The sequence below is a fragment of the Pinus tabuliformis genome, chromosome 4_2 (assembly GCF_031772625.1).
Source record: "Pinus tabuliformis cultivar Carrire ecotype Pingquan chromosome 4_2, CPIR1, whole genome shotgun sequence".
NCBI lineage: Eukaryota > Viridiplantae > Streptophyta > Pinopsida > Pinales > Pinaceae > Pinus > Pinus tabuliformis.
In genome coordinates, this window is record NC_142304.1 from 1,023,933,118 (window position 1) to 1,024,005,206 (window position 72,089).

The 72,089-nt window shown below is 40.5% G+C and overlaps 2 pseudogenes; one reads left to right on the top strand and one right to left on the bottom strand.

Moving 5' to 3' along the window:
* The first annotated feature begins 26,415 nt into the window (after positions 1-26,415).
* LOC149173102 (LEC14B homolog pseudogene) lies at positions 26,416-27,695 on the top strand (annotated as a pseudogene).
* Positions 27,696-32,816: 5,121 nt separating this feature from the next.
* On the bottom strand, positions 32,817-41,973 carry LOC149173103 (LEC14B homolog; annotated as a pseudogene).
* Positions 41,974-72,089: the final 30,116 nt, after the last annotated feature.

The window sequence follows — 72,089 nt, forward strand, 5'->3', positions numbered from 1 at the left end:
AAGTACACCCCTTGCATGTATCAACTTGCTCAAGCGTACCTTTGGGAAGACCAGTAGAGATCCATTTCATGACTTTCAAAGCCCCATGATACAAGTGACCCAATCACCTGTGCCACAACTCACCAAAGTCTCAACTCTACACTATCTAAAATTTTGTGCTCAAAGAAGCATAATCCTCTACCTCCAACTTATAGAGATTCTTAAATCGAATCCCTATATTCTTTACCTGACCTGTGGCTATGTGTCTAAGGAACACCTTTCCTTTTCTAAAGACCACATTATAACCCCTATCCTCCAACATGGTGATTGATACTAAGTTCTTCTTCAACCCGGGCACATACATAACATCCCTCAAGGTGAGAGGAGCACCATGCTCCCTTTGAAATGTAATTGTGCCCAATATTGTAGCACTATACCTCCTGCCATCACCCATCTTGATATGCATCTGGAGATCATTCTCCTATAGGTCATTAAATAGCTCCTTGTCGCCAGTCATGTGGAATGAAGCTTCACTGTCAAGTCCACCATGTATGCAATGAGAGTAAAGTCCAGTTCGAATTGAGAGGCAAAAGACTCACCTGCCACTCCTTCTGGGTACTTCTTCTTGGACTTCTTGAGCAGACATTTTATAGAAAAATGTCCCAATTCATGAAATTTTGAAAGAACTTAACTATTGACACGTATTTCTTCTTACCTCCATGGCAAGAATCTGATTTGGAATGGGACACCTTCCCTTTCCCTTTCCTTGGCTTACCTGCTAAGGAACTATTTTCCTCATCATCGGTCTTAGATGAGGAACCATCTCTGGTGTTCCTTCTAATCTCCTCTTACATCAAATCTGACCACAGTCGTTCCCAATCTGGCGGCTTATACCTTCCATTCACATAATCTTGATAACTATTCCAAATCTTAGGAAGGCCTAGGAGACCTAGCCTCACTGTATCATCCTCAGCAATGGTTATTCCAACACTTCCAAGTTCATCACGATAGGTCATGAACTTGGTAAAGTATTTTGGAATGGTCTTGCCTTTCTCCAGATTGATTTTTCAAAGTTTATCTTTCAGTGGCAACTTCCTATGGTTACTATTTTTCTAGAAAAGGTCTATCAATTCTTTCCACAAAGTATATGAAGTTTCCTTCCCATGGAAACTCGAGACAATGTTGTCTCGAAATCCCTCAACGATTATCCACCTCGCCTTCACCACACACTTCTTCCATTTGGCCAAATATTTTTCATCTGATGTCGGTGGCTTAGGAATTTCCTGATCAATGAATTGCTTCAAGACATTATCGTCCAACACGACCTCCATCATGTCCTTCCTGGCTCTATAATTTGAGCTACCTTCCAAGGCATACTCAAGCCATAAACCGTAGAATGCCATCTATCGATCCTAAAGTACGTATTGCATTCGAATTTCACCTGTAACCCCAAACTCAAAACTTTGAAATATCCTCTAGTATATTATCTTCAGTTCCAATACCATGTAGATTTTCCTGTAGATTCACAACTCATTTAATGTACTAAAAGACAAGACAAGAATCTACTCTACTCTTTAAACAACGAAAACCAATAGATCGATGAAAAAAATAATCAACAAGAGAAAGCTAATCAATGGCACATAAAAAAATAATTTCTATGGGGAAAGCCACTGCTCAAAACCCTGACTATCTATTGCATTAATAAAAAATTTGAGTGATAATACAAAGCTTGTTCTCACTAGAACAATTCCTGCACAAGTATGATCAACTGTTTGCTCACAAGCTAGCTCAAGCCAACACTTAGCCTATTTTTCTGCTCTCCAAGCCCCTACTTCCTTGCAACATTCCTTTGAGAATCAACCCATATTTAATTGGGAAATCCTTCCTCAAAACTGCGCAATCCAAACTAGGTCATTTTTCTAATTGCATGCATTATTTGTACAACTCAGATCACTCTACAAGTGATAGTACATTGTCCTTGCACTCTATTCTCAATTGTGTCTTTCTCTGAAATTACATACATGCGTTTCGCATGTGGGAATATTCAGTTAGCTGGAGTAGCACTTCAGGATGCACTAGTGCACCAAGTCACTACTAATCCTCTACTAGTTCTACAAACATTTAGAACTAGTTTAACTATCTATAACTCAGTCAAACTGAGTTATATAATTACAACTCAAATAAACTCATCCTGAACCCCTAAAATTTAGGGAGAACATATACATGACCACAGAAAGACTTCAAACTCAAAATTCCTAAGCTAATTAAGTCAATTAAACTTAATTAACTATTTACAAGTTGCTATGAAAATAAAATTCAATTTTAATTTTCAGTTTAATTCAAGGACAAATTAAACTGGAATTTATTGTTTCCATTTCTCAACATCTGCAACTCCATTTTGTTGAGGTGTGCATGGAGTATTCTTTTACCTTCACCACACTTATTATAGAATTCTACAAATTCATTCTCACAAAATTCTCCACCATTACCTTTCCCTGGAACCTTAATTTTCTTCCATGTTTGATTTTCCACAAAATCCTTAAACTCTTTGAATTTGTCAAAAACTTCATATTTATTATTGAAAAAATAAATCCATATATTCTTTAATAAGTCATTTATCAACGAAGAATTGTACACAAACTTAATTAGTGATGGAATGAGCATAGGACCAAACACATCACTATGCACCAACTGTAATATTCCCTATGACCTTGTAGAAACAAAGGAGAATCTTACCTAATTATTCTTCCCATATAAACAACATTCAAAAAAATCAATATACAAAGAGAAATTATACATACCTTCTACCATACCATTACCATGTAGTAATCGAAGGCCCTTCTCTTTGATATGTCTCAATCTTTCATGCCATAAATTAATATTTTCCCTAAAGACTATAGGGGTTTTTCCATCTCCTGCTCCACTATTATGAACAATGAAGTAATTACACACATCACTAAAAAATATTCCCAATGAATTATAAAAACTTCCAATCTGAACTCCCCTAAACAATACCATTTCTCCTTAAACCATCCTACAGGTATTCTTTTCAAACACTATTTCTACTCCTACATCACTAATCTTGGTTATAGAAATCAAATTTCTAGCCAACCATTGGGATGTGCAAAACACCAAGGTGTTTTTAATCCTTCCACCCATGAGCTTCAACTTGACTTTTCCTCATCCTATTATACTATAAATTGAGTCATATCCTAAGAAAAAATCACCACCATCATATCTTTCATGTTCACAGAACCACTCCTTATGAGGAGTCATATGAAATGATGTGCCTGAGTTGACTAGTTATTGTATCCCTTTTTCCCACATTATGTTAGATAGAGGAAACCTAGCTCAACCTCCCGAAGTTTCTGGTGTGAATGCATCCTTCTTATAGGATTTATTTTTCTCTTTTACTATCCCATCGCTCCCATAGGCTTGTCATGATATCACCCATAACTCCATTACAATGGAACAAGTTATTGTATCCGTTTTTCCCACATTATGTTAGATAGAGGAACCCTAGCTCAACCTCCCTAAGTTTCTGGTGTGCATGCATCCTTCTTATAGGATTTATTTTTCTCTTTTACTATCCCATCGCTCCCATAGGCTTGTCATGATATCACCCATAACTCCATTACGATGGAACAACCTAACACTTGAATATTTAACATGTCTTTATCATGGGAGTGATGGAGGTCAAATTTCTAGAATGGGTCACCCTCTAGGACATCACCTCGACCCACTTGTTACTTATTTGGTTGGGGGTAAATTATTAGAATAATTTCTAATTTTTCATGGCCCTAGGTGTCTAGTTACATCCTCCCGAGTTTGCGAAAAAAACCATATAATAAGACCCTATCAAGGGGAGAAGGGGGAAGAGAGAATAATTCAATGATGTTGGTGGATTTATGCTATAAATTATCTTGCATATGAGATGAGCCCAATCTTCTTGTAAGCCAAGGAAAAGGTAGTGTAGAGGATTAGAAAAGAGCCCATTGTTTCATAAAGGTATCATGCATTTTTATCATTTTTATTACTGAAAAGAAATTGTGAATGCTCTCCTACATGTCACGTTCTTTCATATATGAATGTGATCTAGTTATGTGGATTAAACCATTGTCCTATTGGGTGGTGCATGTGTGTAAGGGATCAAATTGAGAAACTTGGAGTGGGATATTTAGACTGAAGAAGGCCCTTCAACACTTCTATAGGGTCTACAAACTTCATCATCCTATATGGGATACACATATTCCTTTATTTTCTTCTTTGATGACTTGAATGGTCTATGGTTGCACTAGATTTTGAGAGTTCATTTGCATTTTTCACACATTGTTTTATTAATATTGAGGTGAGATCGGTGGAGAAACAACTCCTTAGCTATTGAGTGAAATTTAATCTAACACCAACCATGCTTCATGATCTACATGTGTACTTGAAGAAGCCAAATACACATCCCATCCTTCATATGAGGAGGTTTTTTCTTCTACAGAAGGAGCATCATTAGATCCCTTCCCTTTCTCAATAATGTTTTATTTACAACCTTTTTTATAATGCCCTTCTTTTCGCATCTCCAACATACCGTTATGAATTTTCCTAGAGATTTATATATTCCTCTATATTTAGAGCTCCCAATTGAGGAATTATTTTTATTTCTATTATGGGATCATCCTCTTACAAAGAAGCTATATGTATTCTAAATTTCCATGTTTTTCTATCTCACTTCCTATGATAACAATGATGAGACTATATCATTGAAACTTAAAGTAGTTGAATTACTACTTATAGAGCAACCAAACTATCCCATGACAGACTTTGTCTCTATACTAGGATCCCTCAATGCCTGATAATCAAATGATCAAATGATGCCTGATAATAAGCTCATTTATTTGTATGTAGTAGGGTCATACCACTAGGATGAGACAAAATTATTAGGTATTGGGCCTACCTCACTCATGCATGTTGCCTCACCCATGTTGTGATGGAGATTGTATTATATAATTTATGGGCCACATTTGGGAACTCTCCTTGGTGTCTATTTCTCTCCTAATATGCAATGTGACATAGATCCACATTAACTATTTCATGGGTATAATTAGCATTTGATGAGATGGATCCATTGTGTGCTTTTTTTTGTAGCCATGATCTTACATATTATTCCATGAATCCATGGTGTATCTTGTTGGTGGCGATGCTTTATTCATTTTGTACTAAATGCATGGTTATGCCTATCTCAGGGGTGTCTATCATATGTATTTGGTTGATGGCTTTTACAAGTACCAATAGGTTCTAAAATTTGAAACACCCTTCAATTATGACACTCATTATTTTTGATGTAATTTATTCTGGCCATTAATTTGTCTTCTGACCTCACACATTAAGGGGCATCTGTCATTTCTCAATTTGAAAATCCCTTGAGTGCACTAGAGAAGCATTACAAAGATATGTTGATGTTGATGCATCGACCTCATAGAAACCATATAAAACAATGCAATTTATCCCTCCAACATTCCTAAGATACTAACAACCAATGTTGCAACACTCTTAATGGCTTAGTCACAAGATTTGAATGCTCCTACACTTCATACAATGAGCATTGAGGAGGTTAGGTCTACTGGAGCAAGAGGATAAGGGTTGACGAGGTAAAATAGTGATTAAAAGTGAGGATAAGGATGGCATGGCCATGTCAAAATAACTCAAAAGTGTCTAGATTCATCCCCTCCAATATGTCTAATAAACTATAAAGCAATTCTTCACCATGATATAAAGGATGAAACTAGTGAAAAGAAAGTGCATGTTTCTAGATTAAGACATAGACCTTGAGATAATCCTACCAAGTTGTGAAGATTGAATATGATTGTAGGTGTTACAGATCCATTTGGGAACATCAATCCCAACATCCAGATCAATGTTTTAGGGCTCATCAAACCCTAATTTCAGGTGCTTCATTCCCTAAGCAAGTCACCCCTTTGAATGCCTCCTTCCTAGATAGTTTCATGACTTGAAGACATCCAGAAACAACCTCTATAGGGACCAACGTAGGTAAGCCCTTGTACAGGTGCACTGAAGAGCAGTTGAGTCCACTACCAGGGTGCTCTGCAAAGCACTTAGGCTTCCTTTCACCTGTGATGGGTGAGAATGAGCAAAATTCAAATAGGGTTTGGGGAATATTCTTATCTTTTGGAGTCATCTAAAAGGTTCCCTCACTTATCAACTCCTATGAGCTTGAAAATGGATGAGAAATGAGTTAAGGTGCATCCTATCCTCTCATCCCTTCCTCCATGGAACTAATTCTAAGTATGGAAGGTCATTCAATGCCACCATTTATGACAAAATCTCCTTCATCTTCCTATAAATTGACCACTCATCTAAGTGATTAGGGGCTGGATTATGTTGAATTGTAACGAGATAATGCTGCTATGAGATCTGGCTTTGAAGCAAGTATTGTAATGCTACAAGTTTGTCATGCTTTTGATGTGATGTGGATGGGATCCAAGCTAGAGGAATGGCTTTGAATTAGACACATATGGTTGTAATTCCTTCTTTTATCTAATAAAGTGTTTAAACCTTTTTCCCATATGTTTGTATTGTTTCATAATGCTTATATGTGTGAATTGCATCTGATTCCTTTCACGTATATTCAATAAATCATGTGCTTTGATTGGTTCTTTGTTTTCTGTTGTATTTACAGGTTACTTCTCAAGCATATTAAGTACGGGAAGGAGTGATAGGATCGATACAAGGGAGACGAGAGGAAAGCATAACTACAAGTAGGTCTTCTTATCTTCTCATCTTATCCATTACTTATAGGAAAAGTCTAAAACACTTTAAACTATTGTTCTAGATACAACTACTTATCTAGGGAATTAGTATTTATCCGTAGATACTAAATTCTCCAAAACAAATTGGCGACTCCACTGGGGATGATCCTCTTTCCTAGTATCTTATCCACCTCCTAAGACATCCTTGTAGACCTTATTTGTGTTCATAGATTGTAATTCAGCTCTTTACATTGAAAAATTGGTCAAAACTGTGTCAAATAGGCTCTTGAAATGGCTTATTGTCACCAGTGCAGGCTTGTGGGGGACACAATGCACTACAAAGCACCCTTCACTTAGGGACATTACTCTAAAGCGCACTGTCTCCCACTTTGGGTTGTGTTGATCCTCGTAGGATCAGTTTCCCACCTTTGGAAAGTGTTTTTGCCAACTTTTCTCTGTTTGTTTGTTTTTTGATTGATCAATGAATGATATGTCTCAGAAAATAAGTTTCTATCTCCTTGTCTAGCCCAACTTTGATTTGATTAATTAATGTTTTCTTTGTCATTATCGATCAATAGTCAAAGTTAGAATATGGTTGATTAATCTTCATTCGAAATAAAGTGTCGTAAAGTCTTCTCTTCCTTCGAATCAGAACTATCGTAAAAGTCTTCATTCTTATGAAAGATTGATTGATTGTATGTGCATATTTCCTTTGTTCATATTCACATTAAGGAAATCAAAAAGAATGCATGCATGTTGCATTGAAAAAGTTTGTGTGTGTTCATAGGAATAGTGTAGGGAAATTGCATTAGATTGTTCTCTTTGCTCTTTGATCGAAAGAAATCTGATTTCTCTATCCCTAAGTAGCTCGTTAAATTGAATGGAAAGAATGCTTATCATGATAGTTGCATTCCTAGAAATTTCAGAATACATCACGTGGTGAACTTGAAAGGAAAATTCCTGAGCAAGATAAACTTGAAATTAACATCAATCACCTAATGGAGAATTATCATTAACGAGAACATTTAGTGGTTCTAGGCTAGAGACGTGTTCTGACTTCGTAAAACAAAGCAGTTGTCACTAACTTGTCTGCAATACATCCCAATTGTGATATCTCATTCCACGTACGTGAGTATATCATAGCTTGTCCATGTACCTTCGGGTATATAGGGCAGTGTTATAGTATGTAAAGTATATGGGAATGCTCTCACTGTGTGGTTTTACATTAGACAACGATTATACAGACTAGGCCTCCATGTACCTTCGGGAATATATGGGAGGAAAACTCTAGGTTGCTATCCATCCTTAAGTAACTGAGTCAACCACCTTGTACACTGTGATACATCGAACACAGCATTTGGGGAGACTGTCAGATCATACTTCTTGGCTCACCAGGAGGCATTCTGTAGTTCACAGTTGCTTAGTAAACCTTTTTCCTAGTATAACCCTTTTTGTTTATTTCTTTTTTGATAATAAAATTAATCAGCAATCGTGGAGGAACATCAACCCTTACCCTATCATTCGCAGAGAACAACAAGAAACCACCTTTGCCTCCTAAAGCTACACCTATTCGGTCAAATCAGTCTCGCTTAACTGAGTCTAGTACATCAAGAACTCCTAGTTCTTCATCTGAATTACCTAAATCATCTATTTCGGTAAGTACTGAGACTCTAGTTACTCCAACCATTTCTAGTACATCCGTTTCGAAAGGAGAAGTTTCACAATTAACTTAGGACATTAGCACTAATCCTAGTGAAATAGTAACCGAGGTTGTTCAACAACAAGTTGATCCTCAACTTGAAGTTGCTCAACAAGAAATTACTTCTGAACCTAAATCAGTTCAACTAGAAGTTAATCCAAAACCTATTCCAGTTCAAACAAAAGTTACATCTGAACTTGAAGTTGTTTAGGAACCTCTTTCTTAAACTGTTGTTCATTTACCCGAACATTTGGACTTCGAATTTGAACATTTAGAAGTTGTTACTTTACCGAAAGACGATCAATTGGTTACCTCTCAGACATCAGTAACTACTAAAACTTCAACTCTATCAACACTAGAAATCTTTTATGGACCAGATGGTGAAGTTCTTCCACTAGGTTTAATTACTATAGAGGAAGAATTGGAAGAAGATTCTACACTTGGAACCCCATTCCACTTTGGAGATGGGCTTTATCTTTACCCTCATACTCCTCATTTTACCACTCCGTTTGATCCTATTTATTTTCAAGTACCCGTTGATTCTTTAGGAAAACTTTTGGGTCAGTTAACTATGGCTGAACAACTGTCAACATCCCAGACTATATCATCTGATGCAGTTGCGGCAGAATATTCTGTTGCAACCTCTTCGATGTTTTCTACCACACTTGAGTTGCACCTATATGGTGAATCGTCCGTCCCGGTTGGTTACCAATAATTTTCTGGAACCCACTCAGGGGTTGCTTCTACACCATGGTCATCACCATGTCCTCAACCAGAATTCTACCTAGTTCTTCTTTAACGGGAACTCAACAGTTTGATCCCGCATATAAATATCAAGCTAGGCAATATGGTCAATAAAGACCTATGTATCCATTAAATACTGGATTGCCATCACATGGAGAGAAATATGCTTATTCACCGTATCCTCCTTATTCTGGAGGACCATCATATGGTAATATCCCACAGTATTCAGGTCATCCTAGAATTAGAGTTTGTCAATGGAAACCAACAATGCTAGTTCAACCAAGGCTTGTGTATCCAACACAACCAATGCAAACTGTGTCAACTATTCCTACTACACCTGTTGTTACTATTGTACCATAGTCACAAGTTCAAACTCTTGTATCTCAACTGGTACAAACTAGTCCTTCTACCTCACAACCACAAGTCTCGGGTCAAGAAGTTCAAGTTTCTCAAGTAGTTGTATAACAACCACTTGTTTCCGGGGTTCAACAACAATCTTAGGTTAGTATACCCTTATCTGGACTGAAACAAGCTTACACTAGGTATAGTTTATTCATAACCTGGCCAACCTTTCATTGATGGGAAACAACAACCATTAAATCAACAACAGTTGTACCAACAACAACAATAGTTGATTCAACAATTGTGGCAGCCTCAATGTCAACAACCCAATTCCAGTAATTCCAACCCCAATTTGGACTTTCCCAACAGGATCAACCTGGGTTTTGACAATATCAAGCTTACCAAGGTCCTGGTCAACAAGGCTTTGCAGGTTATGGACAACCACAAATTCAAACTGGTTATCAACAACCACCTTATGTCGTACTTGTTCAATAACAACCCTACCAAGGTTACCAAATGTAGATGCCCTATGTGGTATGCAAAGGCCTATTGCTCACGCAATTCCATCATATCCTTGGTATGCCCAACCTGACTTGAATCGACAGTTGCCATTTGTAGCAACTTTAGAATTACCATATTTAAATCGCCTCACTAATGATCCAATCTTATATGCACCTTGGTGGCTGATAATTCCACATAAGTTACAGTCTGACATTCCGAAATTCAATGGAAATCCCAGAGAAGACCCATCAAATCACGTCATGACCTTTCATTTAAGGTGTTAATCAAACTCCTTAAATGATGATTCAGTTAGACTCTATCTTTTCCAAATAACACTTACTAGTCTGACTATTAAATGGTACATCGAGTTACCAAGAGCTTCTTTCGACAACTTTACAACTTTAGCCACTACATTTCTGATCCACTTCCAGTCACCTATCAAATACGAGACAAACGGAACTCCTAACCAACTTTAAATAGACTACTGTTACCCATATATCAGATCATATTCATGATTGGGGGCGTCGTCGTCGAATGGTTAAGACATATGTTCCCGATCAGCTTTTAGTTGAGTGGTTCATAAAATCCTTTTTCCCATCAATCACTAAGGATGTGGCAAAAGGTGGAGTTGCCATAGAAGAGCAAGTAATTGCTCATGCCCAATACTTGGATTTGATTTACACACAATCCTACATGCTCTACGACAAAATTCCCAATGCACCCCAACCAACTTTCACTGTTCCTCCTCCTCCACAATCGAGTAAGGACTCTCATGCCGGTGATGGTGTTATTGGTTCTTTGAGCACACAAACAGCAGGAAGACCATCTGGTCAAACTCTTTCCATTACCAATCAAACTACCAATGCATCAGCGAATACTCTTACTTTCGAAATTAATGCCATGTCATCTGACAAAGGAAAAAATCAAAAGCAACTAGGAGGTAAGAAAAAGGGGAAAAACAAAAAGAAACAAGATAATTCCCCTCAAGAGAAATCATCTAATTCCTCTACTTCAGCAAGGAAACCTCGTTATCCATGTCTAATATGTAATGACGAGCATTTTACAAGAGCTTGTCCACACAGCTCAGAATTCTCTAAACTTTTAAATACTTAAAACACATTTGCAGTGTTGACTGATCCATTTCCAAACCCGGAGACACATTTGGTTGCGACAGACCATGCTTCCACATCCCAAGTACTCATGTTATCCATGACAAAGCCACAAAATGAAGTTTTGGTGTCAACGAGAAACAAAGATTATGGAAATCCATTATCATCGCCAAATAATCAGGCCACTGATCAACCTAATCCTTCAACTTCGACTTCATCTGAAAATATTCCATCTATTGTACCAGAATTGACAATAAAACCACCGAAGGGAGTTGTGCATAAATCAACGTTTAACCCTCGAGCTTGAGCAGCTCAGAACTATAACATAGTGGAAGACCTTGCTCAGTCACCTTCTGCTATGTTGACACTCGAGATGTTACAAAATTGTCCCTCCCAGAAGAAGGCTTTACTGTCAGCAATAGGTGGAGTAGATCCTGTGGATTCTAATCTTGTGGTTTTTAACCATGTGGGATATACACCACAATTACTGGTGCAGTTAGCTTTCCTAATTCAAGTAAAATCTCTTAATAAGAATGTTCACTGAACTATTATTGATGAGGGGGAATCTACTTGCATTATGTTAATGAGCTGCTGGAAAAAACTTGGTTCGCCACCATTGTCATGACCACCAACCATGTTAAGAGCTTTTGACGGAAGAACATATACTCCTTGTGGGATTTTGAGTAACCTGCAAATCGAACTAGGGGGAAAAATAGTTACTGTTGAAGTTGAGGTAGTTGACGGACCCCTCGATTACAACATTTTACTGGGAAGGCCATGGGTATATGCTATGGTTGTTGTGGTTTCTACATACTTTCGTACTATTGCATTCCCTCATAAGGGTGGAATCACAGTCATCGATCAACTAGCCTTCTTTGCCAATAGTTCAAAGGCTATGGGAAGCATTCCATTGGTACACAAACCCCCGTTGTCACTTCAAAGTGTTGGAGTAGCTCTCTTTAAAGATCCTTCCCTAATGTGTACTTTTAATCTACCGTCACCATCTGATTTCGCGGAAGTGGCAAGAGTAGATACTTGAAACATGATTTCCTCCACCTCGTCTGATTTAAGGAGGATTACCAACAATTTTGAAGTTGATAGTAATATTGAGGTAATGCCGCTAAGCCCCATTGAACTAGCATAGAAATCAATTTTTCAGGCTTGTGCGGCAAACCCAAATCCACATTCACCAATTGTATGGGTAGACCGTTCGTTAGAATATGATACTTCTTCAGATCATTTCTCATGTATACATTCTACGGATGAAGGAATCATCCAATCAATGATGATAGGAGAAGAACCTTGGGAAGATTATCATCATTGTTCCCATCTTCCAGATGACATCGAAGATTATTCAAATGAACTAAACCACCCTTCAGTTGTTGATTTCCTTTTGAATTCAGTTTTCATAGACACAATAGAATCTGATCGAAACCTGTCAAATATTGAAGAAAGGATTTCTATTAATATTTCGACCAACCCTAATACTGTAGAGAATATTCATGTTGAAAAATCTTGTTCTCCATCGGAACTCGATAGTTACCGTACTCTCTTTCATGAATTTAGAGATATCTTTTCATGGTCTTACGAGGAGATGTCGGGCATTGACTCTAGTATTGTTGAAAACGAAATCAAAATGTACCCTGATGTCAAGCTAGTTCAACAACGACTTCAACATGTTCATCCAAAGAAGGCTGTTGAAATTAAAGCAGAAGTTGAAAAACTTTTGCGGGCTAGTTTCATTTACCTTGTACCTCTTACTGACTGGGTTTCCAACCTTGTTCCTATCATGAAGAAACAAGGGACTATTTGAGTGTGCGTTAACTATAGGGATGTAAATTAGGCATGTCCAAAGGACAATTATCCTACTCCTTTTATTGACCAGATTATTGACAAATGTGTCGGATGCGAAATATTCTCATTTATGGATAGATTTTTTGGCTACAATCAAATCAATATCCGCCCACAGGACCAATCAAAAACAACTTTTATTTGTCCATGGGGCACATTGGCCTATAGGAAAATTCCATTCAGTTTGAAGAATGTTGGGGCCACATTTTAGAGGGAAATGAATTATGCCTTCCATGACATCAAGCACATTGTTCAACCTTACCTTGACGATTTACCTACTCATTCATGAAAGCAGACTGATCACCCGCAACATTTGAGAGCAATATTTTTACGGTGCTGACACTACAAGATACGACTCAATCCACACAAATGTGTGTTTTGTGTTGGTTTTGGTCGATTTCTTGGATTTTTTAGTGTCTTGAGAGGGGATTTGACTCGATCCATTAAAGGTTCAGGAAACTCTTAATTTGCCTCCACCTTCAAATATTTTACACTTACAAAGACTCCAAGGGAAAGCAAACTTTCTGAGGAGGTTCATTCCTAAATACGCTGAAATGGCTAAAGGTTTTACATGTCTTTTGAAAAAGGAGATACCCTTCCATTAGGATCAGGTTGCGCAAGCTTCCTATGATGCTCTTAAAGGTACCTTGATTAGATATTCATTAATGTATTCTCCAAATTACCAAAATAGCTATCACATGTATCTCGCCGCTACAGATATGACCATTACCATGGTTTTAGTCCAGGAAGAAAATGGGATTGAACATCCAATTTATTACTTGAGCCATAATCTCAACGATACAGAAAGTAAGTACTCTTATGTCAAAAAACTAGCTTTGGCAGTTGTGCAAGCTATTCAAAGATTTTGCCATTACATCCTACTACAGAAAACAATTGTCATTTCAGATTGCAACCTTATGACTTACATTTTGTCACGTCAATTTTTGGGGGGAGAAATACTCAAAATGGATAGTTATATTACAGGAATTTGATTTTGAATTCATCAAGTCAAAATCAAAGAAATATCTAGTTTTCGCAGAGTTACTTTGCGACCTTCCCTCGACATCCATTGATTTAATATCTAAACCATCAATTTTGGATGAGTCTCTATTTCTAATATCTTCATCTAACGCATGGTATGGAGATATATTGATCTATCTCCAGACCCAAACTTTCCGGCCTAATACCTCTCGCTCAGAACAATGACATATTCGTTACCAAGCTAAAGATTATCTGATCATTGGCGAAACTATTTACCATCATGGTCTGGCGAAACTATTTACCATCATGGTCTCGATACAGTTTTACGGAGGCGCCTCACACATGAGGAAGCTGAGAAAGCATTGAATGATTTCCATTTAGGTGCCTATGGTGGAAACTTATCTGGATATGCAACCGCATAGAGAATTCTCCGTGCTAGTTACTTTTGGCCAACTATATTCAAAGATTGTATTATTGTTGTCACAAGTTGTCACGCATGCCAGGTATATGACCAAAAACCCAGATTACCACCTGCACCATTGTATCCAGTCATAGTCGTTGGCCCATTTTCCAAATAGGACATTGAATTTATGACATGTAACCACACCTCGGTCAGGGGGCATGGGTATATTATAGTCGTCATTGGCTATTTTACCAAATGGGTTGAAGCGATGCAAACAATGAACAACAGTGGCGAAATGACTGCTCTTTTCTTTTTTAACCATGTGGTTGCCCGGTTTGGTGTACCACAAGCCATAGTTACAGATCATGTGTTGCATTTTTGCAATCACATGATGGATGAGTTTATTGTTAAGTTAGGACTGTCACATGATAGTTCTACCCCTTATTACCCACAAGCGAATGGACAAGTTGATGCCATCAACAAAGTGCTGAAGCGGATGTTGCAGAGAATGATAGGGGTTCATAAGCGAAACTGGCACTTAATCCTATCCTCTGCCTTGTGGGCATATCGAACCTCGATGAGGAATGCAACTGGATTCACACCCTTTCAGTTGGTGTATGGTTTTGAAGTAATCTTACCAATACAATGAGAAATTTCATTTCTCAAACTTGCGATTGACCTGTTACCTGACACTTTTGAAGAAGAAGTGTATTTCATGGAATTAATCCATCTGGATGAAACCTGTCATGATGCCGCATTGGATAACGTAGTGCATAAGAAATGTATTAAGGCACAATATGATAGAAATGTCAAGCCTCGTATCTTCTCAGAAGGAGATCTGGTCTTGCTTTATGATTAGGAAGCTGATAAACTTGGAGCAGGGAAATTCAAACCAATGTGGATGGGTCCTTACATTGTCAAGCATGTTCTGGAAAAAGGTGCCTACGAGTTAGTAGATTATGATGGGATTCCATTGTCACAGCCCCGAAATGGGTTGTACCTCAAACATTACTATGCTTGATTAAGTGTAGTAAAACTCACTGTATATATGCTTTCATTGCATGTGTGTGTGTGTATCTTTTAGAGATTTTTATTTGGTTAGTAATCCACTTTGCATTTGTTGCAGATGTCAGAGTCTTCAGAACCTTTTGTTGGTTACGCCGATGGTGCTAGTCATAGTACGCAGAACTTGTCTTCTACAGCATGGGCTATTTTCACTCCAAGTGGCGAGTTAGTGAGTTTCCAAGGGATTTGTATTGGTCGATCGACAAACAACATCGCTGAGTATAGCGCGTTGATTGAACTACTCTCTGATGCCATTTCACTTGGCATTTTCTGAATCATCGTTAGACTGGACTCACAACTCATTGTACTACAACTCACAAACATTTATACTATCTGAAATCCAACAATTTTTCATATGTTCCTTAGAGTTTGTATTTTGGAAAGACATTTTGAACACATTCAATACCAACATATTTCCAGAAATCTTAACACATTAACTCATTCTCTAGCAAATTATGTGTTAAATAGACATTTGCAGCACATGTAAAAGTAATATTTTCAATTCACATCATTAGTTGAATATGATTGCATATAACTGTAGAAAACTCTAAAAGCAAAATAGATAGGTGTTTTAAAAGTTTTTACAAAATTTGTGTCCAAGACACGTTTGGTCATCTGACCCAAAAACTCAAAATGTATCCAAAACATCCTAAGTAGATCTAGTGGTGCTCATGGTAACAGGTCACAGGATGTGCTATCATGTGCAAAAGCCTCGCCCAGCAGCTAGGAACACCAATAGTGTGGCGCTGCAACCTCATAGGTAACTCCTCGATCTGGACATCTGGAATACCAAGGGTTAATTCATCTATGTGATCTTGCAACTCTACTAAGGTCTCGGCCAAATCCAAACCCTGCAGAACTACTCTCCCAATGTTTCTCTGCGCTAGCCCACCTGCAACCTGTTGGTGTCCCATAGGTCGAATAGTACCCACATCTACATGCATAAGAGTAATTTTATTTTAGTCTTGGAAACATTTAAAAACAGAAAAAACATGTATAAACTTGAACAATCAAAAAACACTTTGGTCAAACAACTTACCCATAGCACCCCATTGTGCTCCAACTGGTAGAATCAAATTTGGATCTCCACAGAAATCCATCCCTGAGTATGGATGCTCCTTGATGACAAGATGTTGTCGCTTGAGCCAACTGAAGAATGTAGTGGAAAAAATGATTGTTGACTGACCCGCATGTCGAGCCATCAATTCAACCCACCTCTGCATACGTGGATCTCTAGGACCAGCTACACCCAGTGATACATGCTATGGTTGCATCAATGGGATTCTCTCTAAGGTAAAAGTGATTAAGATCGAACCATAGCATAAATTCTTCATCTTACCACTTTTTACCTTAGTCAGTTGTTCTTTCAGTGAAGAAAGCACAACCTCGCACCAGTTGAAAACTTTTGGCTCTAGACACTCCAGTGCATACTGCATATAAGATTTGTTCACCAAATCTAGTGTCACGCTGCCAACCAATTTTGAAATTGTGAAGAGGATCATTCTCAAAGGAAAAACACCTATATCCCTGATGTTTATTTTCCCATCCTTGCTAGGTTGTGTACCTAGCCGAAAAAATTGTCTAATATAATCTCTCACTGATTCACCTCCACGAGAAAATCCAGAAAGTGAGATGGGGGAACCTCGCCTCGATGGTCTGGTAAGAAAGTAAATATCATCAATGGTAATAGGGACCATCTTGTCCCTAATGTGAAAAGTATGATCTATCAGATCCCATGCATGAACAACGAACTGTAGTAGTTCTAATTGTTGCCTCATTCCGGACAACTTAAAGTATTTGAGTAACCCATAGTTTTTTAGGGCCTCAACTATACCCAGATTGTTTAGGGCAACCACGTCTTGTTTTTCATGCTCTCTTTCTCGCCATGTAATCGACATTTTGATCCTATGAAGGCCTGAAACACAATCATAAACTTAATTAGGATCCTTTCCATGCAAAAAACAGGACAAGTTTTGGAGCAAACAACTAAATCTAACTTGGGAAATTCGCCCAGTGCAGCTCATGCACAGAGACAATGCACTTCAGAGCATGCAACCTTCTATCTGAGTGCTTTTCAGCATAGTTTTCGATGTGAAATTCTGCGCTGATCCCAGGGAAAAAATATGAAAGCCCAAGGGCCCCAAAAAACCCTAAAACTTGCATGAAATGACAAAAGAATGACTTGAAAAGAAATTAGAGAGGTTTAGTTCCTACCTGGTCCAGATGGCTCGAGAAATGGTCCGTAGAATCTCACACAATCAACTGGTGAAGATCGAGGTAAAAACTAAGCTCAGAGAACAAAAATGAATGGTAAGTTTCAAATGGTAAAAAAGTCATGGTAAAAACTTGTTTTATATTTATTCCATGTTAATAAATCGAGTAAACATTTGTATTTACCTATTTTTTCCTATGAAATAGGTATTTATAATCCATTTGGTGGTGTTTTGAGCAAGTTTTGCAACTGACTTATAGAATTCAACGTGCTCGATTATAAATTGTACCTTTGACCACAGAGCACACTTTTATCTCTTTTTCGAGCTCTGTAAAAATGAAAAAGGAACCCCCTTGGAGTCCTCTTTAATCTCTTTTCAGACTCTCTAAACATGAAAAGAATGCTGAGCACTTGTCCTTTCCATCTTGTTAATGGATTGGAAACGATATCTCTCTTGTATTATTTTACGCATTTTTAGGATTAAGAGATTAATTTACAAAAAAGAACTTGTGGAGTTTTCTTTTTTCCCTTTTCAAACTCTCTAAACATGAAAAGGACCGATTTTTCTTTGTCGTTAAACTCGTTAAAACATCAAATAGTGACAAACTTGTCCATCTAGACAAGACCGAGTTTCACCTTCGCTAGACTCGTTAAAACATCAAATAGCGATGGATTTGCTTGAAGGGTGAAATCATACAACAAGCATATGTTATCCTCCTCAAGCTTGATAAAAATAAAGAGGTACTAGTCAACAATGACTATGGAAAATGGGAAAAAGGGGGAACCACTTTATGGTAGCAAGTTGCTCTTGAACATGACACTTTCACTCCATCACCATGACTATCTGGGTTGGGTTATTAGCTTGATGTTTATCACACCGTTGGTCTATCATACCATCCATCAATTTGTTTTGGGTCAATGTTATCAATTCATTTCAGTGTCATCGACAAGTTTAAGAGAAGTTAGTCAGTCAAAATTCATCCCTTGCAATAACATAAACCTTCATTTTCATGACCGACATTGCTGAACCTTGTGTCTGATGAGCCCCAATTTTGATACAATTTGGGCTCATTTTGGCCTATTCTACTTGCTCAAACCATTCATTTTTTATTGCTTATGCATGCATTTCTTAGTTTTTTCATGTTGTTTGTAGGAAGAAGGGTAGGCACTCTATCTACGTGACTAATGCATTATGATTCCAGGTTTTGGCATTAAAAGGGAGCAAAAGACAACGAAAAAGGAGACAAGGAGACAACGAGGTGGCACTGCTGGTTTTTAGGAGAGGATGTCCACGGTCTTGGGGACATTCCTCGTGATTCCCACCAAGAACTCCGAGCTCCAATCCATCTCCCCTCCGAGCTTAGAAGCAGCCAGCTGTTCTACAGGAACAGCAGTTACAACTGTTCTACAGGAACAGCACTTATGACTGTCCTACAGGATCAGCAATTAAACTCTAGTTGGACAGCCGAGCTCCTAAAATCAAGGACACTTGTTGGATCACTGTTTTGCATAAGTATAGAGGCCGTAGCCTTTGATAGGTTGTTGAAACTTTCGCATTACTATTGTAATTTTGGAGCACAGCTCGGTGTTAGTTCTTGTTGTAAGCCAGTTTTGGCATAACATCAGATTATGAATAAAGAAGGCAGATTTTGATCTAGCTCTGAGTTTTCTTAAGGAGACTATAGCTCTCAGGTTAGGGCCCAACCTGAGAGCCATAGGTCCCCTCTGCTGTAGTGTTGTTTGCATTTCGTTTCAGCACTCTGAGTTTTCATTTTCACATGCAATTTGAATTACAGGTTGTTGAATTAGTCTTTTTCATGAGCATAGATAGGACTAGTTTATGGTTGAATTGCTTTCGGTTGTTTAGTTAGATTAGCAGGTTGATAATACATTGGAGCTCCAGCAAAAAAGGTTGAGGAAGTCTCCACTGCCATCTCCGTTTGGAGATTGGAGTGCAGCCTATACCAGCCACAAAAACACGCAGTTCTTCACTTCATACATGCTGCAACATAGTCTCGTTATGATATATCTTTCCACATGATTCACACATGCACACACGCCTTCATCACAGCTTCATGCACATTCTCCTTCACGTTTTGGATTGCTGTTCATTGAATTTATACGCACAGGTAGTTTAGGTTGATGCATTTTTGGTTTGGTGACAGTCATAAGCATTTGTTTCACTTACACTGCTCTCTCTCGTTCCAGTACCTCATGCTCCATCTTGATCATGCATGCAAATACATCGTTGACCCCTACTCCGCTCTATTATCTCCCAAAGTCTTTCACTCCTCACATAGCTTCACTCTCTAGCCCTTTCGTTGACCTAGTCCTCTATCTTCCAACCTACTCCCTACATTCACTCCCTATCCTACTCCTCCACTTCTAAAGCCATCACCCGCCTTATTCCTACCTTACACATCTCCCCCTACCATTCCATCACTCCTCCATCACTTCAAACACTCACGGTAGGTCATCCTGTAGCAGTTTGTAGACATCCTGTAGAAACCAGAGTATCCTGTAGGATCCCCTGCAGACATCCTGTAGGAGGCCATTCACTCAGTTGCTGAGCTTCTGAACGTGAGGAACCTCTGTGGATGGATGCTAAGGATCCCTAGGGACCTCTCCTAGCCTCCCCAACCTTTCCCACGATTTCCTTCCTTCTCCATCCCATCTGCAAAACCAAACCCTAATTAGCACAAGATCACAATCATTCCATCCACTTAAGGGAAAAATACAAAAACATGTCTTTTATGATGCAAGTAGCTTAGATCCATGCATTTTCACTTATTAGAGGTAACAGCAGCATTGGTAGAGGTTTCATTCACATTCTTTGCATTATAGAGGTTAGACTAGTTAAATTAGGGTTTCCTAGGTTTACATGCTTTGATTTGCTTTCAGTCCAGTTTGTCAAGTAGAGTAGTTTTCCTTTGAGAATAGCTTTCGTCCATCAACTAGCAAGCTTCTTCTGAGAGCCTATAGAAGTTGGCTTGAGCCCTAGCGGATTTGTGCCAGCTGACCAAGTGACAGCTGCGACAAGAGCTAGTACTTGTGCATACAGCACCATCGCTTCCAAGTTTGTACGAACTACCGGGTTGATAAAATGAGAGACAGGAAGCCCCAGGAGTTGTAGAATTATTGCTACAATACTGGAGCTCACCATCTTTTTGGCGCCGTTGCCGGGGAAGCGTCAGAGTATTAGTAATTGTTGCTTTTCTTCTACTTTCGTACTCTTACTTCTGCTCAGTAGTTTATTTCATTTCCATTCTGCAAAAGTAGCTTAGTATTTCCTTCTTTCATAGATTAGCATTTCCTGCTTTCATAGATTAGCATTTCCTGCTTTCCTAGATTAATATTTCTTGCTTTCCTAGATTAATATTTCTTGCTTTCCTAGATTAGCTTTCCAATTCTGCAATTTCATTTAAGCAATATAGTTAGTTGTAGATCACTTTGTTTCAGTTTTGCAGGTACCAAAGAAAAAGCAAAAGCACTCAAAAAAGAAAAGTCTTTTCCATTTCATGCCTCGTAGGAACCGAGATAGATCAGGCAAATTCCTACCAAACACCCCCACCACATCACTGAGTCACCCTTCTCTCTTCTTTGGTGACAGTGACCCAGAGGAACCTATAGGTGAACATCCTGAGATATACCAAGACCCTATAGAAGAAGAAGAGTTAGAGACCACTCCATCTGAAGCCATGGCTGATAATAGAAGAGAAGATGAGAGAATAGAAGGAGCTTTCCCCATCCAAGAGACCAATGGAGAGATGAAAATGAAGAACATTAGCCCCTCCGCCTTGCCTCACTTCCATGGACTGACCACTGAGGATCCTGATACCTTCTTGTTTGAGTTTGCTGTCCTTTGTAGAACCTATGACTATACTGAAGATGAGCAAAAGCTGAAGCTTTTCCCTTCAACCCTTAAGGATGCAGCACTACACTGGTTCATGGGACTACCTGGGAATAGCATCGCTACTTGGGCTCAAATGCAGCAAGCCTTCAATACCAAGTATAGGGATTACTGTAGGTCTAAGGAAACCAAGGGAGAGATCTTTCGAATGACCATGGGGAATGATGAGTCTTTAGAGGATTATGAGGAGAGGTTCCAACTTAGCTATAAGCGGGCCAGGTGCACACTTGACCCTGAATCCCTCAAGTTGGTTCTACTCCGAGGAGTCCCTGAAGATCTCTTAGACACCCTTCACATGTTAGCTGGGGGGGACATTTACCAACTGCCTTATGAGGACATCAAAACTGTGTTTAGAAATCATTCCAGGGCAGCTAGGAAACGAGGTAGAGGAAATCTCCTCTCCACTGGTGTCCCTTTCTCCAAACATGAGTTTACAAACCAATTAGAAGATATTAAGAGTGAGGTGAGACAGACCATTGCCATGCAGCTGGACACATTCAGGATCCAGCAGAAGAAAGAAGAAGCTGAGAGAGCCTTGGCTGTCTTCTGTCCTAGGTGCACCAGAAGACACCCTAAGAACGAATGCCCATTGCATTCGGTTGAAGTGTGTTTCGTTTGTGAGGAGGACCACCCAACAAATCAGTGTCCAACCTTACCTGGGTTTAAAGCCATGTACCAAGGGACCGAAGCTCCCACAGAGCCTCTCTATTACCTCAACCAAAGGAGGCCACAAGGATCTAGACCTTATCAGCAGGGGATGCAAGGGGCATCTCAAGCCTATTACAACCCCAACCAGTCAACTCCTATGCCTTCCTGGGGTCCCCCTGCTCATCCTTCATGGTCCATGCCTCCTCCATGGTCTTATCCACCTCAGTACCCTACTCCACCTACTTCTCATCCATATCATTCACATGCCCAGTCACAGCCTCAATGGAGTGCTCCTCAATCGGGGTGGAGGCCCCAATACAACACTCCTCCTGCCATTTTGCCTCCACCACCCGTTCAACCTCAGCCTTTACCTCCTGCTCCTCCAAGGCAACCTCAAATGCCTGCTCAACCGAACCCGAACCCCAACAATAGACAGGCTCAGCAGGTATACACTGGGGAAACATCATGTCCTACCTATGCTGTGGAGATCCAGGAGATCAATCTTAGATCTGGAAAGACTCTTCCAGATTGCCAACCTCCTCCCCCAGAGGATGAGGAAGACCATCAGGAGAGTGAACCAAGGCCTATTCCACCCTTTCCTGAGAGACTAACAGCCACCACACAACCTAACCCAGAAGAAGATGAGCTTTTGGGTGAGCTCAAGCAGTTGTGTGTAAAAATCCCACTTCTCCAAGCCATCAAGGATGTGCCAATATATAACAAGCTGGTTAAGGATAAGTGTTTCAAACACCCAGGCAGACAGAAGAAAGATGCCTCAACTATCAATGTCATAGGACAACTGTCTGACCTTATGCTAGGACAAGTCATCTGCCCAAAGTACCTAGATCCTGGAAGTCCTGTAGTAGATGTTCACATCTGTTATCACAAAATCAGTACTAAGGGCTGCAACCAAGCAAGATTTCATGTAACTCTTTCAACCAGACTTTAGACTAAGGATTAGCCTCCTTAGTCAGAGAGGGCTCTCTCACAAACTTTTGATAAAAATCATTCACAACAACAGATGGCTAACTCTTCACACATTCATGAAAACAAAGCTGGTTGGACACATATCAAATTGGTCTTCATTGGGCTATGGAGTCTCACACATTTAGTAAACAAAATCACAGTCATTTCATGGAAGTCAAGGCTCTTTGCATCAGATGTTCAAACATATTTCACATAAACCACAGCTTGCCAAACATACAGGAATTCAGAGCATTAAAAATGAATTCTGAGTGATTATGCTATAACAAGGCTGTAAAAGAAAATTAAGAGAGTAAACCACCATCATATTTGAACAATATAATCCATTGAGAATCTTGAGAAGAAACAACCACTGCTTTACTATTACTGTAATAAGTCTTTTACATCAGCCAAAATGAAACTCTGTTTTTTCATAAATCTCCCAACCCCCATTACATCCTAATTTGATCCATTTATAGGAATACATTCTTCCCTCTCTAGAATGAGCTCGAAGGCCCTATTAACTACTCCTACATGCTATTTAACTAATTCATTAATTACAAACATGCTGAGCTGTAATTACACAAAATCCTAATCCAACTAAAACACTAATTCCATTCTCCTCGTAACATGATTTTTCTTGGATCCTTGACAGCTGTCCTCCTTTAGTTAGGCTGAGATGTGTTGGAGGAACATTCACTGAACAAGCTGACCTCGGGTGCTAGCTGTGCAGATGACTCATAAATTGGCAAACCTGAACACCCTATTCTCACGGTCCCTGTCTTCCATTTTTCTTTACCATTTAAAGAGCACACTCCAAGTTCTTTAATACCTTTAATAACCACGCATAACACCATATGCCTTATGATCTGGATGCTTAGCGAACTGAATAGGTGTCTGCAGTTGCTTGTTGGCCCTTAATATAATATGTTTTCCATCACCCTGAAATATAGGAAACTATTCCTGTTTGTCGGTCTTTGATTTGCCTCACCATATTCGAATCCAAAAGAGCTTGCCTTTTATCTTTAATTGACCAAAATAGAGCGGACTGAATGTAAATCAGTACTAAGGGCTGCAACCAAGCAAGATTTCATGTAACTCTTTCAACCAGACTTTAGACTAAGGATTAGCCTCCTTAGTCAGAGAGGGCTCTCTCACAAACTTTTGATAAAAATCATTCACAACAACAGATGGCTAACTCTTCACACATTCATGAAAACAAAGCTGGTTGGACACATATCAAATTGGTCTTCATTGGGCTATGGAGTCTCACACATTTAGTAAACAAAATCACAGTCATTTCATGGAAGTCAAGGCTCTTTGCATCAGATGTTCAAACATATTTCACATAAACCACAGCTTGCCAAACATACAGGAAGTCAGAGCATTAAAAATGAATTCTGAGTGATTATGCTATAACAAGGCTGTAAAAGAACATTAAGAGAGTAAACCACCATCATATTTGAACAATATAATCCATTGAGAATCTTGAGAAGAAACAACCACTGCTTTACTATTACTGTAATAAGTCTTTACATTGGCCCAAATAAACTCTGTTTTTGTATAAAATCTCCAACCTACAGCACATCAGAAACATGGCAGCATTTCATACTTGGGGTTATTAAAAGAGCTGGGACATGTTGCTGAACTTTCGAAGGATGGTGGGAGACAGGGACCTTAAAAATAGGTGTTTTGATCCTGATGATAAATGATCCATCAGCGCTAACAGGTATCCCAAGTCAGCGTTTCTTGCATCTTTAGCTCAGCCTTATTTACAGTAATAGTAAAGAATGGTGATTCCGCTCTATTCATGGTGATTCCACTGGAGTTATGAAGGACCCAGAAGCTGCCATTCTTTGTTCAAGGTATGCATGCATAGATTTCTCAGGAATTTATGGTTTCCCAAATCATTTTCCCAAGGATGCATATTTTCTAAGGAATGGTCCAAAATTCAACGGAGAAGATTTGAGTTTAACTGTGAAGCATATATCAGATTTTTGTGAATTTTTAGAGCTTCTTAGAGTTAAACATGAGGATGTTTGTATAAGGTTATTCTATGATTCACTTCAAGGGAAATGCAAACAGTGGGTTGAATGCTTTCCTGCCAAATCCATTAAGTCATTTCAAGACTTTTGGCTCATGTTTTTGGAGGAATGGATAGATAGGTCAGAGTTGGTGGCAGACTCTCCCTCAGTTGAAGGTTTCAAACAATGGAATGATGATCATAGTAAAGAAGAAACAAATGAATCTTTTTCTTTGTCATTATGCTCATATTTAAAATCTTCTGACTGCAAGGCAGAGGATAGGATGAGATTTTTGGATGAATTTGTTGAGGACCTTGAAAAAGAAATTGAAGGTATAGAAGGACAAATTCAGGCATACAGTTTTCATGATCATGATCATTATTCTCAGAAGTTTTCTATGGCAGAACGCAAGGAGACTATGTTGGTTCCTTTCTCTTTCACGATTGAGGAACTGAACACTGTGGTTGAAGATCAGTTTGCACAGCTGGAAAGTTACAAGGAAAAACAAGCTGATCATGTATTCTGGGATCCTGTAGCTGATTACATCGAAGAGTTTTACTCTCCAGTATTTCATTTTTTCAAAGAAGATCAGAGACAATTTCAGTGGCAGCGGTCATCACACTATCACATTGGCTCTGAAATCCGATGCAGTCAGAGACAATTTCAGTGGCAGCGGTCATCACACTATCACATTGGCTCTGAACTCTGGTACAGTCAAAGAAATCAAATATCAGATGAGACAAATGATTGGCTGCATTGGAAGTTTCATATTGATTGAGCTGAGGGAAGTTTGAATTGTTAGGGTAGGTAGGTAGGTAAATGCAAATAAGCTCAAGGTTAACTGAGCATTTCTTTTTTCAGTAGATGTAGCTTTCTTTCTCCTACAGTCATGCTTGTCAAGCAAATTTCTGTTTGTCATAAATGGATAAGGCACTGGACCTGCGAGTTCTTAGTGTACCACAAGGGCACACTATCCCAAGTGGAGCCACTGTTATCACTGAAAATGTTGTTGCCAAAAAAATTTTAGCCTAGCATTAAAGACAAGGTGTTTTCGTAGCGCCTGAATTCTCTTTTAGCAGTTTCGCAGCGCTACCTGTTTAGGTGGTTTCGTAGCGTGCTACGAAATTAGGGATTTGTTCGAGTTTTCAGCGGAGGCCCAAATCCTAGCATGCCTATTGTACACTGACTACAACTGTTGTGGATGAGTTGATGTGCTTAAAGGTCTAATGTCAGATCTTTCAGATAAGATTGAAGATATCAAGGCGATGATATCGGCTCCACCTTTGTCTGAGGTTCTTCAGGTTCTTTATAATGATAAGAACGTTTCTCAGGATAAAAATGCTTGTATAAGTGTGAATTCCTCCCATGAAGTAGAAGCTGGTTGTCGACTAAAGGTAGTGCATATATTATCTTCAAATATACGTGGTTGTGGGATCGTGTACGTGTCAGTGATGAGCTTTTGAAGTGTTAAGATTGAGCAAACGGTGCTAGCTGTTCGTGCATTAGTTCTTCCACCGACAGAGAACATAGACACCTGGTTGACATTTGCTTTTCTTTGACGGAAAATGGGGTCGTATTAGTCAAGGTCATTCCACCAGCACAATGACGCAAACGGTATTGTGACTGTATCTGCTAGAGGCAAAGCAACGGATACGATGGACTGTAGAGCATATATTGGACAATTTTCAGCAGATGGCTCCCTTTTTGTCACAGGATTTCAGGATCATCGGATAAGAATATACAATGTGGAGAATGGATGGACAATTCAAAAGGATGTGCTTGCCTGACACTTCTCTTTCACCTGATCAGCGTTACCTTGTGTATGCTACTATCACTCCTATTGTCCACATTGTGAATGTTCGAAGTAGTGTCAGAGAATCCTTAGCAAACGTCACAGAAATTCATGAAGCGCTCATTTGGAATTTTTTGCGTTAAGTTTTCAACAGATGGACGAGAAGTTGTTGCCGGCAGCAACGACAAATCTATATATGTTTATGATCTAGAAACGAACAGGCGTTCTTTAAAGATACCAGCTCATGAGGATGATGTCAATACAGTATCATTTGCAGATGACACTAGCCACTTGATCTACTCTGGAAGCGATGATAGCTATTGCAAGGTCTGGGATAGGCGTTGCCTTTCATCCGGGGCACAGCCTGCTGGAACTATAGTTGGACATTTGGAAAGCATTACTTTCATTAATAGTCGTGGAGATGGACGCTATTTTATTTCTAGTGGAAAAGACCAGACGACAAAGATGTGGGATATTCGCAAAATGACAGTAGGAAATCCTAGCATAAAGTCAAGGAGTTCCTCTGGTAATGAATGGGATTATCGTTGGATGGAGCATCCAAGGAATAGGAAGAATGCTAAGCATCCTTATGACCAGTCTCTAACGACTTACAGGGGAAATGCTGTCTTGCGTACTATTGTCCGCTGCTACTTCTCTCCATCTTTCAGCATTAGCCTTATAATTACATGTGCAAGCGAGCTTAATCTAAATTGATGTAAGAACACCGTGCAAAATGGATGTCTGACTATTCTGACAAGTATGTGGAACACGTTGAAGATCCTAGAAAATCATTTCGAAAGTGATTCACCAATTGATTAGTGATGCATTCTTTGCTGAAACGAGATTATAAGAGATAAGACTAATGCAATGTAAGCCCTTGGGCTAAAGTTTGCTGCAAGAAAGCATCTCCACAGCATGGTATGGCAGTTTACAAGAATTGTTGTGCAAGCATGGTGGGAAGATCTTTCACTTTTCTATTCTCTGAAAGTGTCTCTGCTGAAAATAAGTCTCTAAATGCAACTGTTGAAGTGGAAATCATTCCGTTTACTGTTCTTCATCAATCAACAAATCCAGTCCTACCTAGACCCCTGAATCATAATTTTGAGGGTTCTCAACCTATTATGCCTAGATATGCTTCACTCTTAAGAGTTTTTGATAGAGGCAGGTGAGCTGAAGGAAAACAGTGAAGTCCAGGTTGATGAGTTGTGCAAAACCTTACTGTGTCGGTCATTTACAAGAAAGAGCCTTAAGGCATTCCCTAAAAATGTTCTTCACGCTCTGTGAGAAATGAAGAAGCACCGTTAGCGCTGGAAAGGAGGCATTCTTGTGGAAATATGTACAATGAAGCAGATAGAAAATACAAGGGTTTTTCAAATCATGAATCAGTGGGTATACTTGATCAAGCAGTTACAAACACAACAATTACTCCTCAGCATGTTAACAATAGTGATCTGGTTGATCTAAAACTTAGTGTTGATATTGGAGGAGTTGTAAAGGAGCGAAACATTATTGTGAATTTTTGTGCCCTGTTTGTTCCATAAAGTGTGATCTATTTCCTTTTTTGGAAGGGAAGATTAGAAAATACATCTGACACAGAATCCAGAGATACTCTGCAGAAACATCTCAAATCTGCAATCATTGTCATGGATGGTACAGAGAGAAAAAGGTTAAAGGCCTTGCACTGCAAGGTTCTAAAAGCACATGAATCATTAGAGCAAAGCACATGCTTTGATTTGCAGTAGTTGTTGGTTTCTATTTTAGAAGATAAGATGACACAGAAGACGTCAAAGAGTATTAATGGCTTCTTAGAAAAAGAGCTACAGATTAAGGAGATTGAGTTGGTTGAGGGACTACAGTTTATTAAAGTCAGTCAGGAGGATGAGACAGAGATAAAAAATATAAAAAGGGCATCGATTTTGTGTGCTTTAGTTCTCAATAATTATGTTAGGCCTAAGCTTGAGGTGATCTTTGATGAAGAAAAGAAGGTAACCCACTCTAGTCTTATGAAGAATACAGAGAATGTGATTCTGATTCCCAACATAGCAAAGGTGAAACTGAAGAATGGCAATAGCAGCTATTCAATTTTATGAGGAGTTTAGAGGAAGACTGTGTTTTTTAAATCACACAGCAGTTTCGTAGCGCGCTACGAAACTGCTGTAGGTGATGATTTTAAACGCAGAGCAGCTATGTTGGTGAGATGATTGAGAAACTTGAAAGAGAGACACCTGTCTATCAGTATAGCCTGCAGCACATCCAAGATGTGGTAGTCCGCTCTATTTTGGTCAATTAAAGATAAAAGGCAAGCTCTTTTGGATTCGAATATGGTGAGGCAAATCAAAGACCGACAAACAGGAACAGTTTCCTATATTTCAGGGTGATGGAAAACATATTATATTAAGGGCCAACAAGCAACTGCAGACACCTGTTCAGTTCACTAAGCATCCAGATCATAAGGCATATGGTGTTATGCGTGGTTATTAAAGGTATTAAAGAACTTGGAGTGTGCTCTTTAAATGGTAAAGAAAAATGGAAGACAGGGACCGTGAAAATAGGGTGTTCAGGTTTGCCAATTTATGAGTCATCTGCACAGCTAGCACCCGAGGTCAGCTTGTTCAGTGAATGTTCCTCCAACACATCTCAGCCTAACTAAAGGAGGACAGCTGTCAAGGATCCAAGAAGAATCATGTTACGAGGAGAATGGAATTAGTGTTTTAGTTTGATTAGGATTTTGTGTAATTACAGCTCAGCATGTTTGTAATTAATGAATTAGTTAAATAGCATGTAGGAGTAGTTAATAGGGCCTTCGAGCTCGCTCTAGAGAGGGAAGAATGTATTCCTATAAATGGATCAAATTAGGATGTAATAGGGGTTGGGAGATTTATGAAAAAACAGAGTTTCATTTTGGCTGATGTAAAAGACTTATTACAGTAATAGAAAAACAGCTGTTGTTTCTTCTCAAGATTCTCAATAGATCATATTGTTCAAATGTATGGTGGTTTATTCTCTTAGTGTTCTTTTTACAGTATTGTTACAGCATAATCACTCAGAATTCATGTTTAATGCTCTGACTTCCTGTATGCTTGGTAATCTGTGGTTTACGTAAAGTATGTTTGAACATCTGATGTAAAGAGCCTTGACTTCCATGAAAAGACAGTGCTTTTGTTTACTGAAATGGGTGAGACTCCATAAGCCCAATGAAGACTAATTTGATATTTGTCCAACCATCTTATTTTTCATGTGTTGTTTAAAAGAGTTAGCCATCTTTTCTTGCCCTTAATGCATATCAAAAATCTGTGAGAGAGCCCTCTCTGACTAAGGAGGCTAAACCTTAGTCTAAAGCCTGGTCTGAAACAGTTTCATGAAATCTTGCTAAGTAGCAGCCCTTAGTACACTGATTTTGTGATAACAGAAGTCAAGGCTCTTTACATCAGATGTTCAAACATACTTTACGTAAACCACAGATTGCCAAGCATACAGGAAGTCAGAGCATTAAACATGAATTCTGAGTGATTATGCTGTAACAATACTGTAAAAAGAACACTAAGAGAATAAACCACCATACATTTGAACAATATGATCTATTGAGAATCTTGAGAAGAAACAACAGCTGTTTTTCTATTATTGTAATAAGTCTTTTACATCAGCCAAAATGAAACTCTGTTTTTTCATAAATCTCCCAACCCGCATTACATCATAATTTGATCCATTTATAGGAATACATTCTTCCCTCTCTAGAATGAGCTCGAAGGCCCTATTAACTACTCCTACATGCTATTTAACTAATTCATTAATTACAAACATGCTGAGCTGTAATTACACAAAATCCTAATCCAACTAAAACACTAATTCCATTCTCCTCGTAACATGATTTTTCTTGGATCCTTGACAGCTGTCCTCCTTTAGTTAGGCTGAGATGTGTTGGAGGAACATTCACTGAACAAGCTGACCTCGGGTGCTAGCTGTGCAGATGACTCATAAATTGGCAAACCTGAACACCCTATTCTCACGGTCCCTGTCTTCCATTTTTCTTTACCTTTTAAAGAGCACACTCCAAGTTCTTTAATACCTTTAATAACCACGCATAACACCATATGCCTTATGATCTGGATGCTTAGTGAACTGAATAGGTGTCTGCAGTTGCTTGTTGGCCCTTAATATAATATGTTTTCCATCACCCTGAAATATAGGAAACTGTTCCTGTTTGTCGGTCTTTGATTTGCCTCACCATATTCGAATCCAAAAGAGCTTGCCTTTTATCTTTAATTGACCAAAATAGAGCGGACTGCCACATCTTGGATGTGCTGCAGGCTATACTGATAGACAGGTGTCTCTCTTTCAAGTTTCTCAATCATCTCACCAACATAGCTGCTCTGCGTTTAAAATCATCACCTACAGCAGTTTCGTAGCGCGCTACGAAACTGCTGTGTGATTTAAAAAACACAGTCTTCCTCTAAACTCCTCATAAAATTGAATAGCTGTTGTTGCCATTCTTCAGTTTCACCTTTGCTATGCTGGGAATCAGAATCACATTCTCTGTATTCTTCATAAGACTAGAGTGGGTTACCTTCTTTTCTTCATCAAAGATCACCTCAAGCTTAGGCCTAACATAATTATTGAGAACTAAAGCACACAAAATCGATGCCCTTTTTATATTTTTTATCTCTGTCTCATCCTCCTGACTGACTTTAATAAACTGTAGTCCCTCAACCAACTCAATCTCCTTAATCTGTAGCTCTTTTTCTAAGAAGCCATTAATACTCTTTGACATCTTCTGTGTCATCTTATCTTCTAAAATAGAAACCAACAACTACTGCAAATCAAAGCATGTGCTTTGCTCTAATGATTCATGTGCTTTTAGAACCTTGCAGTGCAAGGCCTTTAACCTTTTTCTCTCTGTACCATCCATGACAATGATTGCAGATTTGAGATGTTTCTGCAGAGTATCTCTGGATTCTGTGTCAGATGTATTTTCTAATCTTCCCTTCCAAAAAAGGAAATAGATCACACTTTATGGAACAAACAGGGCACAAAAATTCACAATAATGTTTCGCTCCTTTACAACTCCTCCAATATCAACACTAAGTTTTAGATCAACCAGATCACTATTGTTAACATGCTGAGGAGTAATTGTTGTGTCTGTAACTGCTTGATCAAGTATACCCACTGATTCATGATTTGAAAAACCCTTGTATTTTCTATCTGCTTCATTCTACATATTTCCACAAGAATGCCTCCTTTCCAGCGCTAACGGTGCTTCTTCATTTCTCACAGAGTGTGAAGAACATTTTTAGGGAATGCCTTAAGGCTCTTTCTTGTAAATGACGGACACAGTAAGGTTTTGCACAACTCATCAACCTGGACTTCACTGTTTTCCTTCAGCTCACCTGCCTCTATCAAAAACTCTTAAGAGTGAAGCATATCTAGGCATAATAGGTTGAGAACCCTCAAAATTATGATTCAGGGGTCTAGGTAGGACTGGATTTGTTGATTGATGAAGAACAGTAAACGGAATGATTTCCACTTCAGCAGTTGCATTTAGAGACTTATTTTCAGCAGAGACACTTTCAGAGAATAGAAAAGTGAAAGATCTTCCCACCATGCTTGCACAACAATTCTTGTAAACTGCCATACCATGCTGTGGAGATGCTTTCTTGCAGCAAACTTTAGCCCAAGGGCTTACATTGCATTAGTCTTATCTCTTATAATCTCGTTTCAGCAAAGAATGCATCACTAATCAATTGGTGAATCACTTTCGAAATGATTTTCTAGGATCTTCAACGTGTTCCACATACTTGTCAGAATAGTCAGACATCCAGTTTGCACGGTGTTCTTACATCAATTTAGATTAAGCTCGCTTGCACATGTAATTATAAGGCTAATGCTGAAAGATGGAGAGAAGTAGCAGCGGACAATAGTACGCAAGACAGCATGTCCCCTGTAAGTCGTCAGAGACTGGTCATAAGGATGCTTAGCATTCTTCCTATTCCTTGGATGCTCCATCCAACGATAATCCCATTCATTACCAGAGGAACTCCTTGACTTTATGCTAGGATTTCCTGCTGTCATTTTGCGAATATCCCACATCTTTGTCGTCTGGTCTTTTCCACTAGAAATAAAATAGCATCCATCTCCACGACTATTAATGAAAGTAATGCTTTCCAAATGTCCAACTATAGTTCCAGCAGGCTGTGCCCCAGATGAAAGGCAACGCCTATCCCAGACCTTGCAATAGCTATCATCGCTTCCAGAGTAGATCAAGTGGCTAGTGTCATCTGCAAATGATACTGTATTGACATCATCCTCATGAGCTGGTATCTTTAAAGAACGCCTGTTCGTTTCTAGATCATAAACATATATAGATTTGTCATTGCTGCCGGCAACAAGTTCTCGTCCATCTGTTGAAAACTTAACGCAGAAAATTCCAAATGAGCGCTTCATGAATTTCTGTGACGTTTGCTAAGGATTCTCTGACACTGCTTCGAACATTCACAATGTGGACAATAGGAGTGATAGTAGCATACACAAGGTAACGCTGATCAGGTGAAAGAGAAGTGTCAGGCAAGCACATCCTTTTGAATTGTCCATCCATTCTCCACATTGTATATTCTTATCCGATGATCCTGAAATCCTGTGACAAAAAGGGAGCCATCTGCTGAAAATTGTCCAATATATGCTCTACAGTCCATCGTATCCGTTGCTTTGCCTCTAGCAGATACAGTCACAATACCGTTTGCGTCATTGTGCTGGTGGAATGACCTTGACTAATACGACCCCATTTTCCGTCAAAGAAAAACAAATGTCAACCAGGTGTCTATGTTCTCTGTCGGTGGAAGAACTAATGCACGAACAGCTAGCACCGTTTGCTCAATCTTAACACTTCAAAAGCTCATCACTGACACGTACACGATCCCACAACCACGTATATTTGAAGATAATATATGCACTACCTTTAGTCGACAACCAGCTTCTACTTCATGGGAGGAATTCACACTTATACAAGCATTTTTATCCTGAGAAACGTTCTTATCATTATAAAGAACCTGAAGAACCTCAGACAAAGGTGGAGCCGATATCATCGCCTTGATATCTTCAATCTTATCTGAAAGATCTGACATTAGACCTTTAAGCACATCAACTCATCCACAACAGTTGTAGTCAGTGTACAATAGGCATGCTAGGATTTGGGCCTCCGCTGAAAACTCGAACAAATCCCTAATTTCGTAGCACGCTACGAAACCACCTAAACAGGTAGCGCTGCGAAACTGCTAAAAGAGAATTCAGGCGCTACGAAAACACCCTGTCTTTAATGCTAGGCTAAAATTTTTTTGGCAACAACATTTTCAGTGATAACAACTTCCATGAAAAGACAGTGCTTTTGTTTACTGAAATGGGTGAGACTCCATAAGCCCAATGAAGACTAATTTGATATTTGTCCAACCATCTTATTTTTCATGTGTTGTTTAAAAGAGTTAGCCATCTTTTCTTGCCCTTAATGCATATCAAAAATCTGTGAGAGAGCCCTCTCTGACTAAGGAGGCTAAACCTTAGTCTAAAGCCTGGTCTGAAACAGTTTCATGAAATCTTGCTAAGTAGCAGCCCTTAGTACACTGATTTTGTGATAACATTTTGGTGCGTCTGCCAGGAGACTAAAGATTACTCACTCCCGTAATTTTAAGATTGAATTTCTGAAGGTAGCAGGAGTTCAAAGAGGTTTTTCGAGGCTGCAAATCTACCTTGGCGACTCCATTGTTGAAGAATTCAAAGTTTATACATTCATGGTGATTCCACTGGAGTTATGAAGGACCCAAAAGCTGCCATTCTTTGTTCAAGGTATGCATGCATAGATTTCTCAGGAATTTATGGTTTCCCAAATCATTTTCCCAAGGATGCATATTTTCTAAGGAATGGTCCAAAATTCAACGGAGAAGATTTGAGTTTAACTGTGAAGCATATATCAGATTTTTGTGAATTTTTAGAGCTTCTTAGAGTTAAACATGAGGATGTTTGTATAAGGTTATTCTATGATTCACTTCAAGGGAAATGCAAACAGTGGGTTGAATGCTTTCCTGCCAAATCCATTAAGTCATTTCAAGACCTTTGGCTCATGTTTTTGGAGGAATGGATAGATAGGTCAGAGTTGGTGGCAGACTCTCTCTCAGTTGAAGGTTTTAAACAATGGAATAATGATCATAGTAGAGAAGAAACAAATGAATCTTTTTCTTTGTCCTTGTCATCATATATAAAATCTTTTGACTGCAAGGCAGAGGATAGGATGAGATTTTTGGATGAATTTGCTGAGGATCTTGAAAAAGAAATTGAAGGTTTAGAAGGACAAATTCAGGCATACAGTTTTCATGATCATGATCATTATTCTCAGAAGTTTTCTATGGCAGAATGCAGGGAGACTATGCTGGTTCCTTTCTCTTTCACGATTGAAGAACTAAACATTGTGGTTGAAGATCAGTTCGTACAGCTGGAAAGTTACAAGGAAAAACAAGCTGGTCATGTATTCTGGGATCCTGTAGCTGATTACATGGAAGAGTTTTACTCTCCAGTTTTTCAGTTTTTCAAAGAAGATCAGAGACAATTTCAGTGGCAGCGGTCATCACACTATCATATTGACTCTGAACTCCGATGCAGTCAAAGAAGTCAAATGTCAGATAAAACAGAGGATTGGTTACATTGGAAATTTCATATTGATTGAACAGAAAGAAGTTGAAATGGTTAGGGTAGGTAGGTAGAGGTAAATGCAAATAAGCTCAAGGTTAACTGAAATGGGTGAGACTCCACTTAACTGAATGTATAAACTTTGAATTCTTCAACAATGGAGTCGCCAAGGTAGATTTGCAGCCTCGAAAAACCTCTTTGAACTCCTTCTACCTTCAGAAATTCAATCTTTGAGCTCAGAAATAACTTAGAAATAGATAAGAGTAATTAATGGTAGATCATCGAGTTCTCCCTTCATGCTTGTTGAGGAGACTCAAGATAGTGATAGTTTTGGGTTTTCCTATATATGGTGAAAACTAGGATGTAATAGGGGTTGGAGATTTTATACAAAAACAGAGTTTATTTGGGCCAATGTAAAGACTTATTACAGTAATAGTAAAGCAGTGGTTGTTTCTTCTCAAGATTCTCAATGGATTATATTGTTCAAATATGAGGATAGCCATATAATACATGGAAGAGTTATACTCTAAGAGGTTGACTTTGATAGATAAGGATTCTCCACGTCGTCAAATGCCTTGCGAAGGATCCACTTCTCAATGCGCCCAAGATCAGGCCGCACCATCTTCCACTCTGGATCAATTCCCATGGAAATATTGATAAATTCCTTATCTAGAAACGGCACACGAGCCTCAACACCCATGCTGCTGTTGACTTATTAGCTCTCAGGCAATCATATAGATGAAGAGACTTTATCTTTTGACATGTTTCACGATGTAGCTCCTCTCTGTACAGCTAGGCATCCCAACTTCAAATACCTTAGGAAGATGTCGTAGTATTGCTTCATCTAACTCTTCAGGCCTGTTAGTTGCCGCAAGAACGGTAACCCGAGCAATTTGATCTGTTGTAAAAGCCATCATGTATTATATGGCTAACCATTTATTAGGATAATGACAAAGAAAAAGATTCATTTGTTTCTTCTCTACTATGATCATTATTCCATTGTTTAAAACCTTCAACTGAGAGAGAGTCTGCCACCAAGAAAAAGATTTTATACAAAAATAGAGTTTATTTGGGCCAATGTAAAGACTTATTACAGTAATAGTAAAGCAGTGGTTGTTTCTTCTCAAGATTCTCAATGGATTATATTGTTCAAATATGATGGTGGTTTACTCTCTTAATGTTCTTTTACAGCCTTGTTATAGCATAATCACTCAGAATTCATTTTTAATGCTCTGACTTCCTGTATGTTTGGCAAGCTGTGGTTTATGTGAAATATGTTTGAACATCTGATGCAAAGAGCCTTGACTTCCATGAAATGACTGTGATTTTGTTTACTAAATGTGTGAGACTCCATAGCCCAATGAAGACCAATTTGATATGTGTCCAACCAGCTTTATTTTCATGAATGTGTGAAGAGTTAGCCATCTGTTGTTGTGAATGATTTTTATCAAAAGTTTGTGAGAGAGCCCTCTCTGACTAAGGAGGTTAATCCTTAGTCTAAAGTCTGGTTGAAAGAGTTACATTAAATCTTGCTTGGTTGCAGCCCTTAGTACTGATTTTGTGATAATATGTTCATACATCTACATTTAAGTGTTATTCTGTAGGAGAAAGAAAGCTACATCTACTGAAAAAAGAAATGCTCAGTTAACCTTGAGCTCAGTCAATGAAGTCAAGGCTTTATGAAATTAAAGCTGGTTGGAAATACAAAACAACACTTCTTCCATTGGGCTCATGGAGTCATACACTTCTGCAGTAAACTATTGATCACTTAATCCTAGAAGCCAAGGCATATAACGTTTAACACTCAAAACATTTCTCCAAAAAACTCAACTCATAAATAAGCACAGGAAGTCTGAGCACTAGGTGAATTCAGAGTGATTGCATATTTAGTGAGCTGTAAAATACATAAAAGATAATGATAAAACCACACATGTTCTGAGCCATAAACATATAATGAATCTTGGGAAGAAAAAGTAACTCTTGTATTACTGTCAAAGTCTTCTTACACAAGCTGATAAAAACTCTGTTTTTTATAAAATCTCCATGTTTCCTTATCTCAACCTCTTTGAAGCTCTTGGTTTCTTGGTACTTTCGGGTGAAGATTGAGTGAGGTCAATATGCATTGGCTACACTGGGTGATCTTGCTCAAACTCTATTGGTTCAATCTGTATTGGATGATCTTGCTCAAGTTCAATAGCTTCAAGTAAGTCACTTAAACTGCCTTTTGAAATAGAGCTTTCTTCCACAGTAATTGAATTACCTTTCTCCTTGTTTAGTTGACCTCTGGTTTTCACCCTTGAAATCTTTTCAACTTCACTTGGTTTAGCTTCATCCTTCTTTTTCTGGATCTTCTGCTTTGATGACTGAGGTGTCTCCTTAGATGATGACTTAGGTGTCTCCTTAGATGATGACTTAGGTGTCTCCTTTGCTGCCACTGACTTCTCTGATTTCCTTAACTTGGTTTTAGGCTTCTTTTGGTCTGTCACCTCTTTTCTGAGCTCAGTCAACCATTCATTACATGGAACACTTCAAGGGAAATACCAATTAGCCATATTCTATTTTTGGGTTTCATTGAACATTAAAACTCTTCCATGTTTCCGTTATGCCCTAAGGAGGATAACTGTCTCTTTCATGTTTGATATGTGTCCACCTCAGGGAATAACTGAAATGGGTGAGACTCCACTTAATTGAATGTATAAACTTTGAATTCTTCAACAATGGAGTCGCCAAGGTAGATTTGCAGCCTCGAAAAACCTCTTTGAACTCTTGCTACCTTCAGAAATTCAATCTTTGAGCTCAGAAATAACTTAGAAATAGATAAGGGTAATTAATGGTAGATCATCGAGTTCTCCCTTCATGCTTGTTGAGGAGACTCAAGATAGTGATAGTTTTGGGTTTTCCTATATATGGTGAAAACTAGGATGTAATAGGGGTTGGAGATTTTATACAAAAACAGAGTTTATTTGGGCCAATGTAAAGACTTATTACAGTAATAGTAAAGCAGTGGTTGTTTCTTCTCAAGATTCTCAATGGATTATATTGTTCAAATATGAGGATAATGACAAAGAAAAAGATTCGTTTGTTTCTTCTCTACTATGATCATTATTCCATTGTTTAAAACCTTCAACTGAGAGAGAGTCTGCCACCAACTCTGACCTATCTATCCATTCCTCCAAAAACATGAGCCAAAGGTCTTGAAATGACTTAATGGATTTGGCAGGAAAGCATTCAACCCACTGTTTGCATTTCCCTTGAAGTGAATCATATAATAACCTTATACAAACATCCTCATGTTTAACTCTAAGAAGCTCTAAAAATTCACAAAAATCTGATATATGCTTCACAGTTAAACTCAAATCTTCTCCGTTGAATTTTGGACCATTCCTTAGAAAATATGCATCCTTGGGAAAATGATTTGGGAAACCATAAATTCCTGAGAAATCTATGCATGCATACCTTGAACAAAGAATGGCAGCTTCTGGGTCCTTCATAACTCCAGTGGAATCACCATGAATGTATAAACTTTGAATTCTTCAACAATGGAGTCGCCAAGGTAGATTTGCAGCCTCGAAAAACCTCTTTGAACTCCTGCTACCTTCAGAAATTCAATCTTAAAATTACGGGAGTGAGTAATCTTTAGTCTCCCGACAGACGCACCAAAATGTTATCACAAAATCAGTACTAAGGGCTGCAACCAAGCAAGATTTCATGTAACTCTTTCAACCAGACTTTAGACTAAGGATTAGCCTCCTTAGTCAGAGAGGGCTCTCTCACAAAATTTTGATAAAAATCATTCACAACAACAGATGGCTAACTCTTCACACATTCATGAAAACAAAGCTGGTTGGACACATATCAAATTGGTCTTCATTGGGCTATGGAGTCTCACACATTTAGTAAACAAAATCACAGTCATTTCATGGAAGTCAAGGCTCTTTGCATCAGATGTTCAAACATATTTCACATAAACCACAGCTTGCCAAACATACAGGAAGTCAGAGCATTAAAAATGAATTCTGAGTGATTATGCTATAACAAGGTTGTAAAAGAAAATTAAGAGAGTAAACCACCATCATATTTGAACAATATAATCCATTGAGAATCTTGAGAAGAAACAACCACTGCTTTACTATTACTGTAATAAGTCTTTACATTGGCCCAAATAAACTCTGTTTTTGTATAAAATCTCCAACCCCTATTACATCCTAGTTTTCACCATATATAGGAAAACCCAAAACTATCACTATCTTGAGTCTCCTCAACAAGCATGAAGGGAGAACTCGATGATCTACCATTAATTACCCTTATCTATTTCTAAACCAACTAATTAAATACATGAAGTGTTGGGCTGTAAATACATAGAATCCCAATTATATTTCAAATCCAACTCCATCTCCTCGTATGCATGATTCTCCTTGGATCCTTGACAGCTGTACAATTTCTGTTGTGGCTGAGACATGTTGAGCTACAGATGCAAGGAACGCTGACTTTGGATGCTTGAAAGCGCTGATGGCTCATTAATTGACCAAAAGATGTGCTCTATTTTAACGGTCTCTGTCTCCCAACATTCTCCGAAAGTGTAGCAGCATGTTCCCAAATCTTTAATAACTCAAAGTATTGAACGCTGCTACCAAATACCATACCATGTCTCCAGATGAGCTGTAGTCTGCGTTGATGTACAGGTGTCTCTCTTCTAACATTCCCGGTCAAACTGTTTATTTTGCATTGAAAACATCACCTACAGCAGTTTCGTAGCGCGCTACGAAACTGCTGTGTGATTTAAAAAAAAACACAGTCTTGTACTTCCTCTGAGCTTTTGAGATCCCTGCCTATGCGAAACTTCTTCCTAAGGTTTTGTAACCCTTCATCTCTATCACCGCATGTCTCCAATACTTTCCATGTTTGTTGTATCACCCTGAACAGCTTTCATTTTCCCGCTTGAAATCATTGAAACAAGGTTGTAGAACAAAACAGATGCTACAATGTCTTCAAATTGCAATATTGGCGCTGAGTATCTGTTCCACTTGAGCCTCTATACTGATTATCATCTGTTGAAAGGGTATTTGACATAGAACAAACCTCAGAAACGATGGAGTTATAGAAAAAACAGTGCTGGTTACTTCCTTGAAATACACCGAATACCAGGCTTGTGGTTACATGGAACAAATAGTGTGTCAATTTCACAGACACAGCAGATGCATCAAGTTTCTCCGTACTCTCTGTTTGAATTTGATATTTGTCTATCTGCGTTTGGTTTCATTTTGACAATTTCTATAAGAGATGCCAAAATCATTTCCCATTCTTTACAGTCCCAAATAACATTATTACCCTCTAGCTTACTGATGCCCAGCTTGTTGGAACTATTAATACGTTGAGCATTTATATATGTAGATAATTCTAGGATAGCCAAACTATCACCACCACAAACCTCATGAGGCATAAACCGAAGAAGATCTGTGTCTTCTACAGATGAAAGTGATGTTCCATTTGTAGCTTGCAATGGTTTCCTTGTCGGAGAGGGTGAATAGTTCATCTTTCCAGTTTGTTGAGTTTTCCATTCTCATACAATTAAGCCCAGCTAAGGCCTTCGACTTACTGTGCACAATAGCAAGACGACGCCATACTCCTTCTTCAAACTGTGTATCTGGAAAAGACAGTCAGTAAGAGTTATTTGTAGCAAGGTTAATACCAAAAGGCCTCCAGCTCTTTGTTGAAAGCAAGAAAACAAACTTTTCACTCCTTTCTTAATTGAAAAGAAAAACAATATGGAAGCATCACGATCTTCTCCTGAAGTATTCCCAACAATTCAACAATACTGATATCCACGGATGGGAGATGCTGTCATGGCAGGAACCTTAGTTAATCTGGCTACAATCTTTACATCAATTCCATTCGAATGCTAGCTATGGCTGCATACATGGAGGTTTCTGTTGACATTAACCTGATCCTCTTCAAGGCCATCACAGACTAATGTATTGCTCACTGTATACAGAAAAGCCCTCTCTAATGCCAGATCAAATCGAATTAGTTTAACACCATCTCTAGCGTTTAACGCTCTGTTTTTTCTTTTTAAAAACAAAATGGGAATTAGATACCAGCATCCCGAAGCACACACAATGGCTAAAACGCTGTCTGAGAACACTACCAAGCATCCCATAACGATAATCGGAACCCATCAATTTATAGCGCAACCATATCATTCACCTTTGTTTTTTATGTCCCCTGAAGATTCTGCAACGGTTTCCTTTCTTTCTGCTAGGGCGGCAGACAAAGTGAGCTCCTTAGGCTGCGAATTAGGCGTAAGTATACTGCGCATTGCCGCCATGTTTGAGCGCAGCAACAGCGAATACGAGGATGTAGACTTCTTGACATCACTGTGAAACATCACTGTTCCATATCTTCTGAAATTAACTGCAGCCGAATGGCACTACTTGTGCCTTGTACCCTGCGCTGCAATTCCAGCACCAAACGAGGATCCAACTCGACTGCTATTACCTTCTCAACAAGCTCTTTGTGCGCCTTAGGCAGCCCAAAAACACGATAACGGAAACAGAAACACGATAATGGAAACAATCCTCCTTTATTTTCGAGTTACACATAAATATTAGCCCTTGAATGTCTCTCTTCACGCCACCAGGTGTTGAAATTTACTTTATGATCTCCCTTTCCAATTGTCATCAGCTTGGCCTTGATTCCTATTCAGAAGCCACCTCACATCGCTTGCTCGGGACAATCAAAGAATAGAACAAAATCCGGTTGAACGCTGTAACATTTCCAAATGCTGCACGCTTCTCTTCATCTGCAATTTGCATTGATGCCGTGTCACTAGCAAGCTAAACAATTCTCGGCTTATATCCACGTCCCATTTATTTATATTCTTGATAACCATCTGGGGAAACCCGCAAAGTGAATGCCCTGTCCATCTAGAATAAGAAGATTTATCAAAGACTGTGCCTGATACACGACAGACAGCTTCCCTTAAATCATTACAATAAACATCTGTGCATATCCTTTATAACATAATATTTCACCGTGAAATATTTCACATTTTACAACACATGATGTTGCGCCCATAAATAACATAGTATTTATGTTTTCATGCTGGAAATTGCAGTTGTATTAGGAAAATCAATATCTACAATTTGAAATTCTCCCGGTCGAGCCTCCTTTGTTGTGGGTGTGTTCTCAGGGTAATGTACTTTGCATTTGCCATCATCATATTGGTAACATGATTTGCAGCATGCTCTTTCAAACCATCAATCCAACTATAACCAACACCATCACTAAATTGCTCTTTTTACCTGTACAAAATATGCTTTGATAGATAAGGATTCTCCACGTCGTCAAATGCCTTGCGAAGGATCCACTTCCCAATGCGCCCAAGATCAGGCCGCACCATCTTCCACTCTGGATCAATTCCCATGGAAATATTGATAAATTCCTTATCTAGAAACGGCACACGAGCCTCAACACCCATGCTGCTGTTGACTTATTAGCTCTCAGGCAGTCATATAGATGAAGAGACTTTATCTTTTGACATGTTTCACGATGTAGCTCCTCTCTGTACAGCTAGGCATCCCAACTTCAAATACCTTAGGAAGATGTCGTAGTATTGCTTCATCTAACTCTTCAGGCCTGTTAGTTGCCGCAAGAACGGTAACCCGAGCAATTTGATCTGTTGTAAAAGCCATCCCACAAAGCCATGAACTCTGTCACTGCTCTCATCTGCATTCCTGGAGGGAAGCAAAACTCTGTACAATAGGCATGCTAGGATTTGGGCCTCCACTGAAAACTCGAACAAATCCCCAATTTCGTAGCACGCTACGAAACCAGCTAAACAGGTAGCGCTGCGAAACTGCTAAAAAGAATTCATGCGCTGCGAAAACACCCTGTCTTTAAGCTAGGAAAAAAAAAATTTGGCAACAAAATTTTCAGTGATAACAACATCAATGGCACCATGATCCCCCACACCTTGATTGATCTGGGGGCGGCCATCAATGTGATGACCAGGGATACCATGCTTAAACTCAATCTTCAGGGTTCCTTGAGGAAGACCTCGACAGTACTGCAATTAGCAGACCGCTCCACCGTGACTCCCGAAGGGATTGTGGAGGATGTCATGGTCTCCATCGATTCTTGGGAATACCCTGCAGACTTCCTGGTTCTGCAACCAAAGGCCAAGCTTACTGGATATCCTCTCATCTTGGGAAGGCCTTGGTTAGCTACTGCAGATGCTTACATAAGTTGTCGGGTAGGAAACATGACCATCAAAAATGGTCCCATGTCCAAGCAGCTAGTCCTATACCCTCCTGCCCAACCTTCTTTAGAGCATGATTTACCACTCTGGTTGGAGGAAGGAGAAGAAGACGAGGTGTATTCAGCACCTCTGTGTACCCTAGATACCACTAAAAGAAACCCCCCAACCGAGGATGACTTGATTGAGACTCTGATCCAAAACCCACCTACCAGTGCACTACCTTTAGAAGAATTGGTGGAGGATGCCCAAGCTAGCACCTTAGTGGATCTTTGTACAACCAACCCTGTCACTCCCAGAGTTAAGAATGTGGAGTTCGGCCCTGAGAGAGCATTGAAAATCAGCTCCTCCCTATCTCCTTCCCAGGAAAAGGAGCTGTGTAGTCTGTTGGCCAACCACCTATATGCTTTTGCTTGGAGCTATAAAGAGATGAAAGGAGTCCATCCCTCGGTCTGTACCCATCATATATACATCAAAGAGGATTGTAAACCGGTTAGGCAACCTCAGAGGAGAATGAATCCAGCACTTAAAGACATTGTCAAGGAAGAATTGCAGAAACTGTTGGATGCCGGATTCATCTACCCCATCTCAGATAGTGAATGGGTGTCCCCTCTAGTGTTGGTTCCCAAGAAGAATGGGAAGTGGAGAATCTGTGTGGATTACCGTGAGCTGAACAAAGCTACCAAGAAAGACCATTTCCCTCTACCTTTCATAGATCAAGTGTTGGATGGACTGGCAGGAAAGAAGTTCTTCTCTTTCCTGGATGGGTTTAGCGGGTACAATCAAATCCAAATCAGCCCGGAAGACCAAGATAAGACCACCTTCACTTGTCCTTGGGGTACCTTTGCCTACCGAGTCCTTCCCTTTGGACTATGCAATGCTCCTACTACCTTTCAGAGAGCTGTCTTGAGCATCTTCTCAGAGTTGGTCCATGATGCAGTAGAAATCTATATGGATGACTTTACTCCTTACGGGGCTAACTTCCAGGAAGCATTGTCCAACTTGGGAAAAGTCCTCACCAAGTGCATTGAGATGAACTTGTCCCTTAGCCCTGAAAAATGTGAATTCCTAATGACTGAAGGGACCGTGCTAGGCCATACCATTTCTTCCCAAGGATTGCAGGTGGATCCTAACAAAATTGCTCTCATCAAGAAGGTTCCACCTCCCCAAAAGGTCAGGGATGTTAGGAGTTTCTTGGGATTAGTGGGATACTACAGGAGATTCATTAAGGACTTCAGCAAGTTAGCCTCACCCTTGTTTGGCCTATTGGCAAAAGATGTGGAGTTTAGGTGGACTGACGATTGTCAGAAGAGTTTGAATGAGTTAAAGGACAAGTCGGTGTCAGCACCAATCCTGAGAGGTCCAAATTGGGCCCTACCTTTCCACATCCACACTGATGCCTCGAACAAAGCCATAGGTGCAGCTTTAGGACAAGTTGAGCAGAAACTTCCATATGCCATTTACTTTGTTAGCAAAAACTTGTCCAAAGTTGAGTTGAATTACACTGTAACCGAGAAGGAATTCTTGGCTGTGGTCCATGCATTAAACAAGTTCCGACATTATATTACTGGTTACCAGACCTTTGTACATACTGACCATGCTGCTATTAGATATTTGATGAATAAACCAGATGTGAATGCTCGTATTATTAGATGGTTACTTTTATTGCAGCAGTTTGATTTAACCATTGTTGATAAACTAGGTAGAGAAAATGTTGTTGCTGACTTCTTGTCTAGATTGGATTTGTCTGCAGATGAAGATGGGACGGTGGATGACCAGATGCCTGATGAGCATCTATTTGCTATCTCAGTACTCTCTCCATGGTTTACTGATATAGCAAACTACCTTGTTTCAGCTCAGTTCCCTCCGCACCTCTCTTCAAAAGAGAAGAGCAGAATCATCAGAAAAAGTGCCTCATTTACTTGGATCGGGGGCAACCTGTTCAAGCTTGGCCCCGATCAGATCTTAAGGCGTTGTGTAAGGGAAGAGGAAGTCTTTGACATCCTCCTGACCTGTCATGATGGGCCTTGTGGAGGACATTTTGCAGCAAAGAGAACTGCCTTCAAGATCCTGCAGGCAGGCTACTATTGGCCCACACTTCATCAAGATGTCAGAAGATATGTCAGCCAGTGTGACCAATGCCAAAGAATGGGGAAACCGACCCAAAGGGATGAGATGCCTCTCCAACCTCAAGTGACTCTTGAGCCATTTGAGAAGTGGGGCATGGACTTTGTGGGTCCAATCAATCCCTCTTCGAGGCAGAGATCCTACATCATTGTGTGTACTGACTACTTGACAAAGTGGGCAGAGACTAAAGCAATCAAAGCAGCAACAGAAGAGAAGGTGGTCGAGTTCTTAAGAGAGAACATCTTCTACAAGTTTGGCTACCCAAGAGAGCTAGTGACCGATCAAGGGAGCCAGTTCACATCCAACTTGGTTGAAGATCTACTAGCTCATCACAAGATCAAGCATAGGACTTCCACCCCCTATCATCCTCAAGCAAATGGGCAGGTGGAAGTCACCAATAGAGCATTAGAAGGGATCTTGACCAAAGTGGTGAGCAGTAGCAGAAAAGATTGGGCAGATCGCCTGGTTGAGGCCACATGGGCTTACAACACCACTTGGAAGACCACCACCGGCTTCACACCTTATGAGCTGGTCTATGGGAAGAAAGCTTTGCTGTCCATTGAGTTTGAGTATAACACTTTGAGGATGGTAGCTCAGCTGGACCTAGATCTCAGCCATGCACAGCAAGAAAGGTTATTGCAGCTGAATGGACTGGATGAGCACCGCATGCAGGCCCTCCTTCACTCAGAAGTGGTTCAACTTCAGAGGAAGGTGTGGCATGACCAACATCTCCATGACAAGCAATTTCAGTCGGGAGATTGGGCTTTGTTGTATGATTCCAGATACAAAGATTTCAAGGGGAAGTTGAGAACCAGATGGCTAGGACCATATACAGTGGGGAAATGCCATGACAATGGATCTGTTCTCATTTGGACCATTGATGAGGAAGCCATCCCCATGCTTGTCAATGGGCATCGATTGAAAATCTACAGGAAGCCTCCATCAAGACAAGAGTTCATCAAAACTATGGAGAAGGCAGTATTGGTCATAGAGAAGGGTTCTGCCCCTGCTTTGGGCACACCCTGAAGCATCTAAAAAAAAAAATAATAATAATAAATAAATAATAAAGATCCTTGGGTGAAAACCTTTCTGAGGCGCCCACGGCAGGTGGTAAGGGTGAAAACCTCATTTGAGGCGCCCCTGCTATCTTTCAAAAAAAAAGAAAAAAAAAAAGAGAGATAAAGATCCTTGAGTGAAAACCTTTCTGAGGCGCTTAAGGCAGGTGGTAAGGGTGAAAACCTCATTGAGGCGCCCCTGCTATCTTTTAAAAAAAACAAAAACAAAAAGAAAAAACAAGATCAATAAGTTATTATGTGAAATTTGCATGCAGATTGCAGGTGTTCTATGGAGGAGAGGAAGCCTCTCAACTCAAAGTCAAAGGTCCTCATCATGCAGCCAGGACACCTCACCAGCTCCTCCTCCAAGAATGCTTATGTTCTTCAAGGCATGTGCACTTTCATCATAGATCGAGTCTTCTACAGGAAGACGCAGATTTTCTACAGGAAGGTGCGATTTTCTACAGGAAGGTGCCAGTTTCTACAGGAAGGCGCCAGTTTCTACAGGAAGAGCTGCCTGTCTACAGGAAGCTCTGTATTCCTACAGGAAACTTCCTGTAGAAGCTCAGAACGGCCCAGAATGCGTTTCATGAGCAGATCTGATGACTACGGGTTGGTGTGGACGCATGCAAGCCTCTTTTGGGCCCATGCACGACGTTGTTACCTTGCTCCACCACCCGTGGCGACATGCGGCCAAGTCCCTGCACCCACAAAGAAAATCGATGAGTTCTCGCGAGCAAGCCATTTCCAAAGGTAACAAATGACGAGATCTCATACCATATGCAACAAGAGCACTGGGATCGTGATCGAGAAGCCAGAACCGCCAGCGTGCAGCATGCACCCAAGGAGAAAGGACTGTGACGAGACCCCTCGCGGGGATCCTGTAACAGTTCAACCTGCTCGAGTGAATACCGTCCACAGCATCGCCATCCGAGATGAAACGCGGGCGCATGAAAGCAAAACCATCCACTCCAGCGTCAACAACCTGTAACCATGAGCCTCCGGGTCTATGTAAGCCGCGTGCAGCAGGTAGATCCGTCGTTCAAAAACTGAAAATCGTGTGCAGACGCGCGCAGGTAAGTGTCTCAACCTTCTCTCCATCAAATCGCATGAATATTACTTTGATTTGTTTGCATGGCGTAAGAGTGAATGGTTGAGCAGCCGTATGGCCAGTTGACTGGCCAGTTGACTGGCCACGTCAGCTAGTTATGGTATAGTCGGATGATCGGGTGGCAGCCACGACAAAGAAAACACGCAGCACGCACGTGAAGATAGTCCCGTCAACCGAGAAACGAGTTTAACCGAAAAGGGCGGCGGCAGATCTGTGGGAATGAATGCGGCAGCGAGTGAATATGCAGGCGAATGATGGGTGACGTCGCCCAACGGTCCGGCGGGGACAGCTCACCCCCCGCGCCACGAGTTGCGCCGATTCAAAATCTAATCGGCTAGATTATGCGCATATATTCATCAACCTCCACTTCAAAACTTGAGTGGCTCTTCTGATTTCCTCGGCACGTTGATACGCCAAGCTTTCGGCTACCAGAACACCGGTGAAGCGCACCTCAACCGCAGTCCAATTGCAGTCCTCCCCGAAGTTGGCACACTGCTCCTACAGGAACAGTTTCTACAGGAACGCAGTCCTACAGGAAGCAGTCTCTACAGGAACGCAGTGTTCTACAGGAACGCGGGTGCTCACGAAAAAGGTGGCCGAGTAACGAGGTAACCCTGGACTTCTCATGCAAATGATCATTTAAGGTGGTAGAATTGTCAAAGTCACTGTCTGGGCAAATAAGAAAGTAGACAAATTGCTGTCTGTGTGCCTATACTGCAATTCTACAGGATTGTTGAGTAGTTAGACTGTGTTTTGAAATTCTGTGGATTATACGCATTGTTCTACACTCTGTCACTGAAACCAAACTCTCTTCCACCATCACCACCTCCGGTTAAGAAAATTGTGCATCATGCCGGGTGGATTTATCAGGCGAGAACCCACGGATTCAGATAAGCTGAGGAGAAATCAGGCAGTGGTCGAGCTCTTTACACGAGCATAGTGGATGTCTTTTTGTGATAAGTTGCAAGGGTACGATGAGGAAGTGGCCGAGGAATTCTTGCAGGCCCTGAGGCCAAAATCCACGGTGCTGGCCACAGTCAAATTCAGAGGCTTAAGCCTCACGATCACCCCAGAGTCTATCAGCAGAATCACTGGGCTTCCTATGGGTCTCCCGTGGGATAAAGAAGAACGCAATCTCAGCCAGCAAGCCAAGAAAGAGTTCTTCCCACCTGAAGAAGAATTCACAGAGGATAAAAATGGGGTGAGGAGGACAAGCCTGTTGCCACCCTGGAACGAAGTCAGTTTGCAAGTCATGAAATATATCACCTGTGAGGGTCGTTACAGCATCGTGTATGCGTATCACTTCAGGCTGCTCAATGAGCTAAGACACCGGATTGATCTTCCCGCAGAACAGAGACTGAGCATTCCTTAATTTTTACTACAGTCCTTGATGGAGTGCGCTACAAAGCTTAAGGACGGCATTCCGGATCAGATAGCCCACCATGGGTTAATTAAGCTTTTGGTGGAGGATGCTCTCCACTCATATAAGGTCCCCCTCCCATGGGAATCATTTAGGAATTTAACAAGAGACGGGGACATAAAGATGTTTCTTGAAGAAACGGGGTCCTCTAGCGGTGAGGAAGAAGAGCCAGTAGCCAAGAGTAAGAAGGGGAAAAGCCAAAAGATCCCGACTCCAAAATAGAAGAAAGAACGAAAGGAGAAGGAGGAGGGAAAGGATGACAGAGAAAAAGAGGACACCCCCATCCTTTCGGCAAGAGAAAAGAGGTTGAAAAGTAGGACGGTCCAAACTGAGGTGGCCCCTGTCAGCCCAAGCACCTCGTCAGCTCCTGCAGTCAAAGCCAAAAGCAAAGTCCATGCAGCTAAGCGGGAAAAGGTGGTGACAGTTGCCTCTACAGGAAAACAACCGCAGGCTTCTACAGGAAGCCCGGAAGCAGTCCCTACAGGAAAGCAGACGAAGGCTTCTACAGAAAGCCCAAAAACAAACACACAGGCTTCTACAGGAAGCCCGAAGATCATTGAGAAGCAGGCTTCTACCGGAAGCCCAAAAGCAAAGACCAAGGCTTCTACAGGAAGCCCGAAAGTCATTAAGAAACAGCCTCCTACAGGAGGCCTGAAGACAGAGAGAGGGCCTTCTACTGGAAGCCCGGGAGTGGCTAAAGCCGAATCTTCTACAGGAAGCCCACAGAGCGTAAAGAAAGAGTCTTCTACAGGAGGGCCGAAAGTGGACAAAGCAGGGTCTTCTACAGGAAGCCCGAAAATAGAAAGGGAAGGGCCTTCCACAAGGAGCACCGGGAAAGCAAAAAGCAAGAAAGAAAAGGCTGATGTTCTCGAGAAGGAGGCGGCAGCTGCGCTTGCCGCCCTCAGCACTCCTGCAAAGCCAAAAGAAAAGAGGGAGAGGGAGATCCCTCTACCTTCCGAAACCAGGAGAAGTCAGAGGATGAAAACAGATAAGTCGCAGCCTCCTCCCAGCAGCCAAACCACTCTTGGGAGTGTTCCTACCTCACCCAGTGAGAAAACTCCCTCTAAGACACCGGCCACCCCCGAGAAAGGAAGCCCGAAGGTCACCTCCTGGACCCGAAAGATAGGCCAATCGCCTTCTGAAGCCCGGCTCAAAGAATCAGGGAAGAGGGAAGAAGTTCAACCCTCATCACCACCAGGGGCAGAGAAGGCAGGGCAACCAAAAGCAGAAAAGAAAGAGCCCGTTCCGGTCCCGAGTCCTCGGCCAAGGACAAGGAGCAGGAGCAAGGTTGCTCAAGGATGAGCAAATGGTTCAGCTGGGGGGTGATGATGAGCCCCAATTTTGGTACAATTTGGGCTCATTTTGGCCTATTCTACTTGCTCAAACCATTCATTTTTTATTGCTTATGCATGCATTTCTTAGTTTGTTCATGTTGTTTGTAGGAAGAAGGGTAGGCACTCTATCTACGTGACTAATGCATTATGATTCCAGGTTTTGGCATTAAAAGGGAGCAAAAGACAACGAAAAAGGAGACAAGGAGACAACGAGGTGGCACTGCTGGTTTTTAGGAGAGGATGTCCACGGTCTTTGGGACATTCCTCGTGATTCCCACCAAGAACTCCGAGCTCCAATCCATCTCCCCTCCGAGATTAGAAGCAGCCAGCTGTTCTACAGGAACAGCAGTTACAACTGTTCTACAGGAACAGCACTTATGACTGTCCTACAGGATCAGCAGTTAAACTCTAGTTGGACAGCCGAGCTCCTAAAATCAAGGACACTTGTTGGATCACTGTTTTGCATAAGTATAGAGGCCGTAGCCTTTGATAGGTTGTTGAAACTTTCACATTACTATTGTAATTTTGGAGCACAGCTCGGTGTTAGTTCTTGTTGTAAGCCAGTTTTGGCATAACATCAGATTATGAATAAAGAAAGCAGATTTTGATCTAGCTCCGAGTTTTCTTAAGGAGACTATAGCTCTCAAGTTAGGGCCCAACCTGAGAGCCATAGGTCCCCTCTGCTGTAGTGTTGTTTGCATTTCGTTTCAGCACTCTGAGTTTTCATTTTCACATGCAATTTGAATTACAGGTTGTTGAATTAGTCTTTTTCATGAGCATAGATAGGACTAGTTTATGGTTGAATTGCTTTCGGTTGTTTAGTTAGATTAGCAGGTTGATAATACATTGGAGCTCCAGCAAAAAAGTTTGAGGAAGTCTCCACTGCCATCTCCGTTTGGAGATTGGAGTGCAGCCTATACCAGCCACAAAAACACACAGTTCTTCACTTCATACATGCTGCAACATAGTCTCGTTATGATAGATCTTTCCACATGATTCACACCTGCACACACGCCTTCATCATAGCTTCATGCACATTCTCCTTCACGTTTTGGATTGTTGTTCATTGAATTTATAGGCACAGGTAGTTTAGGTTGATGCATTTTCGGTTTGGTGACAGTCATAAGCATTTGTTTCACTTACACTGCTCTCTCTCGTTCCAGTACCTCATGCTCCATCTTGATCACACATGCAAATACATCGTTGACCCCTGCTCCGCTCTGTTATCTCCCAAAGTCTTTCACTCCTCACATAGCTTCACTCTCTAGCCCTTTCGTTGACCTAGTCCTCTATCTTCCAACCTACTCCCTACATTCACTCCCTATCCTACTCCTCCACTTCTAAAGCCATCACCCACCTTATTCCTACCTTACACATCTCCCCCTACCATTCCATCACTCCTCCATCACTTCAAACACTCACGGTAGGTCATCCTGTAGCAGTTTGTAGACATCCTGTAGAAACCAGAGTATCCTGTAGGATCCCCTGCAGAAATCCTGTAGGAGGCCATTCACTCAGTTGCTGAGCTTCTGAATGTGAGGAACCTCTGTGGATGGATGCTAAGGATCCCTAGGGACCTCTCCTAGCCTCCCCAACCTTTCCCACGATTTCCTTCCTTCTCCATCCCATCTGCACAACCAAACCCTAATTAGCACAAGATCACAATCATTCCATCCACTTAAGGGAAAAATACAAAAACATGTATTTTATGATGCAAGTAGCTTAGATCCATGCATTTTCACTTATTAGAGGTAACAGCAGCATTGGTAGAGGTTTCATTCACATTCTTTGCATTATAGAGGTTAGACTAGTTAAATTAGGGTTTCCTAGGTTTACATGCTTTGATTTGCTTTCAGTCCAGTTTGTCAAGTAGAGTAGTTTTCCTTTGAGAATAGCTTTCGTCCATCAATTAGCAAGCTTCTTCTGAGAGCCTATAGAAGTTGGCTTGAGCCCTAGCGGACTTGTGCCAGCTGACCAAGTGACAGCTGCGACAAGAGCTAGTACTTGTGCATACAGCACCGTCGCTTTCAAGTTTGTACGAACTACCGGGTTGATAAAATGAGAGACAGGAAGCCCCAGGAGTTGTAGCATTATTGCTACAATACTGGAGCTCACCAGTGTCATTAGTCAAATTCCATCTCAAAAATCACTACACTCATTTCGTGTCATTGATGTGGGATACATCAAGGCCCTCCTGCAATGAGTTGCTTCTTGTCGAAATCAGCTCATTATCCAAGAAGTTGACTTAGAAACATTCTTTCAGTACCTTGAGGCTTGCATGCATCAATGTAAGGTTTCTCACTTCCGGCAATAGGCATACATCAATGGCCTTCGAGCGAAAGACTTTGTATGGTGTTCAATATCAAATCACCCATTCACACCATGCATAATGTACTACACTACCTTGAGGATCATTATCATTATCAATGATTTCTCTCGCATCTGTTAACAACTTACATCATTGGATGGTAATCGGATGGTGTCTTCCCATGTTCGACTTCAGATCACATATTCACATGCTTAGACACGAAATTGAGTAAATGATTGAATGATATAGAAGACCCTGGATCTAGTTTCATCCATCACGGGTGCGATTTCGGGAGTACTAAATCATATGTACAATAGCTTTACATTGATGGTCATTCCGATCATGGGTCTATATCTGTAGACAATTGTTTATGTACATGTAATGAAAGTTTATAATCTAAGCATGGGTATGCCTTCCCTCAGGAATTCATGTAAAATCAAATATCATGATGTATGTATTGTAATTGATGCAGGCCACCTTCCACTTTGAAACCTCCTCATCACATCGTAAAGAATTTCATTCAACATTGGCATTTTTCCAACTTCATGCTTTAGGGGTAGTTGTTACAGATCCATTTGGGCACATCAATCCAAAAATCCAGATCAGTGTTTTAGGGCTCATCAAACCCTAATTTCAGTTGCTTCATGCCCTAAACAAGTCACCCCTTTGAATGCCTCCTTCCCAGATAGTTTGATGACTTGAAGACATCCAGAAAAAGCCTCTAGAGGGATCAACACAAGTAAGCCCTTGTAAAGGTGCACTGCAAAGCAATTGAGTTCACTGCCAGGGTGCTCTGCAAAGCAATTGGGCTTCCTTTCACCTGCGCTGGGTAAGAATGAGAGAAATTCACATAGGGTTTGAGGAATATTCTTATCTTTTGCAGTCATCTAGAAGGTTCCCTCACTTATCAACTCCTATGAACTCGAAAATGAATGAGGAATGAGTTAAGGTGCATCCTATCCTCTCATCCCTTCCTCCATGGAACTAATTCTAAGTATGGAAGGCCATTCAATGCCACCATTTATGACAAAACCTCCTTCATCTTCCTATAAATTGACCACTCATCTATGTGATTAAGGGCTGGATTATGTTGAATTGTAAGGAGATAATGCTGCTATGAGATTTGGCTTTGAAGCAAGTATTGTAATGCTACAAGTTTGTCATGCTTTTGATGTGATGTGGATGGGATCCAAGCTGGAGGAATGGCTTTGAATCAGACACCAATGGTTGTAATTCCTTCTTCTATCTAATAAAGTGTTTGAACCTTTTTCCCATATGTTTGTATTATTTCATAATGCTTATATGTGTGAATTGTATCTGATTCCTTTCACTTATATTCAGTAGATCGTGTGCTTTAATCAGTTCTTTGTTTTATGTTGTATTTATAGGGTACTTCTCAAGCATATTAAGTATGGGAAGGAGCGACGGGATCGATACAAGTGAGACGAGAGGAAAGAAGAACTACAAATAGGTCTTCTTATCTTCTCATATTATCTATTGCTTATAGGAAAAGTCTAAAACACTTTAAACTGTTGTTCTAGATACAACTACTTATCTAGGGAATTAGTATTTATCCGTAGATACTAAATTCTCCAAAATAGTAGGTGACAAGAGGAGTCTTGGATTGAAGAGCCTAGAGGTGTTGCAACTATTGTAGGTGTGTCCATTTAATAAAATGCTTATGATTTCTCCCCCCCTTCTTTTTTGTACTTTGTTATCTATGATTACATGTATGTATTGATTTATGTAGCTAAAATTTCTATAGGATAGGATAGGTGGATGCTACTGGTCTGTGTTTGTAGTTGTAGGTGTCGTGAGCTCAAGGGAGGATTGCAAGAGAACCCTACCAACCAAAAAAAAAATATAGGACTAGCCTTTAGGATAAGGTGTGCCTCTCTTCCTTTCCTTTTCTAATTTGCAAGTGCATGTGCATGTGTTGAAATGTGGCAACGAGAATATTCCAATTTAATTTGTCCTTGAATTAAATTGTGAATTAAAATCGAATTTAGTCTTAACAGCTATTTGGAAATAATTAATTAGTTCATTTTGAATTAATTAGTTGGAGAAATTCAAGTTAGAAGTCTTTCTGAATTCATGCAAGAGTTATCCCTTAGTTCCAAACTATTTGAGGAACTAATGGTGAGTTAACAGTCAATTGATGCATACATGCAGTCAACTAATGCTACTCCAATTAACTGAAGATTTTCTCATTAGAAACTCATGCATGTCTATTATGAGAAAGACCCAGTTGAGACTAAGGACAAGGACAGTGTACTATTAGTTGCATGTGTTTTCTTATAAAGAAAACTCATGCATGCAGTCAAGGAATCATTCCTTGAGGATTGTACAGTTCCGATAGTGTGTGAGGTCAGGAGATCATCCACTTGGTAAATGAGTTTTCCACTTGGTTGAAGGTGAATCATCCCAGAGGAACAACACAAGGAAATAGGAGATTGGAGGGCAAAGAGGAAGGCTAGAGAGAAGCCAAGATTTCCTGTGAGCATCTATGAGGATTGTACTGAGAGCTGGCTAGTTGTGAGAGCTAAGGCTTTGATAATTCCTATGTATTTCCATCTTGTATGATAATGCAGATAGTGGAGTTTTTAGCTGAGGCTTTCCCCAAAGTATTTTCATGTGTATTGTGCGATTGATTCTTCTTCTTTTGTTTATATTATTCAGCTCGATCTTTAAGCTTCCGCAAATTGAAAGTAGAAGTAGGTTATAGTATTCTGCTTTGATTTATATTTCATTATACAGTTAACCTACATCAAATTTTCTACATGGTATCAGAGGTGGATTTGTAGAAATTTTCTACATGGTATTGGAGCTGTGAACAGTATACTAAGAAGAGAATTCAAATTTTGAAGTTCGGGGTTGCAGGTGCAAATCGAATTCATATCATACTTCAAGGTTGGCCAATGGCGTTCTATGACTTGAGACTCAAGTATACCCTAGAAGGTAACTCGAATTACATAACATGTAAAGATAGAATGGAGGCTGTATTAGAAGACAATGGCTTGAAGGAATTCATTGATCAAGAAATCCCAAAGCCAGCTTCAACTAATGTACAAGAGTTGGCTAAGTGGAAGAAGTGTGTGGCAAAGGTGAGACGGATCATCCTTGAGGGAGTTCGAGACCATATTGTCTCGAGTCTCCATGGGAAGGATACTCCATTTTCAATGTGGAAGACATTGAAGGACCTCTACCAGAACAATAGCAACCAGAGGAAATTGGCACTCAAGGATAAGCTTCGAAGAATCAAGATGGAGAAGGGTGATACTATTTCCACATATCTAAACAAGCTCACCACCTGCAGAGATGAGCTTGGCAGTGTGGGAATAACTACTGTCGATGATGATATGGTGAGCCTCACTCTCCTTGGCCTTCCAAAGAGTTGGAATAGTTACCAGGACAATGTGAATGGAAGGGAGAAAGTACTGGATTGGGAACAACTGTGGTCGACTCTTATGCAGGAGGAGATCAAGAGGAGCACACAAGATGGTTCTTCATCCAATAATGATGATGAAGAAAATATGGCCTTAGCAGGTAAGACAAGGAAAGGGAAGGGGAAGGCTTCCCATTCCAAATTGAATTCTTCTCATGGAGGGAAGAAGGGTGACATGTCTAAAGTGAGAAGCTTTAATTGTCACGAGATGGGACATTATGTGACTAATTGCCCATCAAAGAAGTCCAAGAAGGGATCCTCGAAAGGATCAGAAGGTGAGGCATTAGCCTCTCAGTTCAAAATGGACTTTACCCTCATCGCATGCATGGTGTCATCGATGATGGGTTGTGTCTGGTATCTTGACAATAGAGCCTCATTCCACATGACCGGTGATAAAAATTTATTCAGTGCCTTGGAGGAGAAAGACCTCAATATGCGCATAGAGATGGGTGATGACGAAAGGTATAGTGCTTCAGGAATGGGCACGGCTGCTTTTCAGAGGGAGCATGGAGCTACTATCACCTTGACAGATGTGATGTATGTGCCTAGACTGAAGGAGAATTTGGTATCAGTCACAATGTTGGAGGACAAAGGCTACGATGTTGTCTTCAGTAAAGGAAAGGTGTTCCTAAGACACATAGCCACGGGTCAGACCAAGAGGATAGGGATTCGGCTGAAGAATCTTTATAAACTAGAGGTAGATGATTGTGTACCATTGAGTACGAAAGCAGAATTGGTGCAAAGCCAAGACATTGGTGAGTTGTGGCACAGGCGGTTGGGCCATTTATATCATGGGGCTTTGAAGATAATGAAGTAGATATATACAGGACTTCCCAAAGCAAAAATTGAGTAAGTTGACACATGAAAAGGTTGTACCTTGGGAAAGTACACCAAGTCTTCCTTTCATGATCAAGACAGTCGAGCAAAGGCTATCTCAGAGCGAGTTCATACTAATGTGTGTGGACCATTATCGACGGCATCCACAATGAAGCAAAGGTATTATGTGATTTTCATTGATGACTATTCTCGTAAATGTTGGATTTATTTCATGCAGAAGAAGGACCAAACCTTCAAAAAGTTTTGTGAGTTCAAAGCTTTGGTTGAGAAAGAGTCAGGGAAGAATATCAAGGCCTTGAGAAGCGACAATGGTGAAGACTATGTCTCTCAAGAGTTTATGGACTTTTGTGCAGTGGAAGGAATTAAACGAGAGTTGACAGCACCTCATAACCCACAGCAGAATGGGGTGGCCAAGAGGAAGAATATAACTATTATAGGGGAAACACGGGCAATGCAGCATGACTAAGGCCTACCACTTCACTTGTGGGCTGAGGCATGCAACACAGAGGTCTATTTGCATAATATAAGCCTACATCGCATACTTGGGATGAAGACAACAGAGGAAGATTTCTTCGGTAAGAGACCAGAGGTGGGTCACTTCAGGATGTTTGGTTCATCGGTATATTTCCATGTGACAAAGGATGCATGGAAGAAGCTTGAGCCGACAGTAAAGTTGGGGATACTTTTGGGGTACACTGATACACCTCACAACTATCGGGTGTACTTGCCTACTAGTCGGAGGACAGTGGTTCCCAAAGATCTCAAGTTTTATGAGCAGAAGGCCATGCGAGTTTCCCTTGAGAGAGAGCTCCAACTACAGGCTGTGGAGGAACTATTGGTTCCTAAGGAAGAGGAGCCTCAGACTAATACGGAGCAGCCGCATGTATAGGCTTCAGGAGTGGAGACATCCACTCAAGCAGAGTCTTCCAGAGATGGATGGAAGTGCACAAGAGAAGCTAATAGATTGTTGGAGGATGCAAGAGAGAATGTGGGAGCACCATCTTCTCAACGCAGATAGAGGAGGTCACTTGATAGGTACACTTGATACATGGCCCTTGCTGGGGAATGTGTTGAGACCGAGCCATCTTCCTTTAAGGAAGAAGTGGAGCAGCCGATTTGGGTTGATGCTATGGTGGAGGAGTATGACTCCATAGTTTTTAATAGTGTTTGGGACGTGGTCCCAAGACCAGAGAACAAGTCGGTTGTGAGTTCTCGTTGGATTTACAAGGTAAAGAAAGCTGCTGATGGTAGTGTGTATCATAATCTCAGAGACTATGTAGCGATGAGGATCATGTTGCTGTAGTATATTTCAACAGAGGAGAAAGACACTAACATTTTGACAAAGGCATTTTCAAAGTGTAAATTTGAGTTCCATAGAGACATGATCGGGGTGGCAGATAATCCATTTCTTGTTGAGAGGGAGTGTTGAAATGTGGCAGCAAGAATATTCCAATTTAATTTTTCCTTGAATTACATTGTGAATTAAAATTGAATTTAGTCTTAACAGCTACTTGGAAATAATTAATTAATTCATTTTGAATTAATTAGTTGGAGAAATTCAAGTTATAAGTCTTTATGAAGTCATTCAAGAGTTATCCCTTAAATTAAGGAGATAAGATTGAGTTATATTTGAGTTGTAATTAGTTAACTTAGTTTATTGAGTTAATTCCAATTAAATTAGTTCCAAACTATTTGAGGAACTAATGGTGAGTTAACAGTTAGTTGATGCATGCATGCACTCAAATAATGCTACTCCAGTTAACTGAAGATTCCCTCATCAGAAACTCATGCATGTCTATTCTGAGAAAGACCCAGTTGAGATTAAAGACAAGGATAGTGTACTATCAGTTGCATGTGTTTCCTTACAAAGAAAACTCATGCATGCAGTCAAGGAATCATTCCTTGAGGATTGCGCAGTTCTGACAGTGTGTGAGATCAGGAGATCATCCACTTGGTAAATGAGTTTTCCACTTGGTTGAAGGTGAATCATACCAGAGGAACAGTGCAAGGAAATAGGATCTTGGAGGGCAGAGAGGAAGGCTGGAGAGAAGCCAATATTTCCTGTGAGCATCTGTGAGGATTGTACTGACAGCTGGCTAGTCATGAGAGCTAAGGCTTTGTATAATTCCTATGTATTTCCACCTTGTATGATAATACAGATAGTGGGGTTTTTAGCTGAGGCTTTCCCCAAAGTATTTTCATGTGTATTGTGTAATTGATTCTTCTTCTTCTGGTTATATTGTTTAGCTCGATCTTTAAGCTTCCGCAAATTGAAAGTAGAAGTAGGTTATAGTATTCTGCTTTGATTTATATTGCATTATCGGGTTAACCTACATCAGATTTTCTACAGCGTGTTTCAATAGGGTTTTGGTAGGTGAATAACTACTATTTGTTACAAGTTAGTGGGTAGGCCTATAGGATAGACTCTTTGGAAATATAGATTAAATCCAAGAAAACACTTAGTGTTGTTATCACTACCCGATGAAAATTCAAGCCCCCAACCTTTGTGAGGTAGGTACTTATTTGATTCCCTTACCTATAGGTAAGTACATGTATTATTCCCATATATCTACTTATCCAATATTGCATTCATAATCTCTAATATGTCTTGGTTGTCATTCCACTATCATAGTAATTGGAACTTGCTTATTCTGAATTCCATTGTTTAGTGATTACATCACTTTCTTGATAGCTAAATTTGTTTCCTTTGGTACTCACGTAATTTAATTGTAGTCATTCTTATAAATTAGTAAGCTTGCATGTTTGACTATCCCTACATTCTTTCTTAACATGTCTCTCTTACTTGATGACCTCTTTTATATTTTGTTTAATTCTTTCCTAACATCATCATAATACACATGGAACCTTTATGTCTCTACCTTACAATGGTGGCTCAAGGCATGTAGGAATTTACGCATAGTATGAGACATAAAGGCCTTATTAATTGAGGATTCCATTGGAACATTTGGGAAATGACGCAAGTTACAAGGACCCTTAGAGTTCTCTCATGCATTTACTTTCTTTTCTTGTTCCTTGGAACTCATTAGTATTCCCATCTTTTCGATATCAACTCCTACAAGAGGGGGGAATTGTAGCATACAAAATTCTCACTTGGGTCCTAATATATGCCTACCCACTGAGAGATTCCTTGTATGGCTCACCTTTATACCATGTTCACGTTTGACTTTCCATAACCCTAAATTACTAATTTAATGTGATAGATCACCTTCTTAGAGTTTCTCTCAACATAGCATAGGTGTGGGACCTCATTAGGATGCCTAACACTTAGGTGGGTTCCTTAAGTTCTCACTCCCCTTTTGCCTCTAGCCTTTAGTCATCAATTTGAATAACTTTTATTCATTAGGGCATTCAATAACTTCATTGGTCAGTCATGGGTGTAAATCCTCATGTTGGGTCCATGGTCACTTAGGATGCATTAATTTGGATCCATAGCCATCTCGGTTGATTTTGGACATGCTATTTACATATTCAATTTGAGTCGAACTCCTTAAACCCTACTTGACCTATGGTCCTAAGTGTAAAGTAAGTTTTTTAGCTTATTGCAGCTATGAAGAGTTTATTTGGCCATAAAAAATGAAAATATTGATATACAAAATTTATGTGATGTAATCAACATATGTCGCATGGTGATTTCATACAACCCCTACTTGACCTATGTGTTGTAGGGAAAAGTATCCAACTCGGATGACCCTATCCCACTCTAAGGGTGATAGTACCTTAGCAACAACTGTAAAACAAACTACTTAAGGTTTACTTCTTTATGAAAGCAAAAGAGAATGGAGAAATGCACTAACCGTTGCCTTGCGCTTAATGTCGAATCCAAACTCTTCTCTTTGGCTGCTTACTCCCAGCTCCTTGCTCTTTTGCTGGCCCAGCTACAATGAGATCCTGCAAAATAACAAAGAAGGAAACTACAAGAAGCATGCAATCATAACTGGTTCAAGGATTAGTGTAAACCAAACATGCAATTATCACAATATATTATTGAAACAAGAGCACATAGAAGAACCTCAATAGCTTTTATTAATGAAGAAGTAAAGGTTCTGAGAGTATTACAACCATTGAAGGCTCCAATCCAGCAACACCTCCCAGCAGAAAGAATTTCTCCTCTTCACCTCTCTCAAACAATCACCCAATAGCTCTATAGTGAAACCAACAGCATATCATTACTTTGCACCAAATTCCAGCCTCCTGAGCTCATAGGAGAGAGCTCAATATATAGATGAATTGAGAAAGGATGAGTCAGCTTGCAACTGATGTGTAGCTGCCTTGTGTCCTCTCTCTCTTCAGTTAATCTTTAGTTGATCTTCAGTTCTTGAGTCCACTTGGAGAACCTTGCTTCCACTTGGAGAAACAGAGCCTCTGACTCATCACAAGGCGAAATCCCTGATCCAAGTGTCATTTTTGGAAGATTCCAGAGCAATGACTCATTGTGCCACTTGTCCCATCTCGCTCAGCGCAGGTGGCCTTTGTTCCACTTGCTTTGCAACGCAAGTACACCATGGAGCAACTGAGTTTCAGCGCAGAAACCTAGTGGAGCACCTGCTTTGATTTCAGGATTGCTTGTTTTTGAGTGTTTTCAGGTGGAGAACTGATCTGAGAGCTGTTGGTTTGCTGACCTTGTTCCTCTAGGGGTAGGAACATCATGTTTAGGGAACTTTGGATCCCTTGGATTATTGACAATTCATGCTTGTTGCTGTAAGGCACAAAATTGTCTATAACAGATGCCCCCTAAAGTATGAGGTCGTTTATCGGGTGAAATGCTTTATTGAGAGGATCCGAAGTTCATTCAATCTGCTGAGAAGTGTCCTGTAATAAGATACAATACAATACATTATTTTTCATACATTTTCATGATCTAGCTGAGGCGGGCATTCCCATGCTCAGCTTTATAAATACATTTTGGTACATAGAACAGACGATCGTCTGATTGTAGACTGATAATTCTCCGCTGAAATTATCATCCTTTGAGAAGGATGATCATCTGCTGTAATGATGTACATATCAAATGTCTTTATGTCCTGAATATATATCGCAGCCCGGATGGATGAAACTAGATCCGGGGTCTTCAATCTCTTCCGATCTTCACTCGATGTACAAGTCGATCCATGTGAGAATTTTTTGAAGTTGAACATGGGAAGACATCGCTTGATTACCGGTCAATGATGTAAACCGTTAACAAGCGCGAGAGGAATCACCGATAAGGATGATGACCCTCAAGGTACGGCAGTACAATTCACATGGCGGGAATAAAGGACTTGGCGTCGACCACCATGCAAAATCTTCTGGTCGAAGGTCGTTGATGTATACCTGTCGCCGGAAGTGAGAAACTTGCCATTGAGGCATGCAAGCTTCAAAGTACTGAAGGGGGTGTTCCTAGACCAACTCCTTGGATAATGAGCTGATGTCGACAAGGAGCGATCCGTCAAAGGAGGGCCTTAATGAATCCCACATCAGTGACACGGAACGGAGCTAGTGATTGTGATGAGGTGAAAACAAAATGTGATGTATGATTCAGGGTGGCGGTCATGAAGTGGATGAAGGATAATGTATGGCAGTGGATGGGACACGGTTGACTCTTTGCAGAACCACATCTCTTGAACATATAACGACACTGATGTGATGGATTGGTAGCATTACCCCAATTGTGGATGGTGTGGCGAGGACCATGGTTATGAGACCGGTGAATGAAACAACCCAACCCGATGTGATACGGAGGACAAAGTGTCATGTTCAAGAGCGACTTGCTACCATTAATGCTGTGAGGTTCTCCCAATTTTTCCCCAGTCATTGCTGACCAGTACCTCTTTATTTTTGTCAAGCTTGAGGAGGATAACATATGCTTGTTCTATAACCTGCCCTTCGGGCAAGCCCATCGCTATGTTTTAACGAGCCTAGCGATAGGGAAACTCGTTCTCGTCTAAAGACAAGTTTGTCGCTATTTAATCATTTTAACGAGTCTAACAACAAGGAAAACTCGGTCCTTTTCATTTTTAGAGAGTCTGAAAAGGTACGAAAAGTTAACTCCAAAATTCCTTTTTTGTCTTCTAATCCCTTAAGTCCGAAAAAGTATAAAACCATACAGAAGGGATGAATTTTCGATTTCTTTAACGAGCCGAACAAAACAAGCGCTCGATCTTTTTGTGCAATAATCCCTCAGGTCCAAAAAGATTAAAATCTAGAGGAGGGATAGCTCTTCCGGTCCTTTTAACGAGCTGGAAGGCCAAAACTCGGCAAACTTTTCATATTTTACGAGTCAGTGAAAAGAGCTCAAAGAAGACTCGTCTTTTGAGGAACGAGTGATGAACAGGGATAGCAACAAATTCCAGGTACGGGTTGGAATTCTCCAATCACGGCAGTGTCACAAGGATGGCTAAGTGAAATCACTCTTCGCAGCTGTTCCTCAAAAAGGGTAAACAAACACATGGAGGTGAACGATTGGCCAAATGAAAGGATGGAGGTGAGACTGCAAGAACACGACCAAAGGTTTTTAACATGGCTTTCAAAGGTTACATTCTTCAAGGTTATTTACCGGTTCATTTTTTCTGAGTGAGCTTGAACTGTTAGGGAAAGATTGCTCACAATTTATGTTTATTTTTTAACGAGCATGAACTCTACACAAAAACTGCTCGATTCCTGCGTTTATTTTTTAACGAGCATGAACATTGCTAAAACTGCTCGATTATACCAGTCTTAATACAAGGAATGGTTTAGGTGAGGTAATCTTATTTAAGGAGCGATACCTCACTAATTACTCCAATTTGGCAGGTTTTAACTTTTGCCTTTCATCCTTTCTTTATGCAAGCTGGAAACGGCTAATCCTACGAGTTTAACGGGTTAGACCTACGGGTTTAAAGGGAGGACCTAAAAATTTAAAAAATAAATAGTCGTCCCGTGCTTGCACTCCAAAAGGTTTGCATGCCCCCAGGTACAAAGTATAATTTCGAGATTCTGTCCTCTTACTTATTATCCGAAAAACGGTTTTGTTTGTTGCCGCAAACTAAACTCTCTTTTCGGCGATGTCTATCATTAGGTTGCTAAGGATGGTGACTACTTGTTGCAGCAATTTCCACTCTTTCTTCAAAGACTGCCCCTACTCTCTTTCAAAACATATTGTTTTAATGGGTGAGGCTTGACATTCAAAGATGGTGCCTACTTGCTGCCACAAATGGATCTCCTCCTTAGGAGAGCCTACTTTTTTAGACAAAGGGAGCGATTCTTCCGCTTCACATAACTTTGACAAAAGAATTTTATCCTAGAACAACCCTCTCTTCCTTTTTCGGACGGGGTACGGACTAGTCCATTCTTCTGCGGAAATTAACTTTATACCCAAGGTTTTCTCTGCCCAAGGCAGGCCAGGGTGCATGCCCCCTGGGTCCCAGTTCTTTTCTTCCCGAATTACTCGCATTCATCGGGAAGTAGAACCGGGGGTGGTGGCATTCCTTGAGTGAATAAACCGTTAAGGGATGGTATTTGACTATTTGCGTTACGTGATCCTGGAAATGAAAGTTGGTCTACGAGCTTGACCATTCTTCCTTCGTGCGGAAAACACATGACTCTAAAGAGTGAGGACACTATTGCCTCCATGCAATATATATAGTCTCGTCCAAGGAGTAAGTTATAAACCAAGGGTCCCTGGACGACCATGATGTTCATATGAACTGTCTTCCCTTTCAATGTAATTGGTACATTGGGGAGAATCCCTAACGGGTGACTGGTTCCTTTATCAAAACCTGATAGATTTCTCATTTCAGGTAAAAGCGCCAGGCAACCCAGTGCTTTCCAAGCAATAGAGGAAAGGATACTCACAGATGCCCCTTCATCAATGATAGTTCCAGCCATCACCATTCTGTAGATTTGGACTATGATTCTGAATGGGATACTGGCTGGTAACCGGGGTCTGCCTAGTTGATTCCAATCAAAGGATACAACTAGGTTGCTTGGTGGTGGGACCGAATATACGGCCGGATACGACTCTGCCGATGTTCCTTCCTGCGATAAAGGAATGGGCGCATTGCCCTGATGCTCATCAGAGTCTGTGTTGATGAAAAGAATATGGACGGTGTCATCCTTATCCTCTTCAGTGAGGGTGTCATTTGAAGATGGGTCTTCAATGACGAAGTCATTGGAGGATGAAACCTCTGAAGGAAGAACCGGGTCAACTGCCGTTTCGACCTTTAGACTTTCGTCTGGTCTGGATTCAGTAGGTTCATTCTCAATGACCGACACTTCAGCCGACCACTTGAGCGGGTCAGCTGGATTTTCAACTACCGAGGGATTAGGCGCGAGTTTTTGGTATCCAGGAGGAAGTCGTAACGGTGAAACCAGACGATCTTCTAAAACTCTCTTTGCCTCATCTAAGAATGGACATCGGTGGATGGCATGCTCGCCTTCACACAACATACAGGGTGATCTTGGTCTCCCTCTTCGTCCTTCACTCTCGCTAGTTGACGGACTGCAATCAACATGACTACCAGAGGTTGATGCTACCGGATTGTGCAACCTTGGGGACCAGTCCCTTAGTATCCGGGGAATACAAGGACAATCACGATGGAAGTGGGCCCCTTTGCAAATGACACATGGCGCTTTAGGCCCGGTCGGTGCAGTGTGTGGGTTTTTGTCAGCTGTCTTTTGCTTGCCCCCAGTCGCCTTCGCCATAGGCCCCTTCTGCTTCTTTTCTCTCTTCTTCTTTTCCTTCTTCTCCATGGGAGGCTGACTTTTGACAGCTCTACCTTGCGAAGATGAAGGATCAGAGGGAGAATTATAAGAGGTGGAAGGCTGGTGGGTAGCTCTAGACTGTTCTGACTGTTGATTCGACTGCTCAGGATTAGTGGCGATCTGGACTACATTAGTTGAAAAGAGCCATACAGGTAGGCCGATTGTCAATCCTGGAAGTGACAATGTGGCCATATGAGGCGCACCAACATCTCCCCAAGAGGAGAAGGGATTGGGACTTCCGCCAAGGTTACTTCCTTGGTTGGTGGGCTCCATACTTTTCAACTGAAAGATCAACGTGGGAATAACAGGTGATTATGTTCCGTTTAAAATAAATTTTATTAACGACGCTTTTAGACACAAACTTGCTTTTTCATGTTTTAAGAGTCGAGAAAAAGCTAAAGATGACTCTAGTCGCCTTCGATGTTTTAACGAGCCCGAAGTGACAAATGCTCGGATGGACTTTTTCAGTTATAGAGTTTGAAAAAGGCCAAAAGAAACTGCTCTGGAGTTCTAGGCAGAGGGTGTGCCAAACTTTTCGCGAAACCACAGAATACGTTTTACGGTACAGGTGGTCGATCTTCGTGAATGCTGTGTTCACTGCATCGCGATCAGTAGGGCGGCCGACACGGCTTCCTATGGATAAAGGATAATTGCCTATAGGGGTCTCCCAATATATACGCGACGGTACGTGGGAGCACAAGTCCGTATTAGTGCCACCGACTCTCAGGAGGAATCACCCACCTTCGTAGAGATCGATAGTCACTATGTTTAACGACGCCGGAACACGTCTCTACCTAGACCTCTATGTGTTTGCGTTATGTTACAAAGCGTTGTTATGTAAATTGGATTTATTTTAATGTTGATCTTGCTTAGCAGTTTGCCTTTAAGGATCACCACGAGATGTATGTAACAAATTCCTGAATGCAGTCTAAGATGAGAAGCAAACTTTTCAATCTTTCAACTTTGAAAACCTTAACTACTGAGGGAAAAGAAAGGCAAATCTTTTCACACAGATCATAGAGCACACACTAAATGCAAATTTTTCCTAAATCGTCAAGCAAACAGTCAAATGCAAAATGCACAATGCATGTATTTTCTTTTCCCTTTCTTAATGTGGATGGGTTACAAAAAGAAAGTTGTTATATAACTTTGATTTCGATTTAAAGCGAAAATAAACAAGCTTGTCCAAAATCAAAAGACACCTTAAGATTTACTTGCTTAATCACTGGAAATGCATGAAATCAAACCATAATGACGAAAGTAAAATGACTAATCAGCTATGGACAGCAAACAAGCTAACTCTTTAGACCAGCAAAATGCCTAACACAGGTTCAGATCTAAGAGGCCAAAAGCAAGACTAGTTTACTCTTCGTTATGGGAAATTGTAAATGAGTAAGAAATACAAAGAACAAGTACAATTTCGTTATATAACAGAGGCAGAATGATGGCAAGTAATATTGGTTTCAGAACAGGTGCAAGACTGGTAACTGGCAGCCAAATCAATGGTGAAAACAGGCAAGAGAAAAGGAGGAAACCCCAACAGCACTAGGCAAAATTGGGCCAACGCAGGTGCTGCACAGCCAGTCTGGCTCTCAGCGCAGGTAGCCCCTTCGGGACCTGCGTTGCAAAGCAGGTAGCCTGTGTACTACCTGCTTTGGAAAACGAGAATTGCGTTTTCACAGTTTCCGGGTCATAATTTTCTCAAAAATGCACGGTTTTTTCTCAAATCAGAAACAATCAGTCAAGCACACTCAAAGGGATGATTAGGAAGGTAAAAAGCTATCACTAAGAGCTTACAAGGATCTTTGTAGATCAGCTCTTCAAATCATGAACTTGCTCAGAAATGAGCTAGAGTAGCTGCCCTCTACTTCGCTTTTGATATAGTCAAAAGCTTTTCGATTTGGTACTCTTTTGTTCAGGAAATGAATAGCAAAATACTACAAACACAATCAAACGGATACGATCCCCAGCGGAGTCGCCAGTTTGTTGTAGGGAAAAGTATCCGACTCGGATGACCCTATCCCACTCTAAGGGTGATAGTACCTTAGCAACAACTGTAAAACAAACTACTTAAGGTTTACTTCTTTATGAAAGCAAAAGAGAATGGAGAAATGCACTAACCGTTGCCTTGCGCTTAATGTCGAATCCAAACTCTTCTCTTTGGCTGCTTGCTCCCAGCTCCTTGCTCTTTTGCTGGCCCAGCTACAATGAGATCCTGCAAAATAACAAAGCAGGAAACTACAAGAAGCATGCAATCATAACTGGTTCAAGGATTAGTGTAAACCAAACATGCAATTATCACAATATATTATTGAAACAAGAGCACATAGAAGAACCTCAATAGCTTTTATTAGTGAAGAAGTAAAGGTTCTGAGAGTATTACAACCATTGAAGGCTCCAATCCAGCAACACCTCCCAGCAGAAAGAATTTCTCCTCTTCACCTCTCTCAAACAATCACCCAATAGCTCTATAGTGAAACCAACATCATATCATTACTTTGCACCAAATTCCAGCCTCCTGAGCTCATAGGAGAGAGCTCAATATATAGATGAATTGAGAAAGGATGAGTCAGCTTGCAACTGATGTGTAGCTGCCTTGTGTCCTCTCTCTCTTCAGTTAATCTTTAGTTGATCTTCAGTTCTTGAGTCCACTTGGAGAACCTTGCTTCCACTTGGAGAAACAGAGCCTCTGACTCATCACAAGGCGAAATCCCTGATCCAAGTGTCATTTTTGGAAGATTCCAGAGCAATGACTCATTGTGCCACTTGTCCCATCTCGCTCAGCGCAAGTGGCCTTTGTTCCACTTGCTTTGCAACGCAGGTACACCATGGAGCAACTGAGTTTCAGCGCAGAAACCTAGTGGAGCACCTGCTTTGATTTCAGGATTGCTTGTTTTTGAGTGTTTTCAGGTGGAGAACTGATCTGAGAGCTGTTGGTTTGCTGACCTTGTTCCTCTAGGGGTAGGAACATCATGTTTAGGGAACTTTGGATCCCTTGGATTATTGACAATTCATGCTTGTTGCTGTAAGGCACAAAATTGTCTATAACAATATGGTCATGTTAGGGCTCCAGGAAACTCTCCTAGGTTGTAGCTCGGAGATGCCTGGCAACATAGAATCTTAAATATGGTTCTAGGAACTTATTGGGATGGGTGATGGTTTGGTTCAAGCCAGATAACCACTTCTACTTTGTTTTCACTCTAGACATGCATGAACACCCTCAGATTACAAGGCTTTAGACCACCAATGCTCAACAATTTTGGAATTAGGTGAATAGACAAAGAATACTAACCACTCCAGTAGATGCATACAAAATGTAAGATGGCCAGCCACAACTAGTAAAGAAACTTGCAAATCTAATCTATCAATGTATAGATAAGATGACAGTTATCTTGCATTAGATACAGAAGAAACTTGAGTGACCTACTCACTAATACATTCAATTGTCTAATCCAAAGATAAGATGACAGTTATCTAGCATTAGACGTAGAAGAAATCATGAATACAACCTTTTAGGCACAAGCTTAGAACAGAGGAGAAATGGGCATTGAGAAATTAACAACAAAAGAAGCTTGCATTGCTGAAAATGAAGATGAGACGCTGCAAGTTACAGAATATCTACAGTCTCCAGATGTTGAACCGAAACCCAATTTCCAACCCTGATTACCTCTTGCTTTCTACTATTTATAATCTATCATTACAATGGCCCTTAGCCATTTATGGATGGAGGGGTCTTAATTGACCACCAACTACCATTAACTGTTTGATAGCATCTTTGAATGTAGTTGCTTTCTCTACTACGAAAACCTGATAAATTCCAGTACCGTGCTATCCTCCAAGTGGTCAGATTGATCATGGTAGTGGAGTTCCATGATTGTTTAATTCGGTTGCTGAGTCGTGTTGTGTCCTTTCCTCCTCCATCCATGCTCTTATTTTAATTCAGTGTCATGGTCAGACTGTCGCTAGACTGACAGAGTTAGCCATCTTCTTCTTCAAGTAACAGACAGGACGTGGGGTATGGAGTGCATGGGCAGATGAACAGTCATGAGTGATCGTGAATGGTGGCCATCAGATCAAGGGAGATGTGTGGTGGGGATGTTTTTTTGGAGACTAGCGGTCATGGCGGGAGTGAAACATGTCCAGACCATTAGATATTCAGGTGAGCAGATCTGACGGTTATTGGGTGGCGGAGATGTGCGGGTGATAACACGCGGGGTGGTTTGGTTTAAGTGGAAACAGCTTTTATCGAGTGGGCATCAGGTGGTAAGCGGAAAATGTCAGAACTCGCCTGATGCCATTCAGTGGATGACACATAGCGGCGGAGGAGAGAGAAAAATCGCCCTCATCAGGCGAGTAATTTTCACGCTTGTTGTTTGTGTGATATGGGCGCTGACCGTTAGATCTGGCAGGGTTGATCTAATGATGGGGAATGATTGGGAATGATGCATTGATCAGCAGGAACGTGGGCTATAGGATTGGCGGGAATTGATCTGATGGCAGAGATGTGGTGAAGGTAAGAGATGTCTTCGGGGAATGTGCTATAGGCGAGTAAGGCATATGGGTGAGGTTCCATGGAGATTTTGGGCTATTGCGCTTGGGGCTAAGGCCTAAGAGGAATTTTGTCGGGGCTCAAAGGTTAATTTAGGAAAGGGAAAGGGTAAAGTGGGAGCAGATTAAGGTAGGGAATAGGAAATGGCCTGTGTGGGACCCCTTTTACGAACAGCAAAGCTGACCGAATCTTCCCGTTGACCTTCAAAAAGTCAGAATTGCACCTTAGGGCTAACATTGGCTCCTTATGGGGATGAAATCCTCCCTGTGAGGTTTCAAGAACTGTAGACCACTGCCTTTCATGTAAGCAACAAAATCAGAAATGCTTCCTAGTGTTCCATTGGGCATGGAGTCTATCTAAGCCTACACTAAAACTTTAAAAATAACATATTTACAACACTAAGGCCTGAAAGCCTTAAACAAAATAAACTTTCAAAAACCGCCTATTGACTGGGCCATCAAAAACTGTTTCTCCCTCCAAACTTTGTAGCATGAAAGTATTATTTCCCTGGACCTAAGAGATGACAAATGGCCCTGTCCATAGAGCATCAAATTTACCATGATTGCCTGTCTTTTCATTCAATGTATCCCATTTGAGAACCCAGTCACCAACCTGAAAATTATCCATCTTTGCTTTTCTGTCAAAAGCTTCCTTGATTTTCATTTGATGTATTGCAGAATTTTCAATCAATTGATCTCTAATCTGATGAACTTTAGCCAAGTCACTCATCCTCCTTGCCATGTCACTTTCCTCGTTCTTCTCTTCTTGCAAGAATTTGGCCACAGGGAGGATCAATTGGATTGGGAAAATAGCCTCAGTGCCATATACCAGCTTGAATGGAGAATTCCCTATGGACTTCTTGGTGGTAACCCTATCAACCCACAATGCAAACTTTAGTTTGGAATCCCAGCTCTGCTTGTTGTCTTCCAGTAGCTTTTTTATTATCCTTACTAGGCTTTTATTGGATGATTTTGCTAGGCCATTACCTTGAGGATAATATGAGGTGGAATGCACTAATTTAATGCCCATTGATTCACACATGTCCACCAACTCTTTTGCCTTGAAAGCTGCTGCATTGTCTGTAACCAATTTGGTTGGGCAACCAAACCTGGTGAAAATGTTTTCTATCAAGAATTTCATGACAACCTGGTGATCAGCTTTCTTAGTGGGGATGGCCTCAATCCATTTGGTAAAATAATCAGTGGCTACTAAAATCCATCTATGTTGGCCACTAGAATGTGGATTAATCTCCCCTATGAAAT